The 72,089-nt window shown below is 43.8% G+C and overlaps 1 long non-coding RNA gene across 1 annotated transcript; it reads right to left on the bottom strand.

The window, feature by feature from the left end:
- Nucleotides 1-18,330: 18,330 nt before the first annotated feature.
- On the bottom strand, nucleotides 18,331-44,118 carry LOC132248724 (uncharacterized). Its single transcript, XR_009460072.1, has 3 exons — nucleotides 43,975-44,118; nucleotides 38,440-39,059; nucleotides 18,331-33,824 (listed from the first exon to the last, which is right to left on the bottom strand). It is a non-coding gene; the product is annotated as an uncharacterized LOC132248724 (long non-coding RNA).
- Between the last annotated feature and the right edge of the window lie 27,971 nt (nucleotides 44,119-72,089).

A 72,089-nucleotide genomic window follows, 5' to 3' on the forward strand; every position in this document is an offset into this window, starting at 1 on the left:
GACAGAGGATAAATCAAATCTTTGCCCCAGGGCTGAATTTTCCTATTTTTAAGAGAAACTTTCAGGATGGGAATAATAAATATCAAAACAGAAACTCACTAATGAAAATGTGTCCTCAAAACACTTGTCTGCCATCTGTGCTGTAGTGCTCAAACTAGGAATTTTAATCTTGATTTATAGTTCAAGATTGGCTAACCAAAAACCATTACACAGATTCTCAACGTAGATCTACATGCCACACCACAGACCCTATCTTAGACTTCGAAATGTAAACTCAGTCCTTACCCACCTGAAATCGAGAGCACTCCAATTCTAGTTTCAGATTATGAAGGGAATGATTTGAATGGTGAATTCAGACTCAGTCAAAGGATTTGGTTTGAGCCCAGCCCTAACATAATTCCTGACACTTTCAGCAAACCAACTACTCATGTTTCACATATCAAGAGCCTTCTCTTATTTTAAAAGCCAGACCTAGGACTCTAAGGTCCTACTAAGGACCCTTCCCTTAGCAGGGCAGAAAGATTTCCATCTGTATCACCAGCTCCCACAAAGGTATGCAGGCATTCCTGACCAAATCAGAGAACAATCTCTCTATCTCTCTGGCTGTCCCAAGTTATGAGACAACTGGCTCAGTCTCAGAAGTGGCTGAGAGCAGCGCTGAAGCCCACACTCAGTACCACTCCAAGCTCTACCTAGATGACAGGTCTGGCCATGCCCAGACCAGAAGGAGAGCAAGTGTGCTGGCTCTCATCTTTGGCAGCAGCCCCAGGTTTGAGAGGGTAGTGGAATGGACAAGGAACTCTCATGCAACTCTGAAACAAAGGAAATCTTTACTGCATTTCAAAGGGAAGGTTTCCAACAGCCAAGCCCAGGAGCTACTTTGGGAATACAGGAAAAAGATTTATATAGAAGTCACAATTCAGACCCTTGAAAAACAATATAGAATACTTGTGAACAACTTTGGATTCTGTTATTATGTTGTATAGAATTAAATAAAAATGTGATACATGTATATACATATATAGAAGGACAGTCATGTTTTCCAGAGTCTTCTTCCAAGAAATATGAATGGCTCCTAACAAAATTTCACCATAAGGCATCTCTCTTGGTTGCCTTGTGGATGTTCACAACCTTGTCTGGCTCTAAGAATTAAAATTAGATACTACACCAAAAGAAGTATGGGAAACAGTGATCTCAGGAGGTCTGCGGAAGTGAATTTCACTGACGATTCATGGTGAAAGGGTGAATAATATATGAATGCATGCAATCATTTATTCACTCCCACAGATGGAGTTTGAATTTCAAAATCTGTACACAAGGCCAGTCACACATTGCCTCTGCCCAAGGCTGACATTTTAGCTAATAACAGCACCCAGTAGGCAAGTGTAAAACAAACCTTAATTGAAAAACTGTTCCCCAACTAGCATGATGCCTTTTCACAGCCTTCTCACTAATGTGTATTGTAATTAACCATAGTATAGTGCTGATTGCTTGAAAATAATTGTCTAACAAGCTGAGGCTACAAAGAAAGGCAGTGTAAGAGTTTCCCTACTGACAGACTCTACCTCTGCCAAAGCAGCAACCTCAGTGTTCAAATTTGCATTTAAACATCATTCTTTCATTCTTTGGATTTTTTCATTTTCCAGAACCATTTCCCTCCTCTCCCTGCCCTTCCCACCCCGCTCCTCTCCAACCTCCCCCCCCCCCTCGGATTGTTAGGTAATCAAAAATGATTTGTTAAAAATAGTCATAAACCATTTCTCTAAAGAGAGAATCCCTACCCTAAATTAGCAGCCCTCTGTCTTTTCAATGTATTATTAGGATTTCAGATTGGATTAATATTCATGTAAGGCACTAGAGATATGTTAGACACCTTAGTGTCATAGTCAAAGCAATGTGACACTGTAGAGCAAACTGCCTATATAATGCGATACCCAGAGCAATTCTGATTTTGCAGATCACTTTCAGATCTGCTTCTGCATGTAACAACATTCATCTCTAAGCAATTTAATGAAAGTCTGAACACACTGCTTATGGAAACATGCACATCATTATTTTGTGACTGATAATTATAGGCATTTTCATGTTGCTCTGCACTTCAATATTTGCCCCTCTAAGCTCTAATTGCATAAAGTATACTGCCATTTACAAAGTGATCTTGGAAATGCAAAACAGAAACACACTTTCTGGATTTTTCTCATTTACAAAGCAGCTTGTCTTCAGCAAGCAGGGTAGGACCAAGGAAGCATGATCAAAAAAGGCATTAGCTGGTTACTGAAAATAATTTTTATACAACATGTATACAAACATTTTGGCCTCTAACATGCATCACAAACGCAGAGGGACCTTCAAGTATAGATTGAAGGGGCAGAACCCCACCCCCAACAAACCATACTGTAGGATTAAAAAAAAAAAAACACCTGCCCCCCACACATACAGCATAATGAACAGTTCTTATCTTTACAGTGGTATCATAACAAACAGCTGAGCTCAAATTCCTATTAAATTTCTAAACATATTTTGCTTGCAACACATATCAAAGATTCCTGGCTTTCACACACCTTCATATCATGCGTCTGTAGCTGAACTGATAAGACATTTACCACCATAATCTGACAAGCAACAAAACAGAAGAACAAGGTGATGGTTGTTCTATGGAGCAACATATTGCACAGGAAATAACTAATGGAAATTTTTGGGGATGGGGGGAAGGCTTGTAATTGTATCAAAAGCCTTTTTTCTTGTGTGCACATCATTGAACAGACTCCCTCAAGATACCTTATAACAGATTTCTATGCCAAATTCATCAATCTAAAATGCCATAACTAACAACTGTAGGGAAGATAAGTGCAAACAAAATCAATTTGTGACAACAAACCAAAAACATATGATATATCTAGCCTATTTAACAATTTCTTTGCCTCCATTTTTCTGAGTAGGGACCTGGTCATCCCCCACACTGGGACCCCCATAGGAGGCACACCCAGGCCTAGGGTCAGTGAGGACCTAGTCAGGGAACTTCTGGAGGGACCGGACATATTTAAATCAGCAGGTCCTGATGATCTCCACCCCAGAGCGCTGAGGGAATTAGCAGAGGTTATTGCAGGACTTCTGGCATGGCTTTATGAGCACTCATGGTGCTCTGGCAATGTGCTGGAGGACTGGAAAAGGGCCAGTGTGGTTCCCATTTTCAAAAAGGAGGAAGGAGGACCCAGGAAACTATAGGCTCGTTAGTCTTACCTCGATCCTGGGGAAGCTTTCTGAGAAAATTATCCTGGACCATGTCCACAAGGGGCCAGCAGGTGAAACTATGCTTAGGGGCAACCAACATGGGTTCATTAGAGGCAGGTCCTGTCAGACCAACCTAGTGGCCTTCTATGACCAGGTCACCAAATCCCTGGATGCAGATGTCACGGTGAATATAGTCTTTCTGGACTTTAGGAAGGCCTTCGACACGGTCTCTCACCCCATTCTCATTAAAAAACTATGAGACTCTGGTGTCAATGCCTACAGAGTCAGATGGGTCACTAACTGGCTGGAGGGCCACACCCAGAGAGTGGTGGTGGACGGGTCTTATTCGACCTGGAGGGATGTGGGCAGTGGGGTTCCGCAGGGCTCGGTCCTCGGGCCCGCACTGTTCAACATCTTCATCAGCGACTTGGTCAATGAGGTAAAATGCACCCTGTTCAAATTTGCAGATGACACTAAGATGTGGGGAGAAGTGGGCATGCTAGAAGGGAGGAACAGGCTGCAATCAGACCTGGACAGGTTACAGTGGTGGGCAGATGAGAACAGGATGGGTTTCAACACTGACAAGTGCAGGGTACTGCACCTGGGGAGGAAGAACCAACAGCATACCTACAGGCTGAGGGAACTCCCTTCTTGTCAGTGCAGAGGCAGAGAAGGATCTTGGAATCATTATTAAGGCCAATATGAACATGGGCCGACAGTGTGGGGATGCGGTCAGGAAGGCCAACCAGACCTTGTCATGCATCCACAGATGCATCTCAAGCAGGTCCAAGGAGGTGAGCCTCCCCCTCTATGAGACACTGGTTAGGCCACAGTTAGAGTACTGCATCCAGTTCTGGGCGCTGCACTTCAGGAGGGATGTGGACAGCAAGGAGAAGGTCCAAAGGAGGGCCACCCACATGATAAGGGGTCAGCAGGGCAGGCCCTATGAGGAGAGGCTACGGGACCTGAACCTGTTCAGCCTCCACAAGAAAAGGCTGAGGGGGGGGATCTATGGCCGTTTACAAACTAGTCAGAGGGGACCAGCAGGCATTGGGGGAGTCCCTGTTGCCCCGAGTATTACCAGGAGTGACTAGAAATAACGGTCACAAGCTGGCAGAGGGTAGATTCAGGCTAGATATCAGGAGGTGTTACTTCACTGTCAGGGCAGCTACGAGCTGGAACCAACTTCCAAGGAAAGTGGTGCTTGCCCCTACCCTGGGGGTCTTCAAAAGGAGGCTGGATAAACACCTGGCCGGGGTCATTTGACCCCAGTACTTTTTCCTGCCACAGCAGGGGGTCGGACTTGATGATCTGCTCAGGTCCCTTCCGACCCTACCAACTATGAAACTATATAGATATCTATCCATCTATATATCTATCTATCTATTTATCTAGATATATAGATATACACACACACACTCCCTCTCTCCCTATACACATATCTATATCTAGAGAGAGAGAGATTTATATAGATATATCTATAGATATCTATAGATATATCTATATATAGAGAGATAACAATAAATAAACAGGAAGTAAATGCATGAGGAATATTGTGATCTAAAGTTTTGACTAGGGAAGAAAAACAGTGTTACAGTCAAATACTAAACACCTAGCACATCGGAGTCCTGGTCCATGACTAGAGCTCCTACCCACAATGATAAAGAAAACAAAAACTGTATATTTTCCCTTTTGAATAGTTTCTCATCTCTAAATGTTAGTCATAAGCTACAGGTCCTTAAATCTGCTGTTCATTTAGGTGTGACTATTACCATTCTTGCATTTCAGATCAGTGGGTTTGGGGTCCCCATCATGTCATTCCCCCTAACTCCATTGGGTAAAGAGGAAAGATTCCAACTTCTACTGAATAATGGAGTTAAAAAGGAAATATTTCTCAGTTTTTCATTTTACTACTGGCAGCTATTTGAAATGTTCAAATAAGCCCCAAAAGACAGGAATTAGTGACTGAAGTGCATGTGTCCAAGGTGTATGATAAATACAACTAATCAGAGTCATCATTCCTACCTCTGGTATATGGCTAGAGACACTGGTTAATATAACACACAAATGCCACCAGTGCATCATGTGAAAATATTATATACCTCACAGTAAATGTTGGACTCTTCATCTTCAAGGATCTTCCCAAACATTAATTCTCAAAATACCTTTCAGACATACTTGGAGCAATGCATGCCAAATCTTGTAATCTCTAGAACCTTGCAAAACTATACTGAAGGAGATTGTTGCTAAAATATGCTCTATTGTATGCAAATCAGATGCTCCCACTGGGATTCTTGCAAGCCGTCAATGAAGAAATCATTTGGGCAAAGTTTGGACATATATTGTAGTAGACAAAAGGGCACGGAATAAAAAACCTTATCCCTCCTTGTGAAAACATAAAATTTTGAACGTTATTTTTCCCATCTCTCTCCAGCCGCTTCTACCAATCACTTGTTGCTTAAATTTACTGATTCCACTCCTCTGATAGCTCAGGCACACTGAATAACATGGGACTCTAGTAACAATGGGATACATTAATTATTCTAATTGACCTCATCTACAATATACAAGTAAAGTAACTTCCATGTCTTGTGGAGGTGTGTGGAGTTGATCTCACAAGTTATAATTTTTAAAACATCTTCCTTCTGCAGCAGAGAAGAGGCAGAGGTGAAAGTGAAATGAAAAACACCTGTTACAACTACAAGGAACCTCAGCTCTTCAGCACAAGCAATAGTGGCTCATTTTGGCTCTGGAGGTTCCCGATTCAGTCCCCAGTGTGCCAGCCAAGATAATAGTGTCACATAAATGGAAACAAAGCCTCCTAGCTGGCTTGTAGAGGCTAATATCTTCAACAGGCAAACTGACAGACAAAATGCATGTTTGTCAATGGGTTACCTACACAAGAAGGAAGCTCCTGTCACAAACAAAAGTTTCTGAAAAAAAGCAATAGGGTAGGGAACACCACAGAAGCATGTCTAACTATTTGTCCAAGACTAATACAGTAGTAAGATCTAGCATCATGGCCCTACCAGGATAATTTACTCAGACAATGTTGAATGCAAATATTATTCCAGTGTTTCAGAGAAGCTGATGGATTTTTCTAATAACTGATTCTATAGAATAAGGCAAGGGAACAGTATATTCAAGCAAATGGGGAATGCAGGGAAGGTGAGACAGCTCATACTATTGAAGAGAAAGCAGTCGCATCTATGAACTGGAAAGCAACATGAGAGACTCCTGCCAGAATGGAATGAAAGCATGTATGATATTATTATTAAGAAAATGTCATGTTGAAGATGGGGAATTGTCATTTATGTGACTCCCCTAGACATTCTGTTCAAGTATGACTAAGTCTATTCTTGCGTTTTGATTCCTCACCAAAATAGCTTTTTCAGAGCAGCAGTTTTCTTTTAAGACCCAGCCCAACCAAATCTTATTCTAGAACAAGTGTTTTTATGAGACTGTAACAAAATAACCTTTCTGGAACACTTATTTTAGTTTAGAATTATCAAATTCAGAAAAGCCCTTAATGAAGTTTCAAGAGACAATGATTTTTCAGAGTATTGTTATTATATGATAATAATCAACATCATCAAGTAGCTAACTATCCTATTTTCTAACACTAGTTTTCTCTCACAGTTCTTACTTGAACATGTGATTCAGCTTCTCTGAGAAGGAAGAGGGAAAAAAGATGGAGAAAAGCATACTTTACATATAAAATCTGTGTAACATTTCATCCATTTACAACCTACAATCAGCTACAGAACTGCTTGGAAAATATTGAAACATCTTAATATTCAACTGCAGAAATGTTCAACTCAACTTCTTGTTAATACTGAATTCAGGTTTTTTTCAACCACCTTTATTAACAAGACACCGAGGAACAGGATTAGGGGCACCTTTTAGTATAAGAGGCCTTAAATAAAGCAGTCAATCTTTCTCTAGAACATATACACAAGGATTTACTTTTGTTAGGCCACAAATACGTTAAATTATCTCACAAGGGCATCTATTTTAAGAAAAGGGTATGAGTTAAAAATGCAGCAGTAAGAGAAAAGAGACATTTCAGTACAGTTCTAGTCATATAGTTTTTATTCACATTACTGACAACTTGCAATAAAATACAAAATAGGGTAACATGGATAAACAGAAAAGAGCTACAATCCTAGCTTAATCAATTTCCACAATTTTGATCGTACCCCCAGGCTTGGCTACATCACAGCTTCAACCCAGCATAGCACAGCTGACCTATGATGTCTATATTTTAATCTGAAAAATTAAATTGGATCCTGAAACCCAGGAGAGAAAAATGACCAAAATAATTCTACTGTCTACTGGATTCCATCCCTCCTTAGCCATTTACATAGATAGCTTCATTTGTGAGAGCAAGATCAGCTACTGCAAGCAGGGTATGTTTCCTTATATTTTGCAAGACATTAAAAGATTACAGTCACACCAATAAACTTCAAAGGATCATAATGAAGCCAAGAACCAAATAAAAGTGCTGGTTATTTGTGTGTGTAGCATTTGTGTACTAAGCTCTTTACACAAACAAGACAAAAAAGTGCCTGTGCCAGAGATATTGCAGTCTAATTAAAGATGAAGAATGTAAGATGTAACAAAACTGTAAAGTGATTATGAAGTTAGGTCAAGTTTTGGGTCTTGTTCTTGGACATTTTTTTCCAACTAGACTTCAAATTCCCTTTTCCAGTTTATCTACAGCAGTGTTTCTCAAACCATAGGTCATGACCCAAAAGTGGGTTGCAAGAATATATGAAAAGGTTATGGAACAATCACAGGAAAACATGGGGGGGGAAAAAAAAAATCACACAATTTCTCCTTTAAAGGAGAAAAACATGGAAACTGCAGGGGAAAAAGGAAGGCATAGTTGATGCCTCTGGGGGAGCACAGGTGATGCAGAGGGGTGACGCATCTGGGGGGACACAGGCAATGCATGTCCCCTCCAAAATGTGTGAGCACACAGCAGTCATGGGGCTGCAGGGTGGCCAGACCAGCACAGGCAAGAGCTGCCTCCATGGCCCAATGGGCAAGAGCCAACACAGGAAGGCAGAGCGGGTGGTGAGATTGCACCAAGAAAACAAAGAAAAAATCTAATGAATGGGGTGGGAGGGGAGGCCCACACTGCCTTCATCTCCTCCCTCCGCCACCGCTCCCCTCAAGTCATGGCTCTAACCCAGAGGAGCAGTGGGATAGTGGGCAGCATGGCCAGCGTAAGGGAAGCTGTGGCAGCCAGGCCATGGTGGTGGGGTAGTCACAGCTAGGTGCACAAGCAGTTGGTGGTGGGAGAAAGTGAGGGCAGCATGGTCCACCCCCCTCACCCTGTCCATTACTCCTCGCACTGCAGGTGGTGTGGCTGGCACAGGTGTCCTGGTGGTGGTGGCAGCAGCAAGTCTTCACACCCTACTCCAAGTCCTGTCCATTGGGCCATGGAGGTGGCTCCTGCCCATGCCAGTCTGGCCAAGCTGCAGCCCTATGCCCTCTGTGGGTACACCCCTCCCCCCAACTCCCATCCACTGCCCCACACACTGGGGGCTGGGGGCAAGGCACAGCGGGTTAGGACTGAGTGGCACCAGCAGGGCTGGGGGTTGAGACTAAGGGGCACCGGCAATTTGCATTTTACAAATTGCACAATAATGAAATGCCATTTGGGAGTAATGAAGGGTCATGTGCTGATACTGCTGTTAATGTTCTCCTGTTGATGTTGATTTCTGTCTTTAAAATTAAGACTGTTGAGCTGCTTTAACTTGTAGCATATAATTAGTATATTGGGGCCAAAATACTTGTGTGCTTCCTACTTAAACTATTTACTGGGTCAGGACTGGCCATTGATGTTTACAAATGGGTCCTGGTACAAAAAAGGTTAAGAACCTACACTTAAAATATAGGCCAGTACCAGTGAATTATGACATAGTATCTATGATTTTTATGGGATTCCTTCTCACTTTTGCAGATGTTCAACATGCATTTGGTATCTCTTCTAAACCTGAAAGACTTAGGATAGGCTTGTCCAACATACCGCCCGCAGGCCGCCATGCAGCCCTCCAAGCTGTTTTCTGAGGCCTGGGGTGCTGCAACAGGAAACGAAAGTAGACACTTTACTTTCGTTTCGGGGGGGGGTGATGTGCTACAGCTTACTGGGGGGTCTTTGAATATGGCTCACCGGCCCACTGGGTGATAAAAAGTTCATGATCCAGCCCCACATTCAAAAAGGTTGGACACCCCTGACTTAGGAAGATAAATATCAACTCCAAAATAATTGATTTGGTAGACTACAATGAATAACTTATTTTAATTTGGATTCTATTATAAGTGGGGGGATGGGTTGATTGTTCTTTTTTTTAAATGTTACTTCAAAGAACTTTTTCTATTCTGTCTCACCTGTTCCAGGAGCTCTTTCTACCCAAGTCTTTGTAAGCACAAGTACCACTAAAACCCACCATTATTCTAAAACCCATCAGAGTATTTCAGCTTGAATAATATCTTTCAATAAGCTCAAATTCTTGGAAAGAAAAAAAAAAGCAATGAAGGGATACATCTGCTTTTTACTCCTCTGCTATCCCATTTCAACTTCAATTAAACAGTTCATCTCTTACCTCTCCATTTGATTTATAGCATATTTATTTGCAAAAACAATTCTTCCATTTTTTCTTCATGTTATACTCCTAACTCCTGTACAACACATTATCTATATTCATACACAAAGACATTCAGTTTGTGTATCTCACATATTTTAGGTTCAAGCAATTTTACATGTGTGCGCTTAATTTGTGTGTCTGACCCTGTTTTCATTTAAATCATCTTCCGATGAGATGTCCAGCTCAACCCCACCTGAGGGTAATCAATCACCTTTCCCTTGATTTTGTGGGATTGTGCTCAGGTTCTACAACTCTACTAATAGTTTTTATACATCTGTCTATCATTTAAGCTTGTCCTGAAATGCCAGTGGTTATCCAATCAAACAGCCCTTTACCCTATGAAACTGATTAATTTCAGCACGAATTCCACAAACAAGATGACTGCAAGACTGGGTGCCCTGCAGACATTTGGAGCGCAACTCAATACAGTTACTAAAGTAATCATGACATGAACTGGAAAAAAACACCAGTTAAATATGTAGTGCAGTGGTTTTTAACCTGTAGTCCATTGACTCCCTGAGGGTCTGCAAACTATGTCTGACAGGTCCACGAAAGATGACTAAGATCAATCAAAAATATGTGAATACCCACACTTACAATTCAAAGGGGTCTGCACTTCCATTTGAAACTTCCAAAGGGGTCCTCAAAATGTGAAATTTTTTAGGGGTCCGCAAATGAAAAAAAGGTTGAAAACTACTGGTGTGGTGGATCATGTGTATGAGAACAGACTAATATACCAACAGATAATATACTAATATCTTTCTTGTCCAAAGTTTGCTCTGTTTGGAAAGGCTTGAGATTTGGAATTAAACAGCCAGCCAGATAAATGGTGCGGGGCCAGTTTGCAGGACAAAATGGGCCTTGGGGACCAAACACTGGCCCCCATGTGCTGTGTGGGGAACCCCATGGGCTGGATGACATAACACCAGGAGTTGAGCACCCCTGGGTTGGGCTGTAGTTTCAGGAACACCAGTTTAAATCAGACATTAATCAAGTTAAGTAAATGGTATTACATCGATTTTATATGAACCTAACAGCAGGGTCTGCCTCTTAAATTCTTTTCATTAGTTTTCTATTTTCTAGACAAATCCTGAGAGATGAGCGCTCAGAATTATGTACTTATTGCTGGGGGCTTGGGGCACACTGGAAATTATAGACAAGTGGGCACTCGGTGATCATGTTTTTTTGTTTTTTCCCCACAATATCCGTTTCTGATTTGGCAGGCATAATTCTTTTCTTTATTATACTTGAAAATAAAACAATGCATTGGATATCAAATGTATAAAAATATGATCTATTGATAGTTCTTCTCTGACATTTAGCACTTGGGAATTGAAACTATTTTTTAATTCTGCAACAGAGTTTCAGATGAAAGTAACTGTCATAGTTCCATAGACTTCTAAGACACCAATCTCTATCTGAAGCTCTGTCCCTAAAAAGTGGTTTAGACTTATAAGCTAAGGACAGAAATTACACTTAAACTGGTATATGTGACTGGAAAACAGTTCAATATGTAGCACAACAGAAGCTCAGTGCACATAAACTCCTTTCAAAATGGTTGGAAATGGTTTAAGATAAACCTGGATGGATGTAGTATCAGACTCAACTGATTTAGATAAAATTGGTTTATTGAACTTCTGTCCCAGATCCCCTCCAGATTCAAGCCATCTGCTCTACCAGGGCAGGGAGGTGTCCTCTAGTGACCCCCTGGCTTCTGGTCTAGGCTACTGCAGGCATGTGGCTTTATTTCTGGAATAAAAAATGAATGACTGTTCATTTACTTATCAATTCAATCTATGCAGCTTAAGCTAACCTGCAAAGACTGAATTGATTCAGCCTTGAGCTGCTTGACTGTCTGTACTTAGCCATACAGTATAAAACAGTTCATAAGATCTCTGTTGTATTCTCTTAACTACAGAGTATAATCTGTAAAAGGAAGTAGAATAGTTCCTCAATTAGATGGTCTTTTCCCCATTATCTTGAAACTGGTATTTGATGCAGTGTAAAAATGTGTGCAACACATTATCAATCATAGTCAACAATGTGAAAGGTCACAAAGAGAACTGCTGATCATTTGAAATCTGGGCAGTTGGCCAGCAAGAACAGGGAGACGGGGGGTGAGGGAAAAAAAAAAATCAATTGATATTAAATTATCATCAGTTATGAATAGATGTCAGCTACCAAAGTTCAATGACCAAACATCTGATATGCTGTCTAATTCTACCACAAGAAAACCCTTAATTTCAAAACAGTTTATAACTGGAAAAGTTCTTAATTAACATGGCACCCATTGCAATGAACAGGGTGCAAATATGGGCTGACAATGTAGCTACATAATAGTTAAGACATGAGATTCTCTAACACTTAAATCTACATAATTTTCTAAAATGAATATAAAGTGATTTATCCATATGCAATAATGGAAAGAATCTAGCCACTGAAGCCAACTACAAAACAGAAATATCTGCACTAAGTGGTCTTCATTCAATCATTATGTTGGAAGCAACAATTATTTTATACTGATTATTTAGAATAAAGGAGTAGACAGAAAAATGGTCAATGCTCTACACATAAGGGGGGGATGTGAAACTTCTAATCTCTTAGCCATTTGTGACCTGGGCTAAGTTACTCTACATCTTCTCCTCAGTTTCCCAACTTAAATATTTTCCCTAGACGCTACTAATGCACACAGGCAGAATATTAGCACTAAGTATTTTTAGTAGAATTAACTTATCCAGTCTGATAAATGGAAGCCGAGGGGGAAAATGTTAAATAGTAGTAGCAGAAAGACCAGGGCAGACCCTCAACTACCAGTCCATTGACATCTAGACCAGAAGTTCCCAAACTTTTTCTTATTGCATGCCCCCTTGCAGATTTACTAGCTGCCTGCATACCCCTACCAGCATACATTTTATATTTTAACCTCCTAAATGCCAATGATTACTATAATGAAAATTAAATCTGCCATTACACAATTTCTTCTGCATTCCCTAACCCAAAGCTGTGTTATGTACCCCCAGGGGTTCACGCACCACATTTTGGGAACCCCTGTTCTATCATCTATACCATTTTACACTATCTAAAGTTCTGGACACTTTAAATACTTTCTAAAAAGTAATATTACTGAATTACATAAAATTGACTAGAATTGCTACAAGCTATCCCAAATTGGAACACACATTACACTTGACTAGGATAACCAGAAATTAACTGTGATAATATCATAAAAAGCATTTGTAGATTAGTAATCTAAATTGGCGACAAAAAATTTCATTAAACTGCACTGTAGGAATTGATTTGCAATGGGTAATTTTAATGTACTGTAATCTTACAGAAGAAAATTAGTCATTCCAGACTCCCAAAAGAATATAGACATGACATCCGGGCATTTATTAAATTTGCTAAAAAAAACTCATACACAAGCTTTTTTAAAGAAACATAATTACATCCTGCTGTAACCTTCAAGGACCATACTAACAGCTTTTGTATTATCCCTGTTAAATAGGCATAGTCATACTAGTCAACTACAGTAGTACTTACTGGTGCATTTTTTGCAGCATACGGTTGTAATTAGGATATACAATTATCTTCAAAAAGGAAAAGCAAATAATCTTCACAAATTAGGCAAGCACCCTACTATGGAGAACAGGGCTCATCTTATTCCCTTTTAGAAAACTGCTGAATCTAAATTAAGTTTCTCTGAACTTTTCAGATACACCATGAGTCAAATTACTATAGCAGAATTTCACCATTTAACCCCAGAGGTAAATGAAGTAAGATTAACACTATTATATTTTATACACATAGTATAAAATACTATGGTACTCGCATGATTTGGGATCAAAGGCTATATTGCTTTTTATCCAGTTGAATAAGCCCAGAATATCCCATCTTACTGATCATAAAAAACAGAGGCAGGGGAAAGATGCAGAGGAATAGTTCATTTTATTAGCTAGTTAAAATAAGTCGTCTCCAAATCACTTTTCCCCCCCCCATACATGTAACAATCCTACTTCCACTGAATTTCATGACAAGATTCCTATCAAATTACATGGAAGCAGGGCCATAACCCAAAACTGCATAGAAACCAAACCATTCTAAAAACTATAGAAATCAAATAAATTGAAAAAACAATTGACATTCTGAAGAGGCCTATTAAAATAAGATGTTACTTGTTCTCTTCTGGTTGATTCATTCATGGGTATCATAATAGAGACATTAGAATATCGAGGACAAATGGTGAAATGTACTGCAACCATTTTGCGCTACATGCAACTATCAAACACCCTGGCTTGGCTGTGTCAATCCCAACTTTAAAGAGCTGTCGCTGTAGCCTGAAGGATTTTTTTTTAATTGGGATTTTTGTCCCAATTTAACCTTTTCATTGCAGAAAAAATGTAAATCAGCTTGCTGCAGTGTGGGACACCACATCAATGATACAGGCTCTGCTTCCTACAAGAGTGCTATTTCTTGAAGCAATTAGAGTGCTTGTATGTAGTGCTGCGCAGGTGTCAAACACCCCTGAGAGTCCAGAGCTAAGTACCACACTTTAGCCACTATACTGTTTCCGACAGGTTCCCAAGTCTGAAATAAAATGCAGCTACCTTAGTGTGGTGCTACATGGGCACCAGAGCCCATTGGCACATGCACAGTGCCATTCTAAAAAAGCTTAGGGTACGTGCACATGCATCAGTATTGGTACCATAAGGTCCTAGCTGAGACAGCCATAATTTCAGTAGCTTTAGCAGTGTGTAGAGAGCAATTATTTTCTGTAAAGCAAACATAAATAGCTACAACACATCATCCCAGGGTAGAGAAAAGGAGGCAGAAGATAGCTTTAATGTTCCATCACTTAGAGATGTGTGTAGCTGGTACAAATTACAACAGCTCTCAAGGTGTCCTTGCATAACCTTGGGGGCCACACAGCTGTCCCAGGATCAGGAGTATGTGACGGTGAGCTCTGCACCGATGGGTGCTGCGTATTCCTCTAATCTTTTTGTATTTTATATTCCTAGATAGTGAAATGATGCTTCAGAGTATCAAATACACAGCTAGAAAACTCCACAACCATACACTCCTTTTCACTAATGCATTAGCTCAGGACTGTCTAGCTGGCAGCTGAATTGCAGCCTTCAGGGCACATCAGCACAGCTGCCAGAACCACTGCATTGGTGCAGCTCCAGAACCTGGTGAGTGGGAGAGAAGAACAACACCACACACCCCCAACATGCCCCTCCACTCCATTGCCCACCACCAAATTTGGGGTCTTCAGTTGCTGTTGGCAACTGAAATTGGCAACAGAAAAAAGGGAGATGAGCAACAGGACTCTTCACCCCCTGGGTTGTAGAACTCCAACAAGCTATTACACCACTACTGGAGGTGGGTCATCTTACCTCAAGAAGCTCCACAGGACAGATTCAGCCCACAAAGGCAATGAGAACTGAACACCCTATTAGTGTAATGGGATTAAGATCCTGGGCACCAATGCAACAGGAGCCTCCTGGTCTGTATTAAGAGCATTGTGTTCACCTTCTAATAGGTTCTTCCATCATAAAGCCAGCCTTACCACAAGAAGAGAATGCAGGAAAACCTTTCTAGCATGGTACAAGATGTTTCTAATGCTACTGGGGTATTTGGTCACTTGCTTGGTATTTTAGGGTTGGCAGGAAGAACAGGTTTTCAAGTAAACATTTATAATTTCTAAGTCTAGCCTCGTTATTCTGTTGCAGGAAGAAAAACACACAAACCTTTATGCCACCTTCATATTTATTCTAATCTTAGGTCAGCCAAGCAAACTCTACATTTGATCCATGTTGGGCCAGGCTGTCAAAGGCCATGTTTACTTCCTTTATCATAAGAACTTCGGGCAGCCGTCAGTAGCCACCATTGCCAAGTTGCCAAAATGCATGCACATCTAGGAACCTTAGCTGGCTGCTGGCTGTGTGCACCTGTCCAGCCACTGAGGCTGAGATGTGGAACTGCTGGGGCCAGAAATGAGGCTAGCACAACCTTCCCTCCCCCCACCTCCCTGCCAGCATAATGAATCCCAAGTCAGTGAAAAACATGCAAGGTTTGTGTCCTTTATTTCTTATTATTTTTTGCCACTCCTTTCTCTTTATTTCTCCTCCCTGCCAATTCACTTCAAACTTTTTTTTAAAAGACTTTTCCCCCCTCCAGCCATACCCACATGGTGGTGTCTCCACCCAAGCTACATTACACCTTCCCACCTCCTTTCCTAACAAGAAGTCCTGGCTCCTGTCCATGTCCATGCTCACCAGGCCCTCTAGGCTAGGAACAGGCATTACACATAAACTGATGTAAGTGATCAGAAACTGGTTTAAACCTGTAACAGAACAGGTGTACAGTGCACATAAACCAGTTTGAAAATGGCTGAAAAAATGGTTTGAGATAAACCTGGTTGAATGTGGTATTAGACTTAGGGTTACCATATTTTCAGGAGGAATATGGTGGGGGGGCAGTGACACGCCAGTGCCATTCTGTTGCCCCTGACAAGCCAAACCCTGCCAGCTGTGCTGCTTCCCCTCATTCTTAACACACTGACCTAAGCCCTGCCAGTGCCCCTCACTCCCAAACAGCAGTACCCTGCCCCCCACCCCTTGCTGGTGCCCCTTCACTGCCAGTGCCCTGCACACCCAACCCACAGTCACCCATCCCATCCCCCATGCCCCTCAATCCTGATCTGCAGCTCCCTGCCTGCTCGCCTCCCAGTCCCAGCAGTGCCCCTTGCTCCCAACCTGCAGCCCGTGCCCCCCAGCCCTGCTGGTGCCCCTCACTCCTAACCCACAGACCCCTGCCCCCCAACCCTGCTGCCAAAGCAGCTCCCATGTTTCTCTCTCTCTCTCTCTCCCCCCCCCCCAGCTTGCCGGAGCCCATGTGAGGTGCCACGTGACCCCCGACCCCCAATCACCTTGCCCACTGCTCCCAACCCCAAGCAGCCAGCCCAGGAGAACAGAAAACCCAGACATTTGCTCTTAGTTTAAAAACCCACCCAGATGCAGCACAGGGGTCCAAAAAAGAGGACATGTCTGGGAAAACCCGGGCATATGGTAACCCTAATCAGACTTAACTGATTTGGTTCAAACCAGTCTATACAATGTCTGTCCCTGACCACTTGCTGGTTTAAATTAAATCAGATTTCCCCAACGCCCCAGTATTCTCTCTGGGCTGGGTGGGGCTCTCTGCTCCACAGCAGAGCTGGCCCCTCTCCTGTGCTCCCTGGCTGCAGCTCCAGCAGCCTCTGCAGGTGTCTGCCTGGCTTCTGTTCCCCTCCTCCCCTCCCCACTCTCTGCTAAGCAGGCATTTGCCCATCCCTCACAGACACCTCTCAGCATTAGCTAGCAGACCATAGGCTGGCTACTCCTGAGCTGTGGCACATGGGACAAAGGCAGAATCAACAGATAGCTGGTAATGTCCTTCTGTTGTTTTCTTAATGGGGTGATAAACACTAGGGGTGTGCAAAACGGCCCATATTCAAATCAGATTCGGCCCAAATTGTGGACAGGGATTCGATTAATTGATTCCGATCACTGTCCCAATTCAATTCAGCCAAATCCGAATCTGAAAATTCGATGCTGATTCGGAGAATCAGTGATTCGGCCATAGACACAGCTTTAAATGTTTTGTCTACATAACTCAAGGTACCAGGCGTGGCTCATGAACGCTGCAATGGTGGGGTGGATGGAGCATCCCACAGGAGCGCAGGGGCCCACCACGTGCTTGGCGGTGAACCCAGAAGCAGACCAGAAGTACTCGGCACCCCTGCGTGCTCAGCAGCGAACCTAGAAGTGGCCCCCCGTCCCCCTCCCAGCTCAGCTATCAGACCCCAGGGCCGCCCCCCCCCAGACCCAGAAGACACCAGTCGCTGAGGCAGGGAGGCACAGCCCCCTCCCCCCCCCCACCACCACCACCACCGTGCACTCCCCAGCAGACCTGAAAGTGGACCGGAAGCGCTTCTGGTCCACTTCCAGATCTGCTACCAAGCATGCTGGGGATCCACCGATGCTCCTGTGGGATGCTGCATCTGCCCCAGAATCTCAGCATTCATAAGCCAACTGGTACCTTGAGTTATGTAGGAAAAACATTTAAAGCTGTATCTATGTCCAAATCATCGAATCTCTCCGATTCGATTTGGAGAGATTGAAGGGTCTCCTGATTTGATTCGGATTCAGAGATTTGGCCACCGGATTGGACCAAATCTCCACTGAATCGAATCAGCAACCAAAGCTTCGCATAGCCTTAATAAACACTGAGTTAGGGATGATAAACATTCCCTGCTGGGCTGCTCAGGTGGGTGAGGGGAACCCCTCCCTAATCATAACATCCTGCCAGGGCCTGGCCATGTCCCCGCCCAGCTCAGCTCTGTGGAAGGAAAGCGAGGGCTGCTCTAGCACCTCCTTCCCCCCCACCCCAGTTTCTAGCCCAAGTCACTGCAGGCATGTGCCTGAATTTCCTCAGTTCAGAGAGAATGTCTGTCAAGTTAGAAACCAGTTCAGCCTAGTCAGGTTAGACTAACCTGCAAAGATTAAATCAATTCAGGCTCAGGCTTTTTGAATGTCTGTCCCTAGAGCCCTAGTGGCAAGTCACAGTTGTGCAGATCTGGGACAGCATTAAGCCTTAACCTGCAACTGCTCCAAAATTCTTCTAACATTATGAAGGCATAACATTGCACAGATTTAAAATGTTTTAGAGGTAACATGTAACAGAGCCCAAAGTCAGTGCTGTCAGCCCTGTTTTGTAGATTAGGAAACTGAGGTACAGAAAGGGACAGTGACTTGCCTAAAACCACTCAGCAGACCAGTAGCAGAGATCAGAATAGGACTCAGCCCCACCTGGTGTTCTGTGCACTAGACAACATTAAATTCTTTAACTAAACAATTTTTATTGTATTTCTCCTCCTTGTGCCTTAGCTACATTTCAGTAGATCCTGAATTGCCCTTTATTTCAAAAAGTGCTCTTCACCTTAAAAAGGTTGGAGACCACTGATCTACATAAACATGTGTTGAATATACTCTAGCATTTAAACATACTGTTGTTCAATCAAAAGGCTTCTTGATGCTAAGGAAAATGAAAAAAAAATAATCTACTACATTAAATTCTGATACTCTGCTAGCTGATATATTATCACACATAATTTGAGTGTAGAAAAAGACAGCATCTGTGTACTTATTTTTCCCCAGTTGATAAATATTTATGAAGGTTTTATTCCAATGAGTACATATATGCTATGACTTATTTTCCTTTCATTTACTCAAACATCTTTCTTTTTCTTAAAAAAAATAAATAAATAAGGAAGATATTTTAAAAACAGAGTACTCCTAAAGCTGAGCTTCAAGCTCCAGAAACCAAAACATTATGTGAAATGATGCTTAGCTGCTTTTGGAAGACTTACATTCATAGTCCTTTGAATACACATTTGAACCCAATAAATCATTTGCATCCAATAAATTCTGCAGATGTCTAAGCCATGTCACAAACAGATCTATGTGACACCAATTCACACAGTATGTATGACATACAAGTATGGGTTCTACAAGAAGGGATCTCACTCTAATGAGCACTAAGAACCTGAAAACCAAATTAAATATGTTTCCAGCTTTGCCATTAGAGCATTGTGGACTCAAGAAGAGGACTTTACAATCTATTTTCCATCTACTGGGAGATGAGCAGGTAGCCAAAATGACATTAAAGCACCATTCACCACAATGAACAGATAATTCACAATATCTACTCCTTTCCATTATTTCTTTTAATAGGTTTCTACCATGACAAAATATTGGCTGATAGATTAGACATTAAATTAAATATTGATAGTGTTAAATAAAAGAAAATAGTATATGTTATTTACATTCATGACATAAAGATGTGTTTCGTGTAAGTATTATTCACTAACAGCATCCTACTTCTCTAAAAGCAACTTACTGGTAGTCCCTGCATTTCCTACTTCACCACAGGATTCAGGTTTATGGAAAGGGGAAAAAAATTAAGGGCACTCCTACGGAGGCAATTTTCTCCAGCTCTTACACTAACAAAGAGAGCTACTTTTCCAACTATCTTAACAGTATCCTGTCTCTTTCTCTATTAAAAAAAAACTTTGGGATAGGGATTATCATCACTTCTTGTCTATAGTACAGCACCAAGCACATTTTTGTGCTAAAGAAGCAATAGTCAGTAATACAATTTATTTGCTGAGCACAGAAAAGGATGCTTAAACACTGTGATGATGTGAAACGTGGTGGAAAAGCTTGATCTAAAGCCTACTCAAAGTCACTGGAGTCTAATTTCGGATGGAAACAGATGCTGCCTTTCCTCACCTTTGTGCCACCATAAAAATGATTATGGTGGCACAAAGAAAAGAGCAATCAAGTGTCTATACTCTTTATTGCACCACAGTGTGGTTCTGCCAAAAGGTGGTAATAATTTGTGCTGTTTTATTGCAGCAGATGTCTATTTACTTTATAGCAGGAGAGCACGGGCAGCATGGTGCTGCCTGCATTCCAGCTGCCCTGGGAAGGCACTCTCAGGGTTGGTCCTGCATACCCTGGGAATTTCCACACTGGATTGGGCCCCTTAAGCTTTGGGAGTGCCTTCCTGGTTATCCCTGCTTCCACAGATGTGCCCCCAAGATTGCCAGGGGCATGTCCTTGGAAGTGATGGCTCTGGATTTTGGACCCGTAGGCCTTGTTCCGAGGGGGGACCCACCCTCAGACCAACCACGACCTTTCGATTCAGTAACAGGCAAATTTATTGATACACAGTCATAACAGAAAAGAAACAACACTAACAATCAAGCAATTCTATATATCTACCAAATCCTAGGGCTGTCATCAGAATCAAAAGTACATCTGGCCAGGATGTAGGCTTCACTCTGAGGCTCTCATGTGTCAGATGTCAGAAGCCTGGAGTTGGGATGCCAAGGCCCACACACCCCCTTCAGTGGGGCGGATGAGATGGGCTGGTGGTGTGCCTTCTGTCCATGGTGGCCTTGGGGACCCTTCCCAAGAAGGAGGGGCAGGGAGGAGGGATGGAGAGGGACCCTTTATTACTTTGCAAGTCTCTGCTTTTGTATGCTCCTTCCCCTCCTGATGATTCTTCATCTGTGGCTGTTGCTGGTTGGTCTCTCTGTGTGGTTGTAGTTCATCATATGCACATGTACTAATTTAGTCTTTCTGGGCCTTCTCTAATTTGGTCTGTTCCCCCAAAACCAGGACTCAGGCCCTCCTGCTCTGGGGCCTTGTTAGCTGGTGCCACCCTTATCTCATGTTATGGAACAGTATGATACATAGCCCCCTCTTTCCCAGGCTGTGTCCTTGTTGGCCTTGTTATATTAGACAGCCTGTCTGCTTCAAAGACTGTGTGAAGCTCTGTGTGTGAGACCCAAGTTTTTTATAAATCAATTAACCCCTGCTGCCCATCCTGAACCATTCTAATGCATATATTTGTACCTATAACTCAATTTCCAAAAAGCAAACTTTTAAAATACCATTCTCTAAGCCAACAGGAACCAGGGAATGCATCACCCATTGCCCTGCAAGAACACCAGGCAAGATAACAGGCAATGTACATTTTGCCCAAAGAAGCAGATCAGCTGGTGACTAAGCTGCATGTACTCGCACTGACTTTAGTGGGACTAATTATGTGCTTAAAAGTTAGGCAAGTAGAAAGTACCTTACTGAATGGCGACCCAAATTCCTCCATAGATTATCAGCAGGTGAATCCATTTCTGTCTTCCTAGTTTATTTTCCCTCTAGCAGATTAATGTTGCACAACATCTGGTACAGAAAGCTCTAAAAAACATTAACACAAAAGAACACTACAAAAAATTTCCTATGAAACCTCAACCAGCTCCAAAAGAGATCAGTATGTGACAATCCGTAAGATTGTGCTTACCCGAAATGGGGAGTGTCTCACGAGGAGCGCAGCTGGGCAGCAGCATGGGAAGGCTGCCCCTCTACAGACTGTGCTGAGAAAGGAGGATGTTTGTCCCAGAAGGCACTATGGGAATTTTTACATATGCAAGCGCCTGGTGCTGCAACACTTCAAGTTGTATAAGTGGTGAAATGTGCATCAGCGCTGAGAAAATGGCAGCAGCGTGCTTTTGAACTAAAATACCTTGGAGGCACTTTAGTTCAAAAGTGCACCACCATCGTTTTCTGCACACTGATGCTCGTTTCACTGTTTATACAACTGCATACAGCATAGCATAGTGCTTGTCAGCTCATGTGCAGAGCTGACTCTGCTCCAAAGCAATCGAGTCTGCTCCAAAGCAGTGGATCTCCAGCACATTGCCAAATGAAAAAGTATGCGTATAAATTTTGTCTTTTAGTGTGGGTGGATGAAGCCCATCTGGAAAGACCCATTTTAAAAGAAGGTAACATGGCAGCCATTGGGGAAGCCTATGGAAAAATCCCTGTTGGGGATTGGCTAAGGAAATTCCTTAACAGGGTTTTTTCCCCAGGGGAGGAGAAAGAAAAGGCACACACCACAGGCTGAAGGGAGCCTGGATGAGGCAATTCTTCCTCAGAGCCTGCGGAGCCACCGAGGGAGTTGCTGTAGGATCAGGGAGGTGTCCGAGCCCAGGAATCCTCCCTGGGACAAAGAGGAAAGCTGTGCTATGGACCTAGCCAGGAAGAAACCCATAAGCCCTAAGTGGAGCAAGTGTGAGCTGGGAAGGAAGGACCAGAGAGAGATAGGCCCGGTCTACCTGTGTGTGGGGTTGAAGGAGGTGGGATACGGACCAAAAGGAGTCAGAGCAGCCTGCCTGGAGTCACAGTAGAGGAATGCTAGACCCTACTTTACTGGGGTGAGGCTTCTTGTGAGAAAGCCAGGACAAGGAGGTGACAATGCCCTTCCCTGATTGCCTGGAGGGATGTGTGTGTACTGGCCAGGGTGACTGCCTGAGCCAGCAGTCTAGTCCCCGTGGCTTGCTGTGTAAGGGGACATGGATCAAGGTGGAGAGAGCTGTATTGCAGAGACGCCAGTGAGGGACTGATGGCCTGCAGTGTGTGACACCTGAAGCAAGCACAGAGGGACCCAAGCTAGGGAGGACCTGCCCACAGCTCCAATGAGAGGGGCAAAGAGGTGGCTATTCCTCTCAAGGTGTTGCCCCAGACTGCTAAGTTTGCAGAGAGCCATCATATTCATCCTTACATATAAAAGTTATTTATTAGATGTGTAAATAAGTATGGGCAAGCCTATAAGTCTGTAACTCAATTGGCTCTATGTTGGTGCCTTATTATCCATCTGTGATTATTATTCTCCTTTTGGGTAAGGGGTATCCAAAGAAAAGGTTATGTGTTGTGACTGTCATTACTGGGGTTGTGGTTGTGTATTGCATGTTCTCTCTAACAGCCTTTATGAGTTAAACCTACTTAGTTATTTTTAATTTATATTGTATATAATTAAATCCTGTATATTATCATATGTTTGCAAGGCTCATCCTCTGTAAAGGGAAGCCCTCTTCTCGAGAAACCTGCTGCAGCCACTAGAAAGGCTGAGCAAGGTCTCTGGCTACCAGGTACTCCAGGATCCCACTATTCAGTGGTGGCCGTGGGCAGCACTGTCCGCCAGGGTAACAAGTATAGAGATCAAACAGTCCGAAGTAGAATGTTCCTAAACCATATGCATAATGAAGATTACTACAATACTGTATCTGAAGCAATATTCATGGATACGTGGCATCAATATGTGTATCGTACGTGAAGGACTATAGTGAAGCAGAGATATCTGCATTGCAAAATTAAATGTAGATACACCCAGCTAATAACAAAGGCAATTCTATCCATCTGTTTTAAGTCTTCAGAGGGACTTTGTTTACCTAAAACATACACTCCAACTTAGTGAAAACCTGATAGTCCTGGCTGTCATCACAATGGAAAACTGTGAGACTTCTAAAAACACATTCATTTAAATACATTTACCAAGGGAAAGCTGAATGCTTACAGCACAAGCTTCTAACCTTATCCATCTATCCTTATCCATTGCGTGTGGGGAATAGATATGGGGCCCTGACAGCTAAGGAGGAGACAGAGGAGGAGCATTTTCCTGCAGAGGTGGTGATCCCTGTAGCCCCTACTGGGCAGGCTGGGGGATCACTTCCCAGGCAGAAGAAACGCTGAGTGATTGTGGTGGGCGACTTGATCCTGAGAGGCACGGAGAGGCTGATCTGTTGACCGGATCCTATGGTAAGAGAAGTCTACTGCATGCCTGGAGCTAAGATCAGCGACATCACTGAGGCGATTCCTGCTCTCATTAAGCCCTCTGATGACTACCCCATGGTCCTCGTCCACGTGGGAACCAACGATGCAGCTAGGGCCAGCCCTAACTGCATCATGAAGGACTTCCATGAACTGGGAGAGAGCCTCAAGAAGACTGGAGCACAGGTTGTATTTTCTTCCATCCTTCCGGTTGGCAGCAGCCGGAGACACCAGGGAGCCCGCATCAAGGAAGTCAACCAGCGGCTCCAGAGTTGGTGTCTTCAGGAGAGCTTCGGATTCTACAGCCATGACCAGCACTTCCAGGGAGGAGGCTTCCTGGGAGTTGATGATCTTCATCTCTCTCCCAGAGGTAAGTACCTGTTCGCCCGCAGGTTGGGTGATCTCCTCCGAAGAGCTTTAAACTAGGCTCAATGGGGGTCGGGGAACCGGTGGTTGAAGAGAGCTCAGGGTTGGTAAACCACAAACAAGGTGCCAGATTGCACCAGGTAAGTATTAAGGGGTTGGTAAGCCATAAACAAGGCACCAGACCACAGCAGGTAAGTAATGAAGGGAACACACGCCATCAAGGCACAGGGGCACCAAGAGTCCCCTTTGGGGGATTAAAACGTCTTTATACAAATGCCAGGAGTATGGGGAACAAGCAGAAGGAGCTCGCACTCTTGCTTGCTAGCACCCAGTATGACCTAGTCGGACTAACCGAGACATGGTGGGATTCTACAAATGACTGGGCGGTAGGCATTGAGGGGTATAGGTTGTATAGGCGTGACAGAGTGGGGAAAAAAGGTGGGGGGGTAGCATTCTATGTTAAGGAGCAGTATACGTCTTCCACCGTTAAGGTGGGGTGGAGGAGGGGAACACCGAGGCATTGTGGGTCAGGATCCAGGGGGGGCCAGGGGAAAAGGACTTGGTTGTGGGGGTCTATGACAGGCCTCCTCATCAGGATCAAGAACTAGACGATGTATTCTCCAGGCAGCTAGCAGACACCACACAGGCGAGGGAGGCGGTGGTCATGGGAGATCTAAACTACCCAGATATCTCCTGGGAGGAGCAGACAGCCAAAACAAGCCACTCATGGAGGTTCTTACACTGTGTGCAGGACCTCCACCTAACCCAGGTGGTGTCTAGCCCCACCAGGGGTAGTGCCTTGCTTGACTTGGTCTTAGCAACAGGGGATGATCTCGTGGGGAACATGCGAGTTCATGGTAGCCTGGGAGATAGTGACCACCACTTGGTTAAATTCACTATCCACCGAAGGGTGGGTAAAGTAACTAGTGGTGCTAAGGTGTTGGACTTCAGAAGGGCCAACTTTAGCAAGCTTAGAAGGGGTTAGTGAGGGGATGCAACTCAAGAACATAGAGCATATGGGGGTCCAGGAGGGTTGGAGGTCTCTCGAGGGAGTGATCCTTGGGGCTCAAAAGGAGTCTATCCCATTGTGTAGGAAGGGAGGTAAGGGGACAAAAAAGCCCTGTTGGCTGAACAGGGAACTCCAGGAGAGTCTGGGGGCAAAGAAAGAGATGTATAGGCAATGGAAGCAGGGAGCAGCCACCAAGGAGGAATGTATCTCCCTGGTGCGCTATTGCAGGGAATCAGTTAGACAGGCCAAGGTGGGGCTTGAGCTCAGACTGGCTTCAACAATCAAGGACAATAAAAACTCCTTCTTCAGGTATATAGCGGGCAAAAGGAAAGCTCAGAGCAACATAGGGCCCCTGCAGGACAAATCAGGACAGTTGGTGGTTGACGCGGGGAAAAAAGCAGAGTTCTTCAATGAGTTCTTTGCTTCAGTATTTCTATGTATCGACCAAGCCAAGTCCCCCACCTCGATCACTGACAGATGTCCACATGGCACCAGTCTACCTACGGTTAGTTCTGAAACAGTTAAGGAGCTCCTGGAGGAGCTGGATGGGTACAAGTCATCAGGCCCAGATGACCTCCATCCACGGCTGCTGAAAGAATTGGCCAGTGTCATAGCTGAGCCACTGGCACAGCTGTTCCAGCACTCATAGTGCTCCGGCCAAGTCCCTGAGGACCGGAGAAGGGCCAATGTGGTGCCCATATTCAAGAAAGGGAAAAGGGATGAGCCAGGTAACTTTAGACCAGTCAGTCTTACCTCTATTCCTGGGGAAATGCTAGAGAAAACAATCAAAGAACACATTTGTGCAGGCCCAGCAGGGGAAACGATGCTGAGAGGAAACCAGCATGGATTTGTCACAGGTAGATCCTGCCTGACAAACCCTGTAGCCTTCTATGACCAGGTCACACACTGCCTGGACAAGGGAGCCAAGGCTGATGTCATCTTCCTGGACTTTAGGAGGGCCTTCAACACAGTTTTGCACCCTATCCTCATTGGGAAGCTAGAAGACTGTGGAGTGGACACCTACACGGTCAGGTGGGTGGCCAACTGGCTTAGGGACTGCACCCAGAGAGTGGTGGTGGATGGTTCCTTCTCAGCCTGGAGGGAGGTGGGCAGTGGGGTCCCGCAGGGTTCAGTCCTTGGACCAATATTATTCAATACCTTCATCAGCAATTTGGACGAGGGCGTGGAGAACACGCTCTCCAAGTTCGCTGATGATACCAAGTTATGGGGCAAAGTTAGTACACTGGAGGGCAGGGAGCAGATTCAGGCTGACCTGGACAGGTTAGATCAATAGGCAGAGATAAATAGGATGCAATTTAATAAAGATAAATGTAAGGTACTCCATCTGGGAAGGAGGAACTCTCAGCACACCTATAGGTTGGAGAGTGTCTCTCTCAGCAGCTCGGAGGCAGAGAGGGATCTTGGAGTCATAATTGACTCCAAGATGAACATGAGCTGGCAGTGTAATGAGGCCATCAACAAGGCCAATCGCACCTTGTCGTGCATTAGCAGGTGCATGGCTAAGAGAACAAAGGAGGTGATGCTCCCCCTCTATGCGGCACTGGTCAGGCTCCAGTTGGAGTACTGTGTCCAGTTTTGGACGCTGCACTTCAAGAGAGATGAGGGGAATCTCGAGAGGGTCCAGAGGAGGGCCACTCACATGATTAGTGGCCTTCGTGATAGACCCTACAGGGGGAGGTTGAGAGAGCTGAATCTTCAGCCTTCACAAGAGACAGCTGAGGGGAGATTTTGTGGCCGCCTATAAATTTATTAGGGCAGGTCAATGGGGAATAGGGGAAGCGCTGTTTACTAAGGCGCCCCAGGGAGTGACTAGGAATAACGGGTGTAAACTAGTTGACAGTGGATTTAGGTTAGATATTAGGAGGAATTTTTTCACAGTAAGGGTGGCCAGGATCTGGAATGGGCTTCCAAGAGAGGTGGTGCTATCACCTAGCTTGGAGGTCTTCAAGAGGAGGCTAGATAGTCACCTGGCTGGGGTCATCTGACCTCGGTCCTCTTTCCTGCCAGGGGCAGGGGGTCAGACACGATGATCCATTGTGGTCCCTTCCGACTCTACAATCTATGAATTTAGGAAAAGAGACACAAAGTGAATACATTACAAAAATCCATCGTGGATTTCTCAACTTACAACTCTTTCATATCTTGGAAGCAGGTTTATTTTTCCCCCTTGATGCAATTCGTTATTTGAGCCAAGAGCTCTGAAAGAATGGAGAGGCTGCACAACTTGGAGCATATTTATTGCCTTCAACATGTAAGAGTTTCCCTAGGACATCTAAGAAGCACATTCTTTTAACAACCCAAGGGTTCTGCAGCTTCCAGTACCGTATCATTTTCCTAACACCACAATTACAAGGGCTAAATTTCTGGGCCAGTTCACCCTCTCCCACACTAACAGTTATACATTTTCATTGCGCTCCTCCCATATGGTTACACTAGGAGAGTAGAAGTACCCCACTGTGGGAATATTCTGCAAGCTCTACCCTCCCAGCCTTATGGATTCTCAGTGACCTACAGAGCTCCCAGGGAAATTAAAAGATGCCCTATGTCTCTGAACTGGCTCTTGTTCCAGTGGCTCTCTCGTCCAGTCACAAGAGCGGTTACAACAGATTATGAAGGACAGTGGAGATGGTGATTCTATACACTTGACTCCAAGGTTGGAGGATGACCTAGATTCCATTTTCACTTACCCCAGTGAACCAATTCAGAGTTCAATCAACTCAAGCCATCTCAGGCAAATAAAAAGAAGAAATAAAATATTTTAGCCATAGTAAATCTGGTTTACCACATATTTCAGCAACATCCTACATAATCTTTATAGCAGTCCTTTGTAAACAGTTGGAATTTAAAAACATGGATAATATGAACAGGTTTCTTTTTTGAAAACACTTCCTACAAATTCCTTCATCTGAACACAGCAACCAGTGATGTGGTTCCAACAAGGATGTTTATAGCAGCTCTGAGAAACATGAAGACTAACTTCATTGAGCCTCACCACTGTAAAATTATCAGTAAAGGTTTAGTACAGAATTGTAACTTATTTATATGGCTTTATAAAAGGCATTATAAATGCCAATACTGTACTGCAGGAAACCTTATCAAAGGAAAAAAAAGCAGCTACAAGAGACCCAAGCAACTCTGTCCAAACTAAAAAATAATCTAGCAAAAGAAAAAAATATATATTAACCACCTGGCCCTAAAACTTTGACCCCAGAAGACCAAATCCACCTATTGACACACATTCTTTATATGTCCCTCCCTTCCCAAAGGCCCATGAGGTAAGATGGGCTTTGCAGTGTCCTGAATACCATTTTTATCCCAGAGACTATTTTTCTCCTTTTCTCCCCATGGATATGAAAATAGGTGAGGGATATCAGGGGTAGCAGACACACTTCATGACAGACAGTGACAAGCAGTGTCTGGCCCTCCAGTTGCCTTAGTTAGATAAATGATGAAAAAAAATTAATATTACAGTCTATATATTATGATATATGACAATTAGTTTGGAGCCAGAGGCTACCCATTTGCATGATAATGAAACATTCTTCCAAAGAGGCATGCGGGAAACCAACACACTAATGAGTTTTTGTGTGTAGCATCAGAAGACCGCACTCTGACTGCAAGATGGGGGAATTTTTTTTTTTAATCTTTTCATTAAATAATTCTTCTTTAAGTAAAGATTTGAACAGAAAAAGAAACAGAAAAAGTAACAGACAAGAAAAACAAATTTAAAAAAAAACACACACAAATGTTCTATCATTTCTGCAATCCTTATCTGAAAAGTCCTGCTGACTTGAATGGAGCTATTTCCATAGGTAAATACTGTGAGACAGGCCTGGGATCTTAAACTGTGCATCCAGAATATATTTTTATGGCCTTTCAACACAGACTGTTTTACTGTATAGCAAACAAGGGTAGACTGACCTGAGGAAATATTTCATATTTTACATCAAAGATCGCTATAATCAACAGAAGCTTCACTGATATTAGGGGAGAGAGGGGGAACGAAAAACCACACGTTTGCTGGAAAAGACACGCACATCATGAATACATACTAAAATGATGAGAAGGTAGCCTTTAGGCTAAGAGACGACTAAAAATCATTAGGTAGGTAATGTTCTACCATTCTGTTCCACAATACAAAGTCTTGTGTCCAACTAGATTCCTTTTGTTAGAATATTACTGAATGAGTTTATTCATAATTATGCTCTATTTTGTAATTTCTCTCTTTTTAGGGTACAAACCCTTACTCAGACAAAGGATCCCACTGACAACACAAAATGACCAACATCTTAAAACCAGGATCATCACTAACAGTTCCTCAGAGAAAAGCAAACTGCCATCTGATCTTAATGGAGTCAAGGCAGGAATGAGGTAGTGGATTTGAGCCTCCAATCAGAGAAAAAGGGTTTATATTCCTCTGTCAAGAACTGGCTGCTGTCAGTGATGGCACAAAGCAAACAGAACAAGTTGAATGGTGTCTGGCATGGTTAGACAGACAGCATCACTATTCCCTGCAGAAAGGGAAAAATATCAAGATGGAAGTCTTTAATTATTATTTTCGTACTAGATTTTATTAGCTGATAAAATCCTTGAAATCACACAGAGCTATCTTGAAATGTCTTTGTTTGACTTCATTATAAAAATGAGTCGTCTGTGAGAGTTCTAATAAAAACTGAATTAAAATACAAAATTCCATAGAAAGGCAGCTGCACTGCTGACTCCAACCTCAGACCTTTTGATTTACTACTGAAACTTACTTTCACTGTGGCAGTCTAATGAAATCTGGGAACACAAAAAGGAAACAGTATTTTATGCAGAATATAACCTACCTATAGAAATCACTGCCACAGGCCAATTCTCACAAAATCAGATTGCCTACTTGGATTTCAAGATACTCTAGGTAATTTTATAACCATTAATATTTGTGGCTGTGAAGGATAAAAATAAGGATAATTATATCTTGTGCCTCAGGGTATAAGCTCATTTTCAGCAGAGGGTAGAGGAAGGAAAGGAACTTATTCTTCTCCACCTATGACATAATAAGCTGGATGCATTAGGTTGTTGTTTTTTTCCTTTCTGAGGCATCAGATATTGATCATTGCCAGAAGCAGGATACCAGACCAGATGGACTGCTGGTCAGATCCGTTATGGCCAACCCTACAATCTATTCTTAATCTACCAAACAGGGGGGGAGACACGGACGGACACACACACGCAAACAGGGAAACCTGTATGTAAACTCACTATGACGCGATTTAATGCCTGATAACAAAACACGCTCAGTAACTTCAGCTCTGCTGACTCCAATAGGACCTAAGCACATTGCAGGGTCAGGCTTTTCATATTTAAATTATTTCTTTTTCACTTCCTACAGTTTCCTTTAGAGCTGACTTTATATTGATCTACTGTATTTCTCAGTAAGTAGTCTCCTGCATTCAGACTTTTCAGAAGTATGCTGGCAGTCTGGAGTCCTACCACTGGGAGAATTTTTGTTCGCTTTTTTCTGAAAGTCGCTCTCTCTAGGAGTGCTGCTCTAGGAGAATGCTGTGATTTCTCCCCCATTCTCTGGATTTCAGTTAAGAGAACAATCCAAAACTGAACACTGCTAAAACCATGCATTAAACCCCCATTAAGTAAAAAAAAAAAATCACAAATGCTTACATTTTTTTTTCAGAGCATTATAGCTTCTAATGCCATGCTTCATGCTTAGTAATTTCTTTAGTACTTAGCTACAATAAGTAATGTTTGTGAATCCATACTATTTTCTTTGCCAGCTTTCTGCTCGGTCTTTTAGCACAGTCTTCAAACCAAGAGCCTACAGACTGAGGCAAACTTTAACATCATTATTGTTGGCCTTGCTATTCATCCAGAGAATTAAGGGTGGGATTTTCAAAAGCATCTAGAATATACTTGGGAGCACAAGGCCTATTGTAGATGAGGGTGCAGATGTGACATAATCGCTTCAGAGAATTTTACCACAGATTTTACACTGTAATAAATTTACTTTATAATACAGAGTGGACAGACAACCAGCTCTCTCAAGCAAGTTCCCCACGGTAGGCAGGAGAGCCAGTCTGCCTTGAACAAATATTTTCCCCAGGATGAAACTGAGAAGGAGAGCACACACACCAGCAGTGTGATTTACATCAGTAGTCACACTTTCCCAGAGATAACTTTAGTCCAGAGGGGTTGATAATTACTGTCAGAATGTACACTGTGTGTTCACTCCACTTTTACCTTGAAGCAAAGTCAAATTACTGTGGAATACATGTCATGTGTTCTTAAAAATCTAATCTATAACTTTAGAGTGTCTCTAGGAGTAAAGGTAAAGGAAAAAAGAAATTCTGGATAATTAACCTATTTCCTGTTCTGCAGTGAAGTAGACATGAGACCTTAGTAATTTTTTAGAACATTCACAGAAAAATGCAGTTTTTTTGAGTTCATTGAATTGATGCACAAATTCAAGACTAATTATGTTGTTTCAGCTGAATTGAAATTTAAAAAACAAAAAGGTTGAAATAAATCATTTCAGCAATGCTGAAACAAAATGCTTTGATTTTTCAAGCTAGATTGAAAGAGAATTTATCTGCAGTCCAAAAAACTAAAATCTTAGATTCTAGCACTTGGGGCAACCACATGAAAAGTCAGAAATCTGGATTCAAATGCTATTCATATCTGTCTGCTTTAGAGCAGAAATTTGAACAGAGGTCTCTCACCTCTCTTGAAACTAATCTAACTACCAGGTTATTGGGTATCCTGGGATGAGTCTCTCTCAATCACAGAGACTATATAGTCTGGCAGTGAGCTGTTACTGGGCAAGGAAACACCTGGGTTCCAGTCTGTGCTCCAATGAATATTTAATTGTACTATTCACAGTAGATTAGAACAGGAAAGATTGAAAGCAATTCACTGCACAACACTTTATAGCCCACTTAAGAGCATTCTCCTAGCATGAGGAAGAGAGCAGATTATATCCCTCTTCTGAATCAAGCAGAGGATTTGAACGTGCATCTTTCATGTCCCTGGCAAGTACCCTGACCACTAAGATACAATTAGGGGCCAAACCACCTTCTCCCTTTTGTGACAACCCCTTGCACATACAGCTCTTTGTTTCCAAGTTGCACATGCTTTTATTGAAAAAGAATTCAAAATAAAAGATTTGTTTTGGAAGAATTTAAAAACTGAATTCCGTTTTTATTTTCCAGTTCAGTCACTGAGCTGCTAAATCATTTCCAAGCAGAACCCAGATTCTACTGCACGGTCTTTGGATGAACCCTAAGAAGATGAAGGTTTGCAAACCAGCAATGAGGCTGCAGGGACCACTGAGGTGCTGTTTGCTCCAGCTTTTATTTCAAAGAGCATCACTTCTCCCAATAGCTGTGAGGGGTCAGTGGTGTGCTACAGGGCTAAATACAGACATTCAAAAAAGCCTGAACCTAAATTGATTCAATCTTTGCGGGTTAGTCTAAACCACATAGATTGAACCAGCAAGCAAGTGAATAGACACTCACTTTTCATTCTGGAAATGCAGCCACGTCTACAGTGCCTCAGGCTAGAAGCCGGTGGGTCTTACAGCAAGCCCTCTCTTCTCTTCCACGGTGGCCAGAGGCTGGAGGGAAACTGAGCTGGGTGGGAGGCAGGCCCCAGCAGGCTGAGTATGATTGGGGAGCAGTTTAAACCCCCACCCTGGCCTGCAAAGACCCCAGCCCAGGTGTGCCTGGAGGGGGAAGCAGCCTTTGCCAGGCTTCTCCGCAAGCAGTAGGGCAAGTGGCCAGCCTGAGGCCCAGGCAGCGTCTCAGGAAGGTGAGGGGGAGGAAGGAGAATTAAACCCCCCTGCTTCCCCTCTCCCACCAGCACAGGACCCCAGCGAGGGTCTGCCCAGCTCTTCTCCTCTGCTCAAGGCTCAACACAGCCTAGGATCTCCAGAGCTTCCCCCCCAGTCAGGGAGCGATCCCAGCCACTGGGACAGTGATTTCGTTTGGGGCAGCCCAGGAACAACCGCCAGGTCAGGGGGAAGGGAGGGGAGCAAAACGAGCCCCAAGACCGTGTGGGGACATACACAGAGCAGAGCACAGAGATTTCTGCAGTGGCGGCTACATCCTGGATGTGAGCCCTGAGGAGCAGAGGGACCCAGGCTGGGGCGGCAGAGAACTAGCGTAATTCCATCCTGACTTCAGCACAGACAAAAACTGAAGCATGGCACTTTTTTCAACTGCAACATTTTTAACATCTGCTATAAGGCCAGATCCTCAAGTAGTACAGATCCACTGTATTCCATTCTGTTGTAAATGTACAGCAGCCAAGTGTCTGGCCCATTATTTTAGAAATCTGCAAAAATAAAATAAAACATTCAAATCAGTCAACTGCCGGATGGACTCATGTGAGCTTAACAGTCATAACTCAAGACTAGTTTCACACACACAAACAAACACATTGCATGCGATAAACAGGAAAACACCTTGATCCTAACTACTATTTGAGTAAAAGCTTACAAAATTATTCCCATTAAAAGATAACGAATGTAGACTGCTGCTCAGAACACATGTTGCTTAGATTAGTAAGGGTTGCAGGACCACTGCAACTAAATACAATAAAATTGTCACGATAGATTTTTAACTGCCCAATCTTCTACTCCAGAAGTCAATGACGGGGAGGGGGTTGCTACTGATTGTATTGGAAAACAATCTGTCCCTAAACTGGTAAATAATGGATGAAGCAAAAGAGATTCAGATCCTGCTTAGCACACATACACAAAGGAAAACCGAGAGGCTTCTCGAATATCATTTGTAAGCACCACAGAGCTATGGGAGGGCACAGATAGGCTATAGCCCACCCAATTAGCATCCAAACCCACCCAAATCTGACATTGTGTGAATACTGAGTTTAAACAAACTTATTAAAGATGCCTTTTTTTCCTTGAACCATGCAACCTGAAGGCAAGAGCTCAGGTATCAGACAAACAGGCTATTTTGGATGTTCAGGATTTAACTTGTTTTATGCCATTTGCAATATAAAGGATTTGTTAAGACATCAAACATTAACCAACCACCATACGCTGGGAGCCACCCACATTTTTATCCCAGCTCTGCCACTTCTTGAAGTCTCTTGCTAGATGGATTTCTACCCCACTTATGTTCCAGTAAAACACGAATAAGAAACTCTGGTTCCACTAACATACTACATGACAGCTTGCTGACATTTCATAAAAGCAGCTCTTGTTGCTTCCAGAAGTCACTACAGTTCAGTGCATACACACTGGCTCAGATGTGCAGTGTTTTGCAAAGTGCTTTGAGATCTGAACATGAAAATCATTGTATAAATATATGAGTCATCCAACCAAATGATTTACCACACCTTAAGAAACACAAGCTCTGAACATGTAAAAGTTAATACTTGTGGGACCACTTATGCTCATGAAACTGGCTTTGATTGATGCTATGGTAGTGGTAATGTACCTCAGATTCGCTTGAAGATACAGAAGTAACAAACCAGGGGGAAAAATAATACACACAAAAAACCCTGCAGAAAATGAAGCTAGCCATGCATATGATGAAAAATGTTTAATAAGGAAAACTGCAAGGGAAGCTGTGCATCAACTGTATCACACCATAATAAAAATAATATTTTAGGCCTCCCTTTAATGCAGACTTAAACTGATTGCATGTTTGCTTATCGCTGCAGTTCACATGCATTTATTTAATCACAGGAGTAAAAAGAAAATATTCTTCCAGCAAACCAAAACAAAAAACCCAACACCATATCCCTATTCTGGGTTTTTACTACAGTAAGCAGTATCTAATAAAGTCAGCAAAGTCAGCAGTCAATTTCTCAGTCAAACGGAGAACATATACAAGCACAGAAAAATCTTTTAATTAAATTTAAAAAGTGAATGAAATTGATGGTTTATAATCAATTGCAACATTTTTAAAACCACAGCTAGTCAAAGACCATTCATCTATTGACAATGGAAAGGTAACATTTCAGAGAAACCCCTTTCACCAAAACTGACACCAGCTGTATAGAAAATCCACACCTGTTGATGATGTTACATATTCCTCAATACAAAAAGCTACATATCTGAATGAGAAACTCAGCAGATGAGAAAAAGCAGGGAGGCAGAGGTGGAAGCGCAAGGAAAAAAAATAATTAATCCCAAAGATATTCCCCATTGCTGATCAACAATTTTGTGTCATAGAAAATGTACTTCTCCTATCTGGATGGTTAAATGGATTCTTATTGAAATAAACAATACTTACCTAACTAGATTATCCCAGCAGCAATTTTCACTTGCACTACAGTGATTTCTCCAAAGCCCTTCTTCAAAAAATATCAACTCTGAATTTACTAATGATAGATGAATGAATGATTATCTGTAACTGGTATCAAAATAATAGCCTGGAAACATGACAGCTTCAAATAAGTTTGTAACACTCTTATTATTATTATTCCATGTGTTTAAACATTTGTTAGGATCATGCATGGGATCAAATCCTGGTCATTAATTTCACATTAGGATTCCATCTGAATTCAGTTACTTTTTACATGAACTAAGCATAGCTCTTAATGCTGATCCATTTTTACCCTTCAATTAAGAGCAGTATGGGATTTAACTATGTAATTTTCACTAAATCCATTGAAAGTTGTTTGGCTAAATCCAGTGCAACACTGAAGACTATTAGTGTCAATCCCATTTTAATTCTGTCTGGGAAGCTAATAAATTGCTGAGTTAAAAAGGACCTGCTCCAATTAATTTCTGAAGGGTGTCAGTGCAGCCCCCAAATTTCTGCTCCCTTCTGAAGATCAATCCAAAATACAAAGAAAAAATAGATTAATCCAAGTTTTAAAAAGAGAAATCAAATTAAGGAATAATAAAATTAGTCACTGAGAAGTTTGAGAAGTTTACCTAAAAGAAAAGCAATGTGCTAAAAAAATTATTTCTCATTGTCATCTGAAGCACAGTACAAGATTGTCATTTGGTTTTGAAATCTACAGAAGATGCAATTTCCCCGATTTAAAATGAGTTTGGCCTCACTGATCCTCTGCTTGTCCAATTTTTATTTGAAATGTTCAAATCTGTACCAAACACTAAATTTTATAATTCCTTGATCAAATCTATAATAATTTTCTATGCCACATTTCCAAGGATTCTGTATTTACTATATTTGAGAGATAACATAGGAGTTTGGGGTTTTTTTGCATCCACAATAACACAAAGAATTCTCTCTCTCACACATATGCTCCCAAACTATTTTTCTCCATAAATATAAATCTGAGCAAAGAAATGTTTTGCTGGTAACCACTCCTTGGAAAATTCAATAGGAAATGAAATGTAATACTCTATTAAGACTTGTTTTGCAAACAGAAGTGAGAGAGATCACCCAAGCATGAAGAGTCATTAAAATGAATCTTACATATATCATTATAAATTTAATAATCTCCATGACGGCTAGAGTTCAAGTTAAAATGAATGTCAGCTAAGCATGACCAATTGATGTTATCCCAGCTGCCACTGAGCCTCGCTTGGGGTTATATTATACTTTCAGAGGCCTGTATTACATGTGCACCAAACACCAAGAGCCAAGAGCAGATGGGAGATGTAGGCTTCCATACCTAACAGCAAAGAGAGAGAGTCATAACTGCATATTAATTTTGGTGTTCCAGAATAATTAGAATATACCTTGGTATCATAGATCCCAAAAAGGTTTCTCCTTTAGGATTTGTATACAGTACACTTGTGTGTGTTTATATATATTAACAGCCTCCTAAAACAAAATTTAAAAGAGGGATTTTCTTTCACTGATTTATTTCAACCTTAGAATGCTTTCTTGAAAATAGGAGAGAGAGAACCTTGTCAGCTTTACAGTTAATAGATCAAACTTAGTGCACTAAAATCCATTTAGGGTTTCTAAATATGGTCATTTCTGGCACTGTATCTCAATTCCAAAAATCCTTCCAGATGCTTTGATTTCTAATAAAAAAGAAATAAATATTTTATTCTTTAATAGACTCAGTGAAATTATGCACAGAATTCTCCCTCCCTCTGGTTAGGTAGCCTTGGTGAAATAGTATTATAGCTGATACACAGTTTTCATGCCCGCTGTATTTCAGCTAAGTCATATGTTGAAAGAGAGCTTTCCACAAAAAACAGAATATGTAATATCTTCTCTAACCAACTAAATCCTAATAGAAAACAATATAAAATGATTTATATAGCAGAGAAATGTCAAGTTTTACAATTTGCTTGACTGGTGCCAAGAAAGCAGCTTTAAACCTCCAGTTGTTCCGAGGCCATAGTTATCAGTTTGCCAGAGATGGTGGTTTCATTTAGGTGAATGTAATATGCCACAGCTATTCAATTATGATTAAATAATGCAATGCTATCTTAACTTACAGGTTTTACAAAACACTCCTGTGCTGGGAGCCAGGGGACTGCTGGTTGACATCAGTTACATCTTGTTGTGATAGATTTCATGAAAAAGTTGTTGGCTGACTGAAATATTCAGTACATTATAAAAATCAGACTCGTCTCAAAATAAAGACAGGCAGGAAACAAAGTATCAAACACTACAAACCAATTCAGTGTCTCCTGTGGCAAAATCACAAGAAAGCCTGAAAAACTATAATCATGCAAGTAAAAATAACATATCCTAATATAATTATCCAGTCTGACTTTGTAAGGCAGGAATCACTATATCTCATTTATACCACCAGTCCCATTTTTACACAAAAAAGACCCCAAGAATAAGCCCTTTGCTCCTGTCACCTGCAACAAGTCCAAACAGAAAGGCCAGAACTGTTTTACATCCAGGCAAGCTAACTCCCTTGGCTAAAAAGTGGAAAACAACTGCAGTCAATATAAAAAATTATAAGTGGCACTTTTGCTCCTTCCATCATGTTCAGCAATTTGAGCACAAAATGTCACTGGTGACGTCTTGTCACTTACCCTTTTTTGATCTTCCAGTCCATGTGTCACAGGCTTTCTTTTCTGATGTTGGCTAGATTCAGATCCAGATTCCATTTCCCAGCTACAAATATTCCTTGAGTCTCCTTAGGCTTTCCCTCAGGATCCACAATCCGAACAAAAAATAAATAAATAAATAAAAATAAAAAATAAAAAACAGGGAATTCCTTCAAACCTCGCCCATGTTTCTTATGAGGCTTTCAAAAATCATGTTCACCATCACTGCTCATGTTAACAAGCAGACATGCCGAGAACAGTTATATCCTATTTTAGCTCAGATGTAGAATTCCATTTTTGTGCCTTACAGAAGGACGGCAGAGCTGAATCCATATACAATAGTTTGTGCCACATTATTGCTCCATCCGCATTCCTTTCACTGTATTTTTGGCATGGGTCATTCATATGTCAATAAAGGTGTAAATGTGTATTTAATCCACAGTGTTGATATTATCAGCATCCCTCTCTTGGACCACCTTCTTTCCATAAATCAGTGTAAACACTTCACAATGATAATTGCCTTTTGCAAATCTGGCAGGTGTTAATTACGTAAAATCATCCATGCAAAGTTGTCATCATCCTCTTCCACATAGTCAAACAAATGCCTAAAAGAAGAAGTGATATTTTATCCATCTGATAAATATATAGCTGCTATTTTTCACTCACACCAGGAGCTGCAAAGTCCCAACTGATGTGTAATCATAGCACTTTATATGTATAACATTTCATCTGAGCATCTCAAGGTACTTCACAAATATTAATGTCTATTTAAGACCTCACCTGGCCTTTGGCATTGGCCATATTAAGGAATAACATAGGCCAGTGGTTCCCAAACTTATTCGACTCAAAACACCCCTCATTAGACTCAAGACACCCCTCAGAAAATGTCAGCTTTTGGCTTTCACTTGTTTTTTAACTATGAAAAAGTAATTCTCCTGAACTCAGAAAGACCAAAACGGGTCTGAAATGTTTATCACATGCTGGATTTCCACTGGAAATCCCTGGATTTATCTTGTGAATCATGTATAGTCTTTATGCATCTAACAGTGCTACTATTGTGCAGCACCCATAAAAGGATCTCACCCCAGGGTCCCACAGCACCCTGACCGAGAATCACTGCCATAGAGAAAAATGATTTTAAGATACCTAAGTGTGGATCAACTGATAACTGGAAAAGTTACCTCAAAGGCAAATCCTGCAGTCTATCAGCACTGGCCTTCATTGGCCTGCCATCCCTTGCTCAGGGATCCTCTCCAACAGTTTCTAAGGCAGCTTTGTGCCATTCCCACAGAAACTGCAGGCACATGAATACATGAATGAACAGACTATAAAATTCTTTCAGAAAGAAATTGCTTGCTGCCTGAGACCTGTCTCATAGTTTAGCAACTCAGCTATTTTATTATTACTTCTTTGTACTGAAAAAAATCAAGTAGATAACAAAACAGCCAAATCACTTCCCATGTTAAATTTTTAAGTAGGGGCAGGATCTGAGGCTTCCATCTGTAGCAACCAAAAATGGCACATGTATTAGAGTTGGTCCACTAAGGCAAATCGTGTTCCCTCTAAAGTCAATGGGAGTTGTGCTTCTTATTTCACTTAAGGCTGACATATTATTATTTACCCACTAGTAAAATACTAGTGTTTAGGAAACCCCATAGGCAGAACCCCACTGTGCTGGCCACTGTACAAATGCAGAACATGATACAAAGCTCTGTTACTTCAGAGCAAAAAAACCAGCCCAAATCCAATAATTATTTTATACACAAACATTAGACATTTGTGCAGAAATTCTAGCCTACTGCAAAGTTTTCACACCAAACACATTTGACAGCTGGGCTGTGATCATCTGTATTTAGATAATGGTGTATTTTTAGTTGTTTGGCTTTTCTGACCTGGTTTACTATTCACTAAACACGCAAACTTATATTTCCTAGCAAAAAAGATCCAGAGAACAAAGATAGAGAAGACAGTGGAAGGGCCACCTCTAACCCACCACAAAGTTCTTCTTCACTAAGATTCCACTTCTAGTTATGAGACTTTGGAGCACTAATTCAGCCTGGGCCTGTCTGATGAGACTGCACATAGAAGTCCATGTTAGTGCAGCTATAGTACTGTTTTCATGCTTAACCACTCGTGCATAATCTGAGAACACCAAACTCATTTCTCATACAAACAAGAGGCTTCCAACTTGTGCACTGAGCTGCACAGCCTTGCTAATCAATGACAACATTCCTATTGATATCAATAGAAGTCATGCAGGTAGCTTGAGGGCAGCATTACCGCCTTTAATCTCAACTACAACATCAGAGGCAAGAAATACTTCTGTAAACATCCCTAAGTCACAATGCTGAAAACTTTTCTTCCCGAGTGATTTCGCCGTGATGTGGCACATGAGAATGCATCAGTCACATCATGTAATGCCTTGCTGTGATATTATGACATAACCAGTGCAAGTAAGGACAACGTCTCCCTGAATGAAAGGTCCTCTGAACCATAAAAATTTGCAGCCCCTTTCAAAATCCAGTTCCATTCTAATTTTCAGGTTTTAACCATCTCAACACCAGCTCAGATGGAATCCCCAAGGCCCTGTGAAATTTTTATTTCTGTTCATGCTGCCCTTGGGTGCAACCCCCTTAAGGGCATGCCTGCAACCCTTTGACTGGACATTACTGCATAGCTAGCCTCTTTAAGAAAGGTAATTTTTTAAAGAAAAATCAATGTAATATAACAAAATAAAAGCCATGCTGCTTGAAGAAGAACAAAGTAATTTTAAGAAGTATTCACTAGCCAAATATTTGAAGTTACTGATGGCTCAATTTTATCTCCCCCTCACCCTTTCACCTTCTTATTCCTTAAGTCTAATTGCAAAGATGTAAGATGTCACTTGAGCTGGCAGCAGCCTGGCGTAAAAAATAGAAACAAATAACTAGCAACTTTTAAACAGTTACAATGTGGGGGGCAATTACAATTACAGAGTCAATTACAACATGCAGGGGAAGGAGGGAATTCATGTTTGGTTGCTGGAAAAACATTAATTTTGACTTGTATCACAAAGCAGTCAACAATCTTAAAGCTAATGCAGTGCCACTGAATACTGCTATTATTCAGTCCTTTTACTCTAATAACATCCAGAGGCCCCAGTCAGGATTGAGGCCCCACTGTGCTCCAGAAACATCTACCAAAAGATGGCCATTGCTATCAAAGGCTTACAGGCAAAATCTATATACTTGCTTAACTTTGGACATGCAAGCGCTCAATAAACCTCAATAAAACCGTATTTTGTTTTCTGAGATACCAGGCCCAATCCTGTGGCTGGGTCTCTCATAAAGCACTCCATTCCTAGGGGCTTCATGCCATATACAGGAGGTGATCTTAGATGACTGAGCTGAGCTATGGAACTAGGACTTCAAAATGATTGCAAGACAAAACAATAAATACCTGCTTCACAGACAACCAAATACAAACATAACCAGATAGTTACAGTTGCCTACCACTTCCTAGGAAGTGGAGTTCACTAGAAGAGATAACATGATATGCAAAAAGACATATATGGTGGTCTGCTCATCTCCTAAACTTGGGGTGAGGGGAGGAGGATTGTACAAAGTTGCTCACGGCCAGTACAGCATAAAAGAGTAATTCTTATCTGTTCCAGCAGAGATTGCTCCCTTGATGGGAAACAGGCACTGCACCATACTAACAAAAGCTATTATTAAATACAACAACAACAGCAACACTAATAGCAGCACTGATAATAAATATAACACTAATAACAACACTGATAAGAATCAATATAACAACATTAATAATTGAAGCATGAATCTTCTTCTTGTGTCTCCAATCCAACCTTTCTCTATGGTCTATTCCCAATATTCTGCACAGGCCACTGCTCTGGGTGTTGGCGTTGCTAGATATTGTGGGATGCACTATGGTGCTACAGAGCATCTCGGGAGATGATCCATGGTTTGCTTCTCCTAACAAACACATTGGTTGGTTGCATAGAGGTCCCATGATTTCATGGTCAAGTTGCATCTTCTGATACCCACTTGCATTAATAACAGTAATACTAACAACAATGATAACAATACAGATAATAACAATAATCATAGTATTAATAACAGTAACATTGACAATAAATAGAAAACCAATAATCATAGCATTCACAGTAACACTAAAATTGATAACAATAAAGATAACAATAATAGCCCAGTAACCCTGGGAATGTCTATACAAGACACTTACAGTGCAGTAGCCTAATAACACTGGGCAGTAGTGTGCGGGTCAAAAACCATGCTAATATGCTACTGCGCAGTGTTATTAGGCTACTACACCGTAACCATAAAAAACCCATGCATCAGCGCTACTGCACAGTAGTGCAAGCTACTGCACAGTGAATTAGTACTTGGTTACCCAAGTACTAAACTTAATGCGCAGTAACTTGGGCACATTAATGAACATGTAGACGTGCCCACTAACTACAGCACTGATAATAAATAGAACAACAATCACAGCATTAACAAGAAATAGAAGAACAACAATCACAGCATTAACAATAACACTAATAGCACTGATGACAGTAAAATGAATAAAAATAATCATAGAGGTAACAACCGTAACACCAACACGAACTGCAACACTGATAACAATAAAGATAATAACAATAATCATAGCATCACCAACTGTAACATTAGCTGCAACATTGCTAATAAACAGAATAACAATAATCATAGCTTTAGCAACATGAACTACAACACTGATGACAATAAAGATAATAACAATAATCATAGCATTAGCCACACTACCTGCAACATGGATAACAATAAAGGTAATAATCATAGCATTAACAACAGCAGCATCAACACTACCAGAACACTGATAACAATAAAGGTAAAATAGCAGTACTCACAGCAGTAGCAACACGAACCGCAGCACTGATAATAAGCAGAGCAATCAATACTCATAGCATGAACAACACTAACCCCCAACAACAGTAACACTCACATGGATAATAATCAAGATAACATTCATAATCACAGCTTTAATGACAGCCGCACTGATAACAGCGTCAAGAACACTGGGTCTTCCTCATCATCACCCCTCGACGAGGGGACGCTCCCAAAACGGGAATACAAGGAGACTCCCTCCCTCTGTCAAGGGGCGGCTGCTGGTGCTGCCGCCGCCGCCGCCGCCTTGGCAGAAGCTGAGCCCAGCCGAGCACCAGCTCAGGAGCGCGGTGGTTGCGGCAGCCCGGGAGCCCGCTCCGCCGCACCTGCCGGCTGTCCCGCAGGTGCCGGCTCCCCGCGCGGCGCAGGGGAGAGAGAGCGCGGGTCCCGCCTGCCCAAGTTAGAGCGCGGCGGCTCCCGCCCGCTGCTCTCCCCGCGCAGCCTTTGTCGCCGGGCAGCCCCGCCGCGCCGCGCCCCGCCGCCCAGCCCCATGCGGGACCCCCGGCCATGCGGGGCAGGATCCCCACCTGCCCTCGCTTGGCGGACAGCAAACTTCAGGCGCGGCCCCCGCGCCGCCTACCTGGAACCGCGGGAGGCGCGCGCGAGGGACCATGGCGGGCGCGGGGCAGAGCGGTGCGGGGTAGGGGCAGGGGTCGCCGCTCCCGCTGCTGCAGCCCGGCTCTGGGCTCGCGCCACTCGCGGCTCCTGCAGCAGCTACTAGCTGCCGCGTTACCGCGGCAACCGCCTCCCTCCCCGCCCAGCCAACCCGGCCCGGCCCGCTGCGCTCACGTGCGGCGCCGCGGCCAATGGGAGAGAAGCGCGGGGGGGGGTGCACCCAGGGGAGGCGGGAGACACTTGGCAGTCGGGACTGGGGAAGGGTCAGGGGAGGTCGGTGGCCCGGCTTGGGCTGACCTCAAGCCTAAATTTCGGTAAAACAGCCTCTTCCCTAAATTTAGGCTGGCGCTGGTGGCAATGAAGTCAGAAGGATAGAAATTACACATAGCCAGGTTGATGGGATGGGAAACTGATTCAAATCTGTAACGTGACAGACGTGCAGGGCGCACATAAACTACTTTCAAGGTGGCAGAAACTGGTTTAAGATCAACCTGGATGGTGTGGGACCAGACTTATCTGATTTGAGTGAATCCAGTCATTGAACTTCTGTCCCAAATCGTAAAGGCCTTGGACCAGCCTAGTGGGTTCTGTGAGGAGAGGTGCAGGTGCATTAGCTCAGGCATTCACTATTTTAAGCATCTTGCAGTGAGGTACCCCAGCACTCAGGGGCCAATGCTTGCATTTGCACCCATCCCCATCTGCAGCCAATCACTGAGTTGGCGGGGGGGGGGGGGCTGGTGGCCAATCGCCAAGCCCAGAAATACCAGTGGTAAAACCGGACCTGCCACCAGTGCTTCTCTGAACCACTTCCAGGTATCCCCTGGAGGGCCCAACTGGCACCCCCTGCAGGCTGGCACCCGGGGGCATGGTGTCCCCCCCCTTGTTGGTACGCCACCAGCATCTTGTGGGATTAGATCTGACAGACCAAGGAGCAGTGGTCTCAGGTTGCAGCAAGGGAAGTTTAGGTTGGATATTAAGAAGAATGTTCTCACTAGGAGGGTAGTAAAACACTGGAACAGGTTACCCAGAGAGGTGGTGGAAGCTCCTCCTTGGAGGTTTTCAAAACCCAACTAGTCAAAGCTTTGGCTGGGATGATGTAGTTGGGGGTGATCATGCTTTGAGCAGGGTGTTGGACCTCCTGAGGTCCCTTCCAACCCATAGGTGATGCATAGAGGGGTGTAACAGGGGGTCTTCTCGGGGCATATTTTCCCGTGGCCTGCTCACCTGTTTCTGGGCTAACCGCCTGCCTTCTCATCTGCCACACCTTGTTGGTAATTAATTAATTGATGTAAATTAAGTGGGAGGCTGCCCATTTCCTGCCCTGATGCCAGAGGGCGCTATGTGCGGCTCTGTTCCTCCCTTACACCGTAGCCCAAGCCTTGCAGATATCACCAGCCCCACGCTGGGCCCCAGAATCCTACTAATTGAACCCCACCTGGATTCCTCTCCTCAGGCGGCCTATTCCGCCTTCATCCTGGGCAGCATCGCTCCCTGAACTGCTTCCCCTTCCGGGTGTGGTCTCCCCAGGACCTTTGGCTACTAGCCCTGGCCCACCTCCAGGCCAGCCGGAACCCCAGGCCCACAGCTCTTGGGCGTTCCTCGCGGTGGGCCCCTGGCCCTTCAACCCTTCCGGTCTTGGTCCCAGCATGGACCAGTCAGGGGATGTCCAGACAGGTGTGAGTCTATAGCCCCACTCTCTCTCTCTGGGGGTCCACCTTCCAGACCCTACAAAGGGGTAACCCACCCGGTTGTGGGGGCTAGGGCTTAAGGTGCCCCGACCTGCCTTTCACTGGGGTGGTAACTGGCCTGGCATTTCCTGGGGGCTCCCGCGCCACTGAGAGCCCCACCAGGCCACCCACTCTTGGCAGGGTGCAGTTTTATGTCATGCCCAGGACCAGGAGCCTCCTGACCATCCCTTACAGCTCCTCCGTTATCTCCAGATGATACCAGCAGCCCTCCGGCCAGGTGATGTTGTTGCCTGGCCTCCCAGCAGCAAAATGCCCTGTTTATATGGGCAACCCTGAATCTAAAATGGCTGCCCTCATCAGGCACCTGCCAGCTGCTGTCTTCTGGCCCTTAAAGTGGCAGGCACAAACAGTGCCCTGCCACAGGGGGACACGGGGGCACATGCCCTCTCCAAGATTGGCCACCACCGAAGCTGCCACCAGCTTCTGCAGGTGGTCACCGCCACCCTCTTGCCGCCAACGTGGCTGCTGATGGCTGCAGGCTGTCCCCACTCACCGCTTGCCACTAACAACAGCATGGACAGCATCTGCGGGCAGTCACCGCTCACTGCCTGCTGCTTGCCTGCCCTACCCTCACCGCCAACACTGCCAGGGCTGCCTGTGGGCGGTCCCCGCTCAGCCCACCCTTGTCGCCAGTGTCACCACAGCCACCTGTGGGCAGTCCCCACTCACCACTGCCATGCCCCCGCTGCCAACACTGCTGCCGCTGCCTGCAGGTGGTCACCATGCCCCCCAGCCTCCAGAGGCATGCATCGTTTGTGCTTCCAACCATCATTTTCTATGATTCTGTGATTATATGATCCAGTGTAGGAAGTATCTGAAGTCCTGGACTAAAGAGTCTGGGTGGAGGATGCTTCCCTAGAGGTTCTGGGGGCATCCCAATCCCAAAACCTCCAGGCTTGGGCCTGAACGTAGGATGCCTGCTAATGGATTTGGGAGTATCTAAAGTCCCAGGGTGAGAGGCTGGGACAGAGGATGTTTGTAGGTTGTAGCACCATACATGGTGTTTAGAACAATTGAGTTCTGCTTGTTTAATCAATACAGTTTTTGGAACGATTGAGTTCTGCTTAATTTATTTGATTTGGACTGATTTGAGCTGAAACATAAAATATATTATAAAAAATAATAATAATAAGACAAAGAACCAACAAAAAAACTTACCTCAGGCACAACAGAAACTTTGCGTAAGTCTTAGTTAGTCCCCAGTACAATGTCTTCCTGGAGCAGGCCAGGTGTTCCTGAGTCTCTGGGCCCCACATTTCTGCTTGGCATGTGGGGCAGAGTGCTGCGGTCCTTATTTTTGCTTGCTGTCTTATGGGTGATTTTCCCCCACTTCTCTCCCTTGGGTACCTTGATAATGGCACACAAGGTTCTTTGGGTAGATGTGAGATCTTTTATTAGACCAACTACATATTTGGAAAAATTGATAATGGCACATCTTTTGCCACTCAGAATGTTTGTCTTTTTGTTCTGTTGTTTGTCTATGCAGTTTTCACAGCTTTTAAACTAAAAAAACCCCTATAAAACCACTGGGGTTTTAACACAGCTTATTCAGTCTCATAAAGGTTTTATCGTGTTTATGGCATAGGTGGCACTGCCTGCCACCCACTTGGAAATATAATCTGTTGTAGTCCCCTGCTTCCTTAGATCACATAGGTTATCTATGCCCACTTAAGCAGTCTGGATCTCCTGCTTAGGTCACATAGATTATCTCCTCAACATCTTTTCTCATCCGCTACAGAATTAAAGAACCCAAAACGGTTGCACCTATGCCATGCATTTGCCAACAATCCCCTCTTTGGTGGCCCTCCAGGAGGAGCCGTCATTTTTATTTTTAGGCTTGGGTGTAGTAGAGGGTTGAGACCTAGCTGACTCAACGCCTGGTGGGTTGCAGCCATTAGTGGAACAACTGTTTGTTCTTCTTGATACCATTCTTACTGTCCTCATCCACTCTTCCCCAGCCTCCATTATGATATTTATTGGGGTTTTAATATGGCTTATTCAGGTTCATACAGTTGAGCTTTGTAACATGTAAAGGAAAAGGATAGGGCACAAGAGAGAAAAAAGAAGGAAGAAACCAAGTGAATATATATATATTTTTTGTAAGACTACATTACTATTCTTCTATTCTTTTTTCCAAAATAGCAAGACGTTTTGTTCATTCATTTGTTGCTTCCATTGTTTTACAGACAGATATAGCCATAGTACAATAAGAATAACAATGATCTGAATCAATAATACAATGAGTAATAACGTAAATAAGTCCTTGGCTGAAGTACCAATATGACAGTTTGTCTTGAAAATTTTCTGCAATACTTCTTTGATGCAAGCAGTCAGTTCCTTTAGCTGCTTAGTCTTTCGATCCATGAGTGTACCTACAACCTTTCCTCCTCCACCTAGGAGAGACCAGCCTTTTTGTATTTTAGCAATTTCCTCCAACTCCTTCCATAGCCAAGCGCACAAGTTAGTGACCTACATAATAATGCTTCACTATGGTTTCTGGATCGATTTGTTGTGTAACATTTCAGATGCCTGGTAATTGAAACTCGTTGTATCCTTTAGCCCTAACAGTTTGCATGGAAATGTTACTGAACCAGGTTCCCTCTTGTAATTTGTCTTCTCCTACCATTTGATTCTGCATGACATAGGTGACATTCATTACTGAGGACACAATGCAGGCATACATGCCCCTCACCAATATGCCTTTTATTTAATGATAAATAAATAAATAAAAATAAAAAATAAATAAAATTATAAAATCACATGCATTTTACAGGTGCTATTTGCTTTTTCTCAGCAGCAATGTCCATTTTTCACTATTCCACCTTCCTGACAAACCCACGCGCTTAGCTGGAATTGTCAGCACACCCCTGTGCACTTATGGCTATCCACTGGTCATCTCCCCACATGACCCATTCAGGGGCTCCAGTGGGACAATGACTGTACCATTTCCTATGCCCCCAGTGTTTACAACAGGGTATGCTTTACCCACAATTCTGGTCACTGGACTCAGTGTGTATATAATGCATTATTTCCTAGACATTATCTCCCAACTCGCTTCCTACCAATCTACTCAAAGCATATCTGTGTCACTAACCACTGTGTTCTAACTAGGAGGCCATCTCTATGGGATGCATCTCGTATCACTGATTAAATTTCCTCTGCTTTCTGTAGTTCAGCCACTTGGCACCCCATGGCCCATGACACATTATGCATGGCTGTAGCCTGCATTAATACCAGGGCCTTTTGTCCTAAAATTAGGTTTTCAAAATTTTTTATTGTATTTACCTCGAGCTTCGTTAACCTTGAATTTACTGCCAATTGATCTTGTCACATTTAAGACACATAGTCTCCCACTAATTGTAACTTGCTTTCTAAATGTTGGATATCTCCTGCATTTAAAATACCTATCCCTGAACCAAATCCCTCTAAAATAGCATCCTTTATGCTTCAATTGTTGCTTTCCTTTTGACTTTTTTATTGTTTTTTTTGTAAATGAAGCCTATCCAATCCTGTAGGGATTTTTGTATACTTAAGACAGCCATACTATAATTGGGATACCTTTCTTGTATGGATACCCTTTTGGGTATCCACTCCCTTCTGGTCAGTTTTAAGACTGCATTGAATATTATTTCTTTGGGCATGTCTACTTTGATTTGGAATGGAAACACCTCCTCCCATGCACTGTAGGGATCTTGTGCCATAATAGATGAATTTGTTAATACTGTGAATTCAGCAGGCAGCCCTGTAAAAACCCATTCAACTTTTCCCATTAATGGAAGAAGAGTGTTTAATTGCAAAGTCACTCATTGTTCTCATTGTTTTTCCTATTTGTCTAGTATAGCAAGTCCCATAGAAGGGATTGTTTCCATACTTCCCATCCTAGAGTCCCAAAGGAGGCATGATGAATTATTTTTCTTCCTTAATGCTTTACTTCAAGTAGGGTAAGATTAAACCCTTCACACTGTTGGAATTACACACACAGTGGCCTTTGGTCCCAGCTACCATTTGGTCACAATTTAGTGTGGCCTTACCACCATTACTTTTGCATACCCTCATTATACAAATGACTATAACCACAATTTTCATCACACGTATTCACTGAATCACTGCTTGCGCCATTCTTCCAGGTCTGTCAAACAGCACCTGAAATACAGTGGCCTTTAGTTGTGAGGAGTGAAACCATTTTTACTTACATTTGGAATTTTGGCATATTTCCACTTGATATACAGTTGGACTGGCTTTGTTAGCAATTCTGACTGAGTGCATTACTTTCTTTCACCTCTCAGTATGGCATCTGGTCCCCATTTTCCCATTTCTAGGGATGCAAAAATGGGGTCTAGCTGCTTGCCCATTTTCTAGACATTAGCTTTCAAGCTATGGCCTCTTGTGTGGTGGCCACCAATTTTAACAGGTTTTGTATGCATTGATCTGTTAGGATACAAGGTTAGAGGCTATCTGGAGGTTCTCCTTCTAGCCACTATTGTTCTGGTAGCCTCATCTCTCATCCTTTTATAGCTTTGTGTGGGGTGATTCCATGCACGGCTATAGTTCCTCCCAGTGCCATCAAATAAGGGCAGTGTTTGATCCCAATCCTTCCCTTGTTGATGGACTACTTTTCACAAGGCAGTTTTTACAGTTCTATTTGTCCTTTCACTTGACCTGAACTCTGGGGATACCCTGCAATGTGCAATCTCTGTTTTATCCCAAAAGTTTGACAGGCAGTCTGTGTGGTTTCTCCAATGAAATGAGGGCCCCAATCCAAATCAATTTCTTTTGGGACCCCCCCCCCCCCACCTGCAGAACACCTGCTCCACCAACACCCATCCCACCAACAATCATGAGGTGATGTTACGACTTGGTATAGCTTTGATCCACTTTGTAAAAGATATGTATCACCAGGCAGTATTTATTTCCCTCTGCTGTTTGAGACATGGGTCCAATGTAGTCTATGGGTAGCCTACTCCAGGGTTTGTCAAGGGTTACTTGGGAAAGACCTAGGGGGTAAATGCGGGTGGCCAGGGATGGAGCGCTGCCACCCACCACCTCATGCTGCTTCTAGCAGAGCCGGGGCAGGTAATGGTGCTTCTCTGCATGCTGCACAGGAGCCGCCCAGCCAGTCAGACACAGGGGGGAGTAGGAGGGAAAGCTTTCATGCGGCAGCAGCTCTGTGCCACTCCGCATTTGGCCACGCATCCCCCTCCTCCCCCACCCAGTTCTGCATCCAGCCATGTACCAACCTCCCACCTCCCACTCTGCATCCAACCACTGGGGGTACACTTATTTAAAAAAGGTTGAAAACCCCTGGCCTATTGGCCTATTGACTATTATTTTTTTGATGTCCCAGGAGTCCCTTAATTATTTTGGTATCAGAGTTATTTGCTGCACATGGTAAGCAGTTGTCTATGTATTATTTCACTTCCTCCCTCATAGATGGCCACCATCCCACTGCCTGCAATCTTGTTAGGATTTTGTATATCCCTAAGTGTCCATGTTCATGTACCAGAGTTATCATTTCTACCCTTACTTCTTCATGCACTGACCACACTGGAGCCTCCCCCTCTTGCTTCTGGGCTAAAGCCTGATGGTTCTTGCCAAAACTTCCATCCTTTCCACCACCGTTTGTTTACTAAATCTTTTCTTTCTTTGCTTTGAGCCTGTAGTGCTACCAAATCCACTGCTGCTTGTGTTTTCTTAGCTGCAGCCACTATTGGTGCTGTGTCAAGTATCCATTCTGACTCTCCTCTGGCTCCACATTTTGCCTGTAAATCCCCCACCCCCTTCCACTTGGCTTCTTCAGTTCCCTTTTAATGAGCCTTTACTAATATAGGTGGGTTTAATCCTTTTCTTTGCTCGTTCCAATACATGCAACAATTTGGTGGCATGAGCCACAGTTTCCAACAGCTGACTTCATACCTCTACTTGCCATACTGGGAGTCAATCCAAAACAACTTTTACTACCCAATCTGAGTCAGAAAATACTGCCACTTGTTCATCTGTCTATTGGGGTATTTTCTAATGCTGCTGCTACTGCCACAATCTCAGCTGCCTGTGCCAAATGGGGGTGCACTTTCTTTTCACCACCTCCTCTGTTTTAACATTAACTGCAGCATATCCTGTTAAGGGAACCCCTTTATCATAACTGGATCCACCTACAAACCAAACAACAACATAGGGTTCTTTTTCTGCTTCAGTGAGGGTCAAGTTCCCTCTAATCAGAGAATGCCTCACTGGTTTTGTCTCAGGCAAAGGGCATTCTTGCTCTTTTCCCTGTGAGCAAGTTATATGGGATAAACTGGCTTGACTTTCTACACTGACATAATTGTTTATGAGTGCTAAGATCTATTTTGCTAAACTTGGGATGGATATGTGGCCTTCATCAATTTTTCCAGACAGTATGTATTTTACTGGGGTATGCCTTGTCCTCAGTATTGTCACAACCCAAAGTTGTGGTTTTTGTTTGTGTGTGTGCTTCGGCACCGCTAAATTATTTTCCCGCTATTTGTCGCTTTCTTTGCACGGTAGAGTTCTCTGCTGCGAGAGAGAACTCTGGTGCAACGGGGGATTTCCTGCCAAATTACAGCTTCTTTGCAGGGTGCATTTCTTTTGCATACGAGTGATACACGCTGCAAAGGGGTTCCCGCCATTTGTATTCGGATTCGCGCCATATTATTGGCCAATTCCTAATATAGGCACACGTGGCGGCTAGCGATTGGCTTGCTAGCCGTACAAAAGGCTTGGGTAGTTTCCGCCCAAGCCGGAGGAGGGAGGAAAAGAGAGAGATTCTGTGTGAAGATCTCCAAGCGCTGCGGACCCTCACGGACCCAACGCGCCTCCCCTAAGCAGGCAATAGAGGCAATAGAACCGAACCTACGGAGCTTTCACCTCTAGCCTCTCCCTGTCGCCGATCGCAATCCCAGACGTATCCCTTTCCTGTAACTTCGAACCCACGGAGCCTAAGCAACTCCGGGGAACCTGTCGAACCTCGAACCGGACCCGCGGAGTCTAAACAACTCCGTGGGAGCAATCAAATTTGTCGTGTTCCTCTAGCGAGGATCTAAGCAGGAGCTGTGCCTGGAAACCTGTCCAGCCTACACCAATACCATCTTTGGGTGTAAGTAAACAATCTTTTCAATCAACCATTATGCCTTCGTAACTAATTCTAGCTCGCGCGTAGCAAACCGCGCCACCGGTTCTCTCCAACCCCGCGTGCCCGGGCTGCTGGCCACAGCCCGCGTGCACGAAGACGGGCCCGGCTCGCCCCTGGCCCACACATGGCGGCGGGATTGGGGCCCGGCCCACACAAGTATTACTGGGGCCATATCAACCACATAATCCCAATGCTGCAGTGCCCACACTAATGCCAAAACATCCTTCTCGCATGAAGTGAAGACTTGTTCTATTGGAGCTAGAGTTTGGGGTGCATATGCCACAGACCTCAGACTGGTGCTGTGGTCTTGACTCAGCACACTGAATCATCATGCAGTGGTTGCTAACTGGAGAATATATAATCTATTCACTTGAGGATAGGCCAAAGCCAGTGCTGTACCAAGCCTTCCCTAAGGACCTTAACTGCTTCTTGTTGCTCTACCACCACCCCTCATTCCCACAGAGATTCCTTTTTAGCAGCTTGTATAGAGGAGCTGCTTTTTGTGCATGCTCCTCTCTGAACTCCCAAGAGAATCCCATTAGTCCCAGGAAAGAATGCAGGGTGGTAACATCATTTGGGACAGGTAATTTCTGTATGAGATTTATTTTTTGCTTGTCTAAGGAGCCCCCTTCTTGCCCTAAAGTTACACCTAGATAGGAAAACTAATGCTGACATAGCTGCACTGGTTAGGGCTTACTTTAAACCCTGTCTGTTGTATCAGCTGTAGGGCCTGTCCTAACAATTCTAGATTTTCTTCTCAGGTACTGGAGTGTATCAAGATATCATCTACATATAAAATCGCATTTCCTTGGTTATCCAGTTTATTCCACACGTACATCATGGGAGTGTGGCATATACCAAGTGTGTTATGAAATCCCTGCAGTGCTCAAGTAAAAGTATACTGTCTCTCCCAAAAAGTATACTGTCTCTCCCAAAGATTAAGTGCAAATTTATACCAAGAGTCAGGGTGAAGCAGGATGGCAAAGAAGGCAGATCTAGCCCCAAGAACCACTTTGCTCCTCTGGCAATTGCTGTTATCACTTTGGGCTACTTTGCTACCACTGGGGCTGTCATAGGAGTAACCTCATTGACAGCCCTATAATCCACTGTCAGCCTCCAGGTTTTCCCATCTGCTTTTCTTACAGACCAGATTGGGGCATTGTTTGTACTTTCCTGTTCAGCCACAACCTCCTATTCTAGCAAAGCATGTATGGTTTCCTGCAAACTACTTTCAGTCTCAGTTGGCTTTGTATTGTTTTGAGATGGGGGATCAGGTCCAGTAATTAACACCTGGGCCTCAATTTTTCTGCACTCTAATCAGTTACTGCCCGGACATCTTTTTCCCATTCAAGTTTCATTATGCTCTCTTTTAAGAGCAGCGCATCTGTGCCTTGCCACAACCATATGGGGGATCTTATCCACCATGTTACCTGCCATCCACATAGCACTGTATTATTGGCCAAGTCTAAAGTTACTCATCCTTTTTTTAAACTATGTCCAATATTCCTCACTGCCCTAATTTTATCATTCCAAATGTTCCTTGGGCCCATTGAGTCCCTATTCCAAATTGTTGCACTTGCAAAAAGGGTACTAATGATTCTTTTCCATTAAACCTGTCAAGATATTTTTCCCCTCCTTACTTCCACTGCGAGAATGGAGCTTCCTAGTCTAAAACTCACAACTGAAAACAAAGCACCGGTGTCTATTAGCATTGTTTGCCTCAGTGCCCTACCATTTAGATCACTTCCAAATTATACAATCACTCTAGGACAGCCCCAGCTGCCATATTATATGGGTGCTAGGAAAGGGGGCTATCAGGTACTGGGCAGTCCTAACACAGCAGAGGCAGAGCATCCGGTTCCAGCCTTACTACTTCTTCATGATGAACTAACTGTCTGAGTAACTCCACAGTAGACAGGCCATCAATTTCTCCTTTCTTTTCATATTTAATTAACTGGCACCAGACCTCCACTCTCCAGGGATCTGGCTTTCTTTTCTCTCCCTGAAAGCCTACTTTATTGCCTTCCCTTTTTCCTCCTGCAGACTGCTCCATACACTTCGGCCCATTATTGTTAAAGTTGATGGCTGTGATCTTTTCTTTCCCTTTCTGATAAGCATTGTTGCTGTGCCACACTTGCAGCATTGCAGTTAGTATCTCATTCCAGTTTGACTTTGAGTCATACAGCAATGAGATCTTATTTTTTGTTTCCCTGTTGAATGCTCCAAACAGGTTATACAATGGGTTAATATCCCTCAGATCTTGCACCTGCTGGAACGTGTTTAAAACAACCACTATTTAGTAAGCTAGCCACAACTTATTTACAAATATCTTCACATTCTCAACCAGTTTCTGCGCATACCTGGCCACCATGGCCAGTGCCCAATCATTTCCCACAAATATTTTTGCAACATCCCTCAGAATGACCATCATCTCTGTTTCTTCACCTTGACGTATTCCTTCAGACAGTAAGGAACTATTTTCTTTCAAGGCCACCTTTACATTTTTGACACATCTCCCACTGTTAGCATATCTGACTCCTGTAGCTGATTTAAGGAGTATGACCGAGCCCACAAATTATCCCCGTTTATGGATCCCAAATTTGCCTCCTCTCTGGATAGAAGCTGAGTGGTATGGGTGGTTGTTTCTCATCCTGCCCATCTACATGCATGGAGACATTTTTAACAATAGGTGCCATAGATCCCTAGTAGACATTGTTTAACCCTGGGGTGGGAATATGGCCCATAGACCAGATCTGGCCCACCAAATGATTCTGTCTGGCTTGTAGTGGGTCTCTTGGCCCCATCCAGCCCAGGTGTGGGGGGCAGCTCAGGCCATGGTGCATGCAGCTGGTGCTACCACCCCCTGGCACAGAGGTGTCATCTGGCAGGGAGCACAGCCCACCTTACCCCTGCGCCAGGAGCTGTAGTCCATGGGGTTGGGTGGAATGCCAGCAGGGTGGGGGTGGCAAAGTGACCAGACTTGGCTTTCTGGCAGCCCCCATTGCAGCGGCTCCCACTGCCATTGCCAGTGTTTCTGCCAGTGCCATCAGACCCAGCCCTGCTGTATGGGCAACCCGGCCTGTCTTCCTCACACCCATTTCTGGGGGCACCAGATGGAGCAGGCAGGTGGAGAGACCAGCCCAGGACCACCATGGGCAGGGCACACTTAGCCAGGTGGTTGGGATGGGACCATGGGTGGTCAGAGAGCAGTGTCCAGGAGTGGGATGGGCGGGTGGAGCCAGGATCACAGGGTGGTGACAGCAGAAGGCCAGGCCCCAGGGCACAGCCACAATCTGCTCCCCACATGTTCCTGCAATGGGCATTTTTTCTGCAGGCAAGGATGGAGCAGATAGCATGAGGAGCAGATAGTGGCTCTGCTGCAGGCCCTGGCCCCATGCTGTCATCACCCCACAATCCCTGTCCTAGCCTCGGCCCAAGCCACCTGTCCCACTCCCAGATGCAGTTCCCTGCCTGCCTGTGGCTCCATCCCACCTGCCTGGTATAATGCACCCTGCCCACAGGGGTCCTGGGCCTGTCTCCATAGAGACCCCACTTGCCTGCTCCTTCTGGCAACCCCAGTGATCACGGCCTGCAGTGATCTCCGGCTGACATGACCTTAGGTACTGCCTTGTCCCTTCACTGAGCCTGATCCATTGTCGCACAGTGAACTGAGCCGCTGAGCCGCCCCACTGTGGCGGCCAGGCCCCAGGAGTCCCACCACCAGTGGTGGCCCCCGCCTGGACAGGAAGAAAGCAGCAGGGTTCTCCTCCATTGCCCAACAGCACCAGCTAGAAAGGGAGGGAGTGCCCCTTAGCTTTTATTCTGTAGTAAACTGACTCAATTGGGAGGAGCAGACACATGACTGGCTGCCTGCAATAGGCACTAGGACATAGCTTTGCTCAGGGCTAGGTAACCCCCAACATGGGGGCCAAAGCATGGCACGTGAAAGCATTTTGCTTGGCATGCACTCCTTGGGGTGGGTGGTGAGGAAAGGGCTAGGACTGCACTGCCCCAACAGGGATCGGGCCCCTTGCAGCTCCCCCACTGTCTTCCCCCAGCGCACCAACTTCTTAAAAATCGAGGTTGTGGGTGTTTTTGGCACTCTGCCCAAAAACGTTGCTGACCCCTGGCCTAGCCACTAGGAGACAGGGGACTGTGTTTGCTACCCTAGAAGTAAATCTCAGTGGTTCTGTGAGTGGCCACACAATACTTTCCATGCCAGTGATTTTCCACCAGGGGAGGCCATGGCACCCTGGGGTCCTCAAGATCCCTTCAGGGGTGCCACACAATATTACCACTGTTAGGTGTGCAAATATGGTTCACAAGCTAAGCCCAGAAATTTCAAACCCATAAGCGATGGGGAACCCCTAGTGTTAAAAACATTTTGTCCTGTTGTGGACTTCGTAAGAGAAAAGCTGCTCTGTTATTTTTCTGTACTCAAGAAATGATTGAAAACTAGGTGCTGAGGTCTTCCAAGGGGTGCCTTGAGACTAAGGAGGGGCATGACTTGAGGCTAGAAAGGTTGAGAACCACTGTTCTACACAGTAACATTTCCTTATAGTAAGCTATTACACATGTTTTAAGTGGTAATTTTCCCCTGCATGAGTGATTTACTAGGTAAATGTGTTGTGTGTCTCATATCCACTCCACTTTTACTATGTGAGAAAGTCTTCTACTGGTCAGTAAATGTGGTGTTTGTCCACAACCCAAAGTGTTGTCACTTCATCTACCCAACTTCAGCTTCCTCATCTAGAAAACGAGAATGCAGGGTTACCTGCAGCGGTGTGTACATACCCTTACTTTCAGTCAGCTACAGCAGGGGAGTAGCAGTGCATGGGGAGGGGAGGAACACGGAGGAGAAAGCAGAGGAAAGGTAAAGCTTTTGCTTGTTTAAAGGACAAAACAGTCTCAGACGATAGAATTCTAGCACTTATTTATTACATTAATAAAAAAAATAGCAATCTTATGTCATCCCTTTGCCAAAGAAACATATGTCACCAAATCTGTATGGTAAGTACTCTTGGAACCCTTGAAGAACAGATGGTTTCCATGAGACCTTCTGTCAATGATCAGTCTTCTATGAAACCTTATTTGCAGGGCTTCTAAGCAAATATTTTTCAGTGCATTTGGTACATATTGTCTTGGGTCAAAATTGATATTCCTGTCACTTCATATATCCTATCTGACTCTTCATATCCAAGGGGGGATGACTCAGGTGCAGTTCAGACAAGACCAAAAGGACAGAGAAACAAAGAATAGGTTTTTGCTCATGAAAACCTGAGAATAAGATACCACTTGAGTACAGAAAGAGATAAATAGTAATACATAATTAATCCAGTAAACTAAATCTTCACCCATCTGTTTATGTTCTTAGGAAATCTTCCCTTAAAATATTTTGAGAAAATATAAAAGACAGGCTCCACTATAGTTCAATCCACGATAGAGGAAAGTTTCAATTCAACAAAACTTCTCTATAAGTCCCTGTTTATTTTTATGAGCAGCTATATTTTTCCTTTTTGCCTAGTTGTCTGGAGCACAGGGTTCTGTGGAGGTTTTCTACTGTAAATTCTTCAAAGTGATGGAGTTTCACTTTGAAGGAATGCTTGACTATATAGAAAGCTGCAAAAGTGTAACGCATTTTATTTTGTGTGTGTGATGTTCTGCACTTTGAAAAGACAGGTACACTGCCACCTCTTCTGTTAATTTGCATTCCAAGAGCTTGAAAAATTGAATTTTTGGATTCATGCTCCTCACTTGAAAGAAAAGCCATAGTAATCATCTCATTTTTTTTCTATTAAAGTTACCCTGCATATATATGTGCTCAATTTACCTCCTTACCTAGATAAGTGGGACATTCAGCACATCAGTAAATAAAAACATATCTTTTTTTTCTTTGGTTCATAAACTTTACAGGGATTCTGAGAAGCTCTAATATGCAAGCACTGCAAATAAAACAAGTACAACAGCAACAATCCCAGTCCTGAAGAGCTTATGATCAGGGATCCTGGTTTTCCCTGTTAAAAAAATTGCTAATTCTCTGATAAAACCCCCCAAATCTGCAATTAAAATGAAAAACCACTATATATATAAGTATCAATTGAACAGAATGTTTTCTTGATATATTTACAATTTTAAAGCAAATTGGAAGCCTACCAGTGCCTCAATCACTATAATAAAATAAATTCTAAGTACCTATTTTGGTATTTGATTTTGGGTTTTTTATCATGGAAAATCAGCTTCCCCTGCTCCCTTAGCTCATCAGGATGCAGGTTCAGGCCCCTCACTCCCAAGCCACAGCCCCCCAGCCCTGCTGGTGCCCCTCACTCCCCACCCACAGTCCCCTGCCCCCCCCGCCAGAGCAGGCCTCCAGCTGCAGGGGGCTATGGGGCCAAAGCTACAGGGCCAGGGACCCAGGCTCGCAGGCCCCTGAGCCTTGGTTGCTGCCTGATATGGCTGCCATGGCCCAAGCAGGGAGCCTGGCTCCCCCTTGCCCATGGACAGCACTGCTGAAGCAGAGCCCATGGCAGGGGCAGGTATGGGCTGCCCTTTGTGGGCATGTGGTGGGGAGCACATCCCCACCGCTGCATGCATTCCCAGGGGGGAGCAGAGTTGGTATGTGCCCCCCAGATCTGTGCGTGGGGCAGAGGCAGGCTGACAACTGCAGGCTTGGGCTCCCCATCCTTCTGTCCCCCACCCCTGCCTCCCCACAGCCCAGCAGCTAAGACCTGGTGCAGTAGGGCAGAGCAGAGCTGGGTGAGGAAGCTCACTGCAGCCACTACAAGCCCCGCACTATCATGGTGATGCACCCCCTGCCTGCCCTACAGCAGTGAGGGGCACAACCCTGCGCTGCTGCCCCACTGCTCCACAGCGGGCGGGAGGCAGCATGGAGCTCACAGCAGCAAGCAGCTTCCCTGCCTGGCCCTGCTCTGCGCTGCCACACCAGTTCCCACCCGCTGGGCTGCAAATGCCTCAAGGGGAGCGCAGCAGGACAGGGAACCTGAGCCCGTGGCAGGCAGCCCGCACCCACCCCTGCTCTGAGCACAGATCTGGGGGGCACATGCCCCCACCACCTCTCCAAGAGTACACACAGCAGCAGGGAGCCAGCTTCATTCCCCTACCCCCCAGACAAGCCACCCGCCACTCCATCCTGCTCCCTGCTGGGGCTGTGTGGCCACGTATTGTGGCCTTAGGCCCCAAGCCCCATGCACTGCCCAGCTGGGCAGCAGTCCCAGCCTCATCCTGCCCACCTTCCTCTCTCCCTATGGGGACCTCAATCCTGCCCCCCTCCCAACTTACCTGTAGGACCTGTTCTCCAGGCTGCCTGGTGGCTATATGCATATACGTGCACATGGCGCCCCCTGCCTGATCACCCTCCTTCTGCTCCCCCAGCCCTTCGCAGGCTGGAACTCTGCGAGGCTACAGAGATCTCATTTTCTGCAGAAAATCCACGTTTCTCTGTTAAAATGAAAAATCTGTGTTTTTCTTGGATAAAAGGCAAAATCCTCATTTTTTTCCATTTTTCCGTAAGAAACAGAAAACCCAGATCCCTGTTTATAATCTGGTCCCTGCTACACTTGATATAATTATGCAATTAATTGGCCAATTGTGCAATAAATTTAGACTGGCCACACATGCAAAGTAATTAGCACACCATAAAAATGTCCATCTAGCCATAAAACAGACAAACAGCTACAAAGTCAGTGCTTGAAAATGTGTAACAACTTTATCGCTGGTTTTTATCCAGCTTTAACTTGAACATGTGGGTCGTCAGAATATAAAAAAGCAAGATAAGGGAAGCAGCATAACCCCATAGAGAAGCTGTGGGAGAGTTAGAATTTGGACTTGGGTTTCCTAATCCAGTACTTTAATCATGGGACCATCCATACTCTTGTTGGTTCCTATTCTACTGGCACGCTCTAACCTACAAGATAGGGGAATGATCATATGTCTTGAACTAGATAGTCTCAGCAGCAGACGGATAGTGACTAGTGTCTCATGTCCATACTATGGTGCAGCAGAACAGAGCCCCAGTGGTGACCATAATGCCCCCTGGTGGCCGTGTTGCTCCTGCCCTGTTCTGGCCCTCTGGGTACCCTCCCTCTTTAGACCTATCACCTGCCATGGCTTGTTGATATTATTGAATCAGGAAAAAGGGAGACTACCCAGGGTCCTAGACTGAGCCATTGGCTATTATCTGTCAGTGAGTCCTTCCTGTCCTGCTGATCCTCATCCTGCCCCCAAAGGCTAGGTAGGCCCTCTTGGCAGGTCTGTGCCCCTGGAGCACTAATTGCCTTAAGGGGCAATTTTGAGGGCTAATTTTAAGGTCTCTTACCTCCCCTACAGCCACAAGCATGTCTTTCAGGTGTCACCATCCATCAACTAAGTGGACACCTTGCCCAAACTAATGTCAGGTCACTTCAGGCCTCTATTCCCTTGCTTAGGGCCTCAGCCCATTTCCCCTAGCTGGGCCCTTTTCCCTGAGCCTACATCCAACCTGGCCTCTGGGTCCCAGCCCTAGTCTGGCTTCCACCTACCCGAGGCTTCAGCCCCTTGCAGTCTTTTATGCTGGCCCTCTTGGCCTCAGGCCCGCTACCACCCCTCTCAAGCTTGTGCCCTGAGTCCCTGTCCCTGGCAGGCTGTCTGTTGTGCATCTCTGGCATTAATGGGACCTGCTCTCCTCTGTCAATCCCACGTGGTATAACGTAACCAAATAGTAAACCCTCTGGCTACAACACAAATCTTCCCTTCTGGGCAAACAAATACTATGAAAGGAAAAGCATACTACTGCTTTTAGAAGAAAACCTCTTCCCCACCCTCAGAGCAGCCTCCACCCTGAGCTCCCATGGCTCCACTCTGGTTCAGGATCCCTCGAGCAGCTTTTCCCTTCCAGGGAGCTCCTCTCCCTGGCAATAGCAGGGGCAGGCTGCCCTCCTGGCTCTGGTCCTCTGTTTATAAGCTTCCCCTTCTGGCCAGGTGGCTCCCCAGCCACCCACAAGGGTTTCTAATCAGAGTCTGATGGCTAGTCCTCAGAGAAGCCTGCAACAGCCATTCTGACTGCTTTGGCAGTGTCCTTATTGCCTGTAGTAGGGCTCAACCCTATTGCCCTATTGTAAAGCAGGTAGCACTGCAAAAGGCACTGATAGTCTCTGGCTATACCCCAGGCTGGAAGGTATACCCATGAGGCATGGGGCATGGTGAAAAGGAGGATTTGGAGCCATGCAATTAGTCTTTAAAGCTTGTGGTGCCCTGAGCAGCACAGTTACAGAGTGAGCCCCAGCAAAGGGATAACTAGTGGGGTGAGAGGACTAGTTATGGAGAACTAATTATGGAGGGGAGGACTAGTTATGGTGCATGGCCCAGCAGCGGGAGGACTAGTGAGGACTAGTGGGGTGTCGAGGAACACTAGCGGGAGTTCAGTGGAATCGGGACCATGCAAAAGCCTATGGGCAGCCTCCCTATTTGTTATTACACCACCAAGGAATGGAAAGTGAGACAGGAAGGTGCCCTAGGGATGAAGCAGGCATGGGTGCGGAGCCAACCAGGGGGCATCACGGCCACCCCTGGGACTCCAACATGTTACAGTTTCCTAAAGTGAATATTCTATAATGACCATGTCTGTACCAGTAACATACAAGTCTATGAGTGTACAGAATCAGAAATAGTGTGGCCACCTTGGCACATTGCTACACATGGGCTAATTCACTTGATTATTCTTTGGAAAAATTCTTAATGTCTAGTTTCAGTAGTTTTCAAAATTTCCAGAATTACCCCTAGAAAATTCACTAGAATTTTCAGATGATATGGACATCTTATTCAAATAAATAAAGTATTTTAATGTGAAACTAAGCATAAAATAAATACCATCATTAGAAAACAAAAATCATTAACAGCTCCATGCAATCCATCATCTAAAGAACTTTAGTAATTTAACTTTAGACACTTCATCTTCGATCCCAGACTTTGCAAGCCAACATTTCCTAAGGGTTTTTCACAGATTTTAAGGACAATCTCAGAGTTCATTTGTCTGCATATCTGCTCCAGGCAGTGGTAAAATGTCCTGCTATAAAACTATGGAAGCTGCAATGGTAGAGTTGTTTAGAGAGCAGGAAAACAGGGATGTTAAACTAAAGTAGCAATGCTTTCATTAATTTTTCAGGCTCTGTTATATACCTTTTAGCTTCTGGCTGTAACCAATCAAGTTTAATGATTATATGAGCTGTGACATAAGGCAATGAATCCTTGAAAATGTCTTCCTTCATGTTCTTGCTATAGTCTCCTGTGAGATGTGTACATTAAGAGAAGCTGCTGCTTTTTCAGATGGAATGTATTCTTAGCAATCTACCGACACCTTGAAATTAGAAAAATATTAGGGCCATTCCCTTTGGAGTATTTAGTCTTTAAACCACTGCCCGGTCTCTTCATTAATCAGACACTGCCATTTATTATATGTTTCTCTTTTTCACTTAGTTTTGTATGAATGTAATACTGTGAAATTGAACCAGCTTATCTCACTTGCCTGGACAATGAAGTCCACTATTATTTTTTTCTAAAAACAGCAAGGTCACAGCAAGATCAATAAACAGATCATACTTCATCAGTCTACTTCTACAATGACCTGGAGGGACCATTTCAAAAAAGAGCTCCACAATAGTAGTTTTATAATGGTGTACATCTATCCTCTAGGATTGCACCCAACAAACTCCATTTAACATGCAGTAACATTTGGTTCTCCTTTAAGAATTGCCTGCATAAATTCCTCTCACAATGTTCATTAGGAAAGATCTTTGATGGTATAAAGTGTTATAAAGCACAATGGATCACTAACAATTTAGACCAAATAAGGATCTGTGCCATAGTTATGTATGTTCAGTTACAATATCCTTGACGAGCTATGGCCACTGGTAAAAGCCACTGTTTCTTCTTCAGGGTGGTTTCTGCATATTCCCATTCTTTGAACAAGGTCCTGTTGGGGCTGTAAGCTTCCTACACATCTTGCATTGATCTGGGCAATCTTTTTTAGTAACCATTATTACTATAGTAATAACCTTTTGTCAGTACTAAATAGGACTGCATTGAACCATGAGTGAAGAAATGAAAGATTTGACAGAGCATTGCCAAAATCCTAAGCCATCTTGTCCTTCATATTAATTACTGTATGTATTCACTCACAGTATCAGAATCTGGCCTTTTTCCTTATTACATAGGCTTGCTCCAAAAAATACCATTGACTCAAATGGAATTATTCTCATCATAAGGATGCACTCACATGAGTAACAGTATCTGAATCTGTCTTTTAATCTGTGTGCTGGAAGATAAAATTAAATTTCTCTACCTGTTTTGTCTGTACATTATTTTAAAAAGTGCTCTACTATATGATTTTCAGAGCCCCTAGCATACTTAAATTATTCCCTGAGTTAGTGCTTAGCCTTAGAGGCCTGTCACATTACCATTGAACTGAAAACAAGATCCTTTCAGAGTCTATCAAAAGGACTGGAACAGATCAGCCCCTAGTCCATGCTAGCTCCAGGAGTTGGATTGGGGCTGGGTATTAAAACTGTACTTGCATAGCATAAAATGAATATTCTTTATCATTCTAAGTCAGTGCTACTCAACTCAACCAGGGTTTTGCAGCACCCTAGGGTGCTACAAGATGGCTTTATGGTTGCCATGGGTTGCAGCACAATATTAACACTGCTAAACATGCTAACTCTACACAAGATTCACAAATAAACCCAGAGATTTCAAATATGATCCCATAATGATAAAAACATTTTGACCTGTTGTGGTTTTTCTGAGTTCTTTGCAACAGAAGAATTGCTCTGTTCTTTTTCTTTAGTAAAAAAATGAGTGAAAGATAAGACTTGGCATGTCTTGAATCTAACAAAGGTGCCTTTAGCCTAAAAAAGTTGAGAACCACTGTTCTAGGCAAAGAAAAACTGTCCCATTTGGATTCATCTTCATGAAAGCAAGTCTCTGATTTGCTTTATACCTAATGCTAGTCAAGGATCGCAAGAATTCTGACAAAGCAAGACACAAAGTATTTAAAGTACAAGTTGAAAATCAGATGTATACTGTAACAAGCGTCCATCTCCAAGGCACATTTTTTTAACTAATTTCTCTTATCTAGACTGCATCTTTCTTGCAAGTGAATTAATCAGCCTGTAGCACCATACAGGAGGGTAGGATATACGCCTTTAATGAAGCCACATGCTCCAAGAATAAGCAGTAACAAGTACAATAGTTTGTTTGTTTATTTAACATTTATGCACACTCCAGTAAAACCTTGTTAAGTTTGTTTGGTTGGCTAAGCTTATTTTCAAGAGGGACCTAGGAGGCTGAAAATCAACATAGGCAATTACACATTACGGCACAACATTAATTTGTATTAACATTTCTAGTTAGGCAGTGATTAGATCTCCTTTGAGAGACAAGTGGTGTTATAATGAAGTCACAGTTTAAACATCAAGTATCAACCTAAAAAACTATTTAAAAAATCCCGGAGTACTATACAGACAAGAATCTGATATCTTTTATTAGACCAACTTAAATAGTTGGGGGAAAAAAATTTAAGCAAGCTTTCAGGTTCAAAACCACTTTGTCAGGCTGAGGAAGTGTCAGCAGTTGGTGTGTGCTCTTCCTGGATGGAATAAAAAGTAAAGAAGCCAGAGGCTGGGCTGGTACGCATACAAGATAGGCAGTCAACCTACACACCAGAGTACTATACCATACACCAGTCCACACTTAGCTTTAATCTAACTTTCCTTGTTTGGTCTTTAAATGCAGACCCCTAAAATAAGTTCCCAAATCTTAATTTGGGCAGTTTTACAGAGCAATCACATGCTTTAAAGAGGTATTGTGAGAGACCTTTAATTAATCTTTCATCATTGATTGTATCTATCTGAATAGTCAAAATACATGATTTAGGTGTTTAATTTCCACAGCTATCATGGCACTGTAGACATCTTTCAGCTTTGCATCATGCAAGGAGGTCAGCAGAGTTTTGACCTATAGCAGATGAAGTAGAAGGGTAGGTAACTGGCACATCAATGCCAAAAAAAAAAAGTTGTTTTAAACCAAACTCATTTATTTAGAGTATTCATAGAACCATCTGAAGTGATGGCAAGGTATCCTTCTTTCAGCACCATACCTAGACTCCTGGCAGCCCTAGGTGAACTTTTAGTATTGGGCCTCCCTTCGCCAGAGATAATGATAATAATAATTTTTAAATTACCATTTTCGGGCCCCATTTCTGTCTGGGCCCAGTTTGGCCATGCCTGTGCCCGGCCCTGCCTTCTTTACTGTTGTTACCTCTATATGGATATGTCCACCAGACCTGTCCTAGACAGTTTGTTATCTAGTCAATAAGGATTCCTTCCTTACTCCTCCACTTGGCGGAGATGTCATCCTACCTTCTAGGAAAGACTGATACACTTGCAGAGCATTCATCGACTTGTCAGACCTACAAGTAATGCTGGAGAGGAAAGTGTTTAACCCTCCCTGAATGAGGGCAGGTCTTTCTTTCTGATTCAGAAGACTCAGTGTGAAACCTTTTGTGGCAGGTTAAAATCAATGTGAGGTTACTTGGGCCCACTACTGAAGAGAAATCATTAACTCCTAACTGAAGGAAACACAGTTTCATGTCCCTTAAACAATAGTTCAAGGAGACTGAAACCAGAGATTGAGTTCTGACAGGAGGACAGGGCACTCTTTACCTGAGTCAGGGAGATGAAAGTAAACTGCACTATTCCCTGGTTCTTCTTACTATAGCTTCAGCCCTTAACCATGTAGCAGTCCCAGTTGTTGAACTAACACTGTTATTTGATGCCCACCCTCTTGTCAGCAATTGCTGCTTGCTCTCTCTCTCTAATCTTCCCAGCATAGAGAAAGGTATTGGGAAAATGCTGGTAGCCTACTTTGGCTGTATCTAGCTGCATCCAATATTTTAAAATCCTTCAGTCAAATTTCAGATCTGAATATGGCAAGGAAACAGCTGAGTTGACTGATGATCTTCTCAGGGCTATGGAAAGAAAGAAAAATGAGGAGATATGATAGAAATGAAGAATGTGTTTAATAGAAGTTAGTTTAAAACTGAATCTTAATAATAAGGGCCTAGCACCCCCACGCACCAACCCTGGCACATGGGCACTGACAATAGCACCCCTGGGCACAAACCTAAGAAATCTGTTCCAGGTTCACTGGGGGGGGTGGAGAGGAGACCAAAGCCATCAGGTAAATGGAGGAAGCACAAGCAGGAGGGGGAAGTAGGGAAGGCCTTCTAATTCTCCCTGAGAAAGTAGGGCAATCAGCTGGTTACCTCAAGTGTCTGTACATGAATGCACACAGCCTGGGAAGCAAGCAGGAAGAATTGGAAGTCCTCACACAGTTACAGAACTATGACACGATTGGAACAACAGAGACTTGGTGGGATAACTTGCATGACTGGAGCACTGTTATGGATGCGTATAAACTGCTCGGGAAGGACAGGCAGGGGAGAAGAGGAGGAAGAGGAGTTGTGCTTTATGTAAAAGAGCTATATGCTTGCTCAAAACTCCAGTAGGAAACTGGAGATACACCTGTTGAAAGTCTCTGAGTTAGGGTCAGAGGGGAGAGCAACAAGGGTGATGTCATGGTGGGGGTCTGCTATAGATCACCAGAGTGGGAGGATGAGGCTTTCTTCAAACAGCTAGTGCAAGTTTCCTGATCATAGCCCCTGGTTCTCATGAGGGACTTCAATCATCCTGATATCTACTGGGAGGCAAATACAGCAGTGCACAGGCAATCCAGGAAGTTTTTGGAGTATTGGGGACAACTTCCTGGTAAAAGTGCTGGAGAGGCCAACTAGGGGCCATGCTATTCTTGACCTGCTGCCCACAAACAGGGAAGAATTGGTGGGGAATGTAGTAGTGGATGGTAACTTGGGCAGCAGCAACCACAAGATGATTGAGTTCAGAATCCTGAGGAAAGGAAGGAAATTAGCAGAATACAGACCCTGGACTTCAGAAAAGCAGACCGACTCACTCAGGCAACTGAAGGGCAGGATCCCCAGGAGCCAATCTGACAGGGAAAGGAGTCCAGGAGAGCTGGCTGTACTTTAAAGAAACCTTACTGAAAGCAGAGGAATGAACCATCCTGATGCACAGGAAGACTGGCAACTATGGCAGAAGACCAGCTTGGCAATGAGCTAAAAGGCAGAAGACCAGCTTGGCAAACCTTCAGTGAGCTACAACACAAAAAGGAAGCTTACAAGAAGGGGAAACTTGGGCAAACAACTAGGGAGGAGTATAAAAGTATTGCTCAGGCATGCAGGGATGGAAATTGATTAAATGGGGGAGGCAGTCTAGTGACAGAGGATGCAGAAAAGGCTGAAGTGCTCAGTACCTATTTCACTTCAGTCTGCACAGGCAAGATCACCTCCCAAATTACTGAACCTAGCAGAACAGTTTGGCAAGGAGGTGAGCCACCAACTGTGGCACAAAAACAGGTTAGGGACAATTTAGAAAAGCTGGACATGTACAAGTCCATGTCGCTGGACAGAATGCACTCGAGGGTGCTGAGGGAGCTGGCCAATCTGATTGCAGCCACTGCCCATCATCTTTAAAAACTCATGGGAATCAGGAGAGGTCCCAGACAAATGAGAAAGGGCAAATATAGTGCTCATCTTTAAGAAAGGGAAGAAAGAGGATCCAGGGAACTATAGGCCTCTCAGTCCCATCTCAGTCCTTGCAAAAATCATGGAGTAGGTCCTCAAGAAATCCATCTTGAAGTACCTGGAGGAGAAGAAGGTGACTAGGAACAGTCAGCATGGATTCACCAAGAGCAGGTCACACCTGACCAACTTGATGGCCTTCTATGATGAAATGATTGGCTCTCTGGGTGTGGGGAGACCAGTGGCTGTGATATACCTTGATTTTAGCAAGGCTTTTGATAGGGTCTCCCACAACATTGTTGCAAGCAAGCTAAGGCAGTGTGGGCTGGATGAATGGACTGGGAGGTGGACAGAAAGCTGACTGGATCATCAGGCTCAAAGAGTAGTAGTCAATGGCTCAATGTTTAGTTGGCAGTTTGTCTCAAGTGGAGTGCCCCAGGGACTTGATCCTGGGGCCAGTTTTGTTCAATATCTTTGTCAAGGACCTACAAGAGGGGATGGAGTGCACCCTCAGCAGGTTTGCAGATGACACCAAGCTGGGTGAAGTAGTAGATATGCTGGAGGGTAGGGCTAGGATTCAAAGAGGCCTCAACAAATTGGAGGATTGGGCCAAAAGAAATCTCATGAGATTCAATAAGGACAAGTGCAAAGTCCTGCACTTAGGATGGAGCAATCCCATGCATCAGTACAGGCTGAGGACTGACTGGCAGGGTATCAGGTATGCAGAAATGGACCTGGGAATTACAGTGGACAACAAGCTAAATATGAGCCAACAGTGTGCCCTTATTCCAAGAAGGCTAATAGCATATTGGGCTGCATTAGTAGGATCATTGTCAGCAGATTGAGGAAAGTGATTATTTCTCTTTATTCAGCACTGGTGAGACCACATTTGGAGCACTGGGTCCAGTTTTATGTCCTCCACTGCAGAAAGGATGTGGACAAATTGGAGAGAGTCCAGTGGAGGACATAGAGCCCAGGCTCCAGCTCTCGCTCTGGCCCAGGAAAGTGGCCAGCTATAAGCCTGCTCCCTTCCAGCCGCTCATCTCACCCTGGGGATGGGGAAGCAGTGGAGCACCCCATTGTCCCATGGGCTCACCACTTCCCTGCTGAACTGACTATGAGCCTGCCTGAAGAGCACACTGGCGGTCATTGCCTTGGTAAGTATGGGGCTGGGCTGGGTCCCTGCTGCAATGCGGCATAGATGTTGGGGACTCCACTATATAGAAACTGTTCCCCAATGAAAAATATTATTTTTTTTATCATTTAAAAGCAAATAACCTATAGTTGTGATGATAATTATCAATAAGTAAGTCAATTGTGACTGATTCTGTGACATTTCTAACTTGTGAACTGTCAATTACTGCTTTCTACTGTCCTTAAATCTCAGCATTTTTTTTTAATCACAGCATATTACAAACATTAATATTAACTAATCAGCTTAACTCAATTGGATGAAGATATTCAAAGATGATGTGGCATTTAATAATGCAAAAACTTCTATTGACTTCCAATGAAATCAACAGAATATTTCCCTGAAGGATCTGACCTATCATCTTAATTAAGACTTTAGGGCATCTATACATATGCTCATAGTACACAAGCAGTAATATGTATATATTTTTTCTTCTCCTTTTGAGATTAAATGTTTTAATTTCAACTCTGTAGTACACAGATTATTCACTGTGCAAACAGGAGGCTTCCAGGCAAACACCATATACATTTTGAAAAGACAGAGCAAGTTAGCATAATTCAGTAACAGCCTGGATATTATTCCAAATTAGGAATCATCATTTCCCCTTGTAGCAGGGCACTAAAGTGCCTGCTACTTTGAGAGCAGAGGTAGGAACCCAGGTGCAGGTTGCTGAGACAACTGCTTAATGAGACAAGTGGCCGTACCTGGCCCACTGGCCAGAAGGGGCAGGGCCTGGCTCCTATATAAATCCCAGGCTTGAGGCCAAGAGGGAGTTCCCTGCCAGCTGCCAAGGGAGAAGGAGCTCTCCCAGAGTAAGCCGAAGGGAGATGTCGGACTGCAGGTACAGCCCCGAGATTAAAGAATGATGGAGCACCCCGGGGGTGGCTGGAATAACATTATGACCAGGCAGCTAGAGTTTATATTATAGCCCAGGGGCTTGTGTTTTGTTTGCTGTTTTTACCGGAGGTTTGGGTGAGGCTATTAGGGGTTGGAGGAGGCCTCATAGGGGGCTCACAGTTAGCATGGGGTCCCCAGCTCCAGAGAAGGGGGGCAGCGATTGAGAAGCCCCAGAGAGGGGGGCAGAGCGAGACAGGGCTGTGGAGAGCCCGAGCGCCCAGTGAGAAGCCGGGTGAGACCGAACAACATCCGTTACATCTGCAAGGCTTGGGGCATGGTACAGGGCTGGTTGGAGCCACGTAAAGCCCATAAGGCTAAGGTGCACCAAAACACCCATTACAGAATGGGGCCCGTGTAAGGCAGGAAAACCATGTCCAAGAGGTTAGAAAGGCAGCCTCCCTATTACATATTCAACATCAAAGACATGGCGGGCAAGACTTGAGGGTGCTTTTAGACAAACTTGGCACAGTAAGAGGGCATCAGGGGAGAGCACAGAGACCCCTAGGATGCCACCCCATTACACCCCTCATAAGCATATGGTAAAAATAATCCAAAGTTTCTCAACAATTAAAGCAGTACTATGAATTCTAAATTAAGACAATTCCAATAGAATTATACTTCTATAATTATAATATACTTTTGAACAGAAAAATAGGGCAAAGAAGACCAACAACCATGCTAGAAATTGATTGACATTGACATTAATACAAAGCTTCTTTAAAATGGGCTCCCGCAAATTGGCTATAATCTATAATCAAGCAAGGAAAGAAAAATGGTTGTCTGAAGTAAATTTGTACCGTTACAGAAATTTTACTGGAAAAGGTAGGGGAAGAGGTTGTGGGTTCACATTTTTGTTTTAATATTAATAATACTTTACACTTCTATAATCCCTTTCATCTGAAGATTTCAAAGCACTTTGCGGACATTAATGAATTTAGCCTCACAGTATTCCTAAGAGACAAGGTAATGATTTAGAGATTGAAATTCAAAGAGATGAATGGATAAAAGTATGAATAGCATTCTTAAAATTTCACTGTCCTCCTGTGCAGTTATATCCTATGTGCCTTAAAGGCAAAACTGAGTGCTGAAGAAATTAAGTGTTTACAACTGCTTACATGTAGCCGAGTTCTGTTTTTTAGATACTTGGTAACAAACCCCAGCAGTCTTTCCTGCCCAAGTACAGGGGGGTTGGACCTGATGATCTCGTGAGGTCCCTTCTAGCCCCTAACAACTATGAATCTATGAAACAAGATGATTAGATCAGATTGAAAAGAAATTAATGGAAGTGCTTTGAACATGTCCTAAATTAAACTAATTTTAACTTAGTTTCAATGAATTGATTTGGCGGGTTTTGTTTTAAAATGGCTTTGCTTTAGATATCATGCAGTTTAAGATCCCATCCCAAGCTGCAATTGCATTACCTAATCTTGTGCTGACTGGCAAACACATC

This window comes from Alligator mississippiensis, chromosome 2 (genome assembly GCF_030867095.1).
Source record: "Alligator mississippiensis isolate rAllMis1 chromosome 2, rAllMis1, whole genome shotgun sequence".
NCBI lineage: Eukaryota > Metazoa > Chordata > Crocodylia > Alligatoridae > Alligator > Alligator mississippiensis.